Source organism: Cetorhinus maximus, unplaced genomic scaffold (assembly GCF_964194155.1).
Source record: "Cetorhinus maximus unplaced genomic scaffold, sCetMax3.hap1.1 HAP1_SCAFFOLD_657, whole genome shotgun sequence".
Classification (NCBI taxonomy): Eukaryota; Metazoa; Chordata; class Chondrichthyes; order Lamniformes; family Cetorhinidae; genus Cetorhinus; species Cetorhinus maximus.
In genome coordinates this window covers 132961-205049 of record NW_027596599.1, presented here as the reverse complement: position 1 = coordinate 205049, position 72089 = coordinate 132961, and the positions used below count along the sequence as shown (strand labels likewise).

Genomic DNA, 72089 nt, shown 5'->3' with positions numbered 1-72089 from the left:
GACAAGCAGGGGTGGAGGGTCCCAGATGGGTGTTGGAGTCGATGAGTTGTTGGAGCTTGCGTTCCTTAGCACTTGAGAGAAAGAGAAAAAGTTTCTTGTTGAGGCGACGGATGAGGCGAAGAATAAAATGAAACTGGGGGCACGCGCAGCTTTGAAAAAGGGTGCGGCGGTGCTGCTGGAGGGAGAGGTCGAGTGTGTTCATATGGCAGCGCATGGCACTGAGTGTGGATCTCAGAATGCGACGGGAACAGCAGTCCGAGAAATGTAGTGTTAGTTGTTCCTGACAGGAATTAGGAATGTTGCCATCCTGCCCTTCACAGCCTTTCAGCCTCAGCATTGAATTCAGGAACTTCAGATTCTAACCACCGTTCACATTCTGCTGTAACCATTAACACCTGCTCTGGAACCAGCTTATGAGCCTAAGAACACAGGAACAGGAGGAGGCCATTTGGCTTGTCGAGCCTGCTCTGCAATTCAATTAGATCATGGCTGATCATCTATTTCAATGCCACTCCCCCGCAATAACTCCATATTCTTTGATGACATCGGTCTCAAGAAATCTGTCGATCTCTGTCTTGCACATGCTTGTTGATTGAGTTTCCACAGCCCTCTGGGGTAGAGAATTCCAAAGATTTACCACCCTCTGAATGAAGAAATTCCTCCTCATCTCAACCTTAAATGGTCTAGCTCTTATCTTGAGATTATCTCCCCTGGATCTAGACTCACCAGTCAGGGGGATCATTTTATCTACATCCACCCTATCACACCTTGTAAGAATTTTGTAAGTTTCAATGAGGTCACCCCTTATTCTTTGAATCTCTAGAGAATAAAGACCGTCTCCTCAATCTCTCCTCATAAAACAATCCCTCCAGGATTAATCTCATGAAGCTCCGCTGCACTACTTCTGTAACGAGTATATTCCTCTTTAGATGAGAGGACCAAAACTGTGCACATTACTACAGGTGAAGTCTCAGCAAGGCTCTGCACGACTGCAGCAAGACATCCTTACTCCTGTATTCCTCGCGATGAAGGCCAGCATGCATTTACCTTCCCAGTTTCTTGCTGCATCTGCATGCTAGCTTTTTGTCAAGAGTGTGAAGGAATACTCTCCCCGTGCCTGGTAAAGCGCAGCTCAAACAACACTCACGAAACTCGGCATCATCCAGAACAACGCAGCCCGCCTTATCGGCTGCCCATCCACTATCTTAAACATTCACCCCCCTTCACCACCAGTGTTCGGTGGCAGCAGTATTTGCCATATGCACTTTGCACCTTGCTACGAGCCATTTAAGGGCTCGTTGTGAATTTATGGTGTCAGATTTTTTTATTTGCAGGATTACTGAAGATTATCATTGAGTATCGTTATCAGAGGGCATTTTGTGGGATTTTACTGTGACGGGTGAATGTGCGTTTGTGAGTAATTCACTGTGGACCGCATTAGTTTCTGGGATGGGTTGAGACTCTGAATGGACGCAAGTTTTTCATTGATACAAAGTGCACCGCTGCCACCTGCTGACTGAAGCTCGGTGCTGCAGGAAAGAAAAAGGACCCGAGAAGTGGGGGCTGTCTTTGAAGGTTCACAGGCACCACGGATCATAGAAACATAGAAAATGGGAGCAGGAGTAGGCCATTCGGCCCTTCGAGCCTTCTTCGCCATTCATTATGATCATGGCTGATCATCCAAATATAAAGAACAGGAGTGCATTGTAATTTTGCTTTCTTCTTTTGTAGGAAGTCTGATAATGTGACTTTGCAAAGAAAGGCTACAAGTGGAGTAAAGTAAGCAAAAGCTTCAATAAAATAAAATATCCAAATTACAAGGTTAAAATACAGAAGTTATGTCTCAGAAGGTGTAGCAGCTTTATTACTTCTAGCTTCTAGACTGTTGCTGGTATGTAATTGCAGTACAGCAGGGTTAATCCAGCCACAGTATTTTAAATTATAACAGCTCCAATTAATACAAATTGAAACTCTCTCCCAGCCAAATCGCACATATTTTTTCAGTATTATACATCAAAGTATCAGTAGAAAACTGTACAAAAATTCCCTGGACAAGAAAGATGCTTTATAGGCATTTAGAATTATTTAAGGATGGGGACCTTGGTCAGAAGGCCTCAAGCTTACAAGTTTAAAAAGTTGGCAAATGGAAGTGCTCGAAATTTTAATGGCAACATAGCAATAACATAAAATTATATTAGTACCAATTTATTGGTTTGTGTGTGCGTGGAAATTATGTGCCATATCGATCGATTGGGCTCCTTCTGTGCTGGATCATACAATGATTATCATGTATTCTGCTACTCAAATCTAATCGATACCACCTTCTCAAATTGAATTCATCCAATCCCCTTGTTTGGTTGTATGTTCCATGGCCATCATTGTTTCCAAGTTTAACTGGGCAGACCCACACTAAAATCCACAATTATGTGGGATAGATATAATCAGCATGATTTTCCATTAATGTCTAACCTTTGATATATACTGTCGTATTTAACTGGCTTCAACTTCAGCCTCAAGAACATGGTTGACGTCAAGACGGTGTAGTTCTAACAGAACGATTTAAGTTCAGTAATGGTGGGGCCAAGTGATTGGAGAACTCACGAAATAGACACAATCACTGTCAGTATGGTGTCAAACCTCTGGTTTAGACGTCAGTTTCTTTAATTCAATCATGCGATGTGCGGTTCCCTGGCTAGGCCAGCATTTATTGCCCACCCCTAATTACCCTTGAGAAGATGGTGGTGGTGAACTCCCAATCTTCTACACTTCTGGTTTCTCTGGTACTCAAGTGAATATCGCAATGGGGTTCACTCTACGGAGCAAATTATGTGACGGTCAGCTCTCTGTACAGACATCCTTAGACTCTACAGACAAGCACAGAGACACGTGTGCCAATAAAAGTCATTACGAGCCTCGTGTTTTCCACCTAAAGCTTTTCCTTATATTTTTTAATTCCCGAATCAGGTCACTGTTAACTCATGCCTTTCGCTCTATTCCAAAGGGATCAGAGTATAAGAATAAAGCAATCTTACAGTAATTATACAGGGGCTTGGCGAGTCATCAACTGGTACAGTGTACAGTCTTGGTCTCCTTAACTATCGTAGGATATGCTTATTATAGAGGGAGTGGAAAGAAGTTTCATGAAACTAATTGATGGGGGATTTCTATGCGGAGAGTTTGTGTAAATCTAGCATGTAATCCGTAGAGATGAGGAGAATGAAAGGTTGTCTCATTGCAGCATTTAAAATTGTTAAGAGCTTTGTCATGGTAGATGCTGGAAGGATGTTTCATCTGATTTAAGAGTTTAGAACTGGGCACCATGGTGATTCAGCTGAAAAAATCTGGAAAATTCAATCTGGACGCGACAAGGAAATTAAACATGAGGATCATCAGGAAGAAGTGAAGCTGTTTTGTGAAACTGACAAGACATGTCCTGCTGGGAGAGACCAACAGAATCACGAGTCGCACCATCTCCTGCTGATCAATGAAGCTGTTGAGATCTACAAGGTACAATCAACAAGAGATTCACTCACATGTTTTCAGAAACACTTTCATTCTGTGATTGTCTTTCTCAATCTGAGGATCGGTTGAAGTCTTCATTAGAATCTCACACAAAAAAATACATTGTAAACTGCAAAAAAACAGAAAGAGAAGATTTCCGAAGTTAAGTTGAGTTCTCCTTGTAATAAAAACAGAAAGTGCTGGAAAAACCCAGCAGCTCTCGCAGCAGTGAAAGTGAGTAGGAGGTATTTAAAGTGTGAGTGTAGGGTGGGAGTGGGGTTGGTTGGGAAGGTGGTGAATGCAGTGTGTCGGGGTTGTGGAAAGGTGAGGAGCAGCCAGCAGCAGGCAGGATAATTCATGCAGCCTCCCGGGCACAAATTGTCAATAAAGAGAACAAAAAGAAATAACTTTACATTTCTATAGCGCCTTTCGCGACCACATGACATACCAGAGCACTTTACAGCCAGTGAGTTGTTTACAAAGCCTGTTAACTGTTGCAATATAGGAAAAACAACAGGCAATCTATAATCTACAGATGTGATAATGACCAGATAATCTGTTTCTGTGATGTTGTTTGAGAGATAAATATTGATTGAACAGGACACTCAGCGTCATTCACTTCAACCTAGACTGTCACCCACTTTCACTGATCTGGTATCAGTTATTTACAGTTCTTAGTTCACCAATTAAATACATATCTATCTCTGTTCTGACATTTTAAACCAATATCCCTATTGGAAAAAAGCGGCATAATTCGGATCAATCTTTTGATATTTTTATTTTATTCTCACTCCACTATTCTCTTTGCAAAGCATATTGTCACAAGTTGATATCCAATCAGAATCCGGGCTGCACAATGGAGCCCCAGTCTCCTCTCCTGCACTAGTTAAGATTCATGCCCCTAATGGTTGTTAGCGTTTACCTCCGGCTACAAAGCCTAAGCTACAAGGTAAATCTAGGTACAGAACACATTGTCCATCCTCTCCTCTGTCTGTTCTGTGTTTGAACCTCTGCTCTTTTCAATGGCTGGAAAGCTGCTCCCATTAGATTTCCTGAACTCTGGAATCCCTGAGCCATTTGGACTGTGCCGCCCTGCTGAGAAATGCTTCAGCCAGATAAATGGACTTTGGTTGGTGGTCAATACCCAATTGGTTAGCTGTTCTGCTCGCCGCCCCATATTCACTTTCATTGACTTGAACAAAACATAATATCCACCCTGTCAGTGGAAGGAGGAGGGGAGGGGGGTGGAGACGGCAGTTAGGAAGGGAGTGAAAGGAGGCATTGTGGTGCTGTAACTGGACTAGTATTCCAGAGACCCAGGGTTATGCTCTGGGGAGTCAGTTTCGATTCCCACCACGTCAGCTGGTGAAATTTAAATTCAATAAAAATCTGGAATTAAAAGTCTGATGATGACTATTACATTGCCCCATTGCCGATTGTTTTAAAAACTCATCTGATTCACTAATGCCCCTTTAGGGAAGGAAATCTGCCGTCCTTACCTGGTCTGGCCTACATGTGACTCCAGACCCACATCCCATGAACAATTGAAAAAATGTGATTCCACTGTTTTGCGTCCTCACCAATTTCCAATATCACCCCCAGTGTTCACTGTCTACCGTGACTCTGCTCTTCCACTCAATCGCTTCAAGTTTAACGTCATTTGTTATAAATTCCTGGTCAGAACAATACTTCAATGCACAGCTGGTCTCTGAGCTTCACTCTGCTACTTTGCTGGGTTCTGGTCAGGAATTGGCTTTCGTCTGAGCTGAATTCCAGTTGTACTGTGATCTCTGTATTTGCTGCAGCTTTTTACTGAGATTGTATCCTCTTCTGGACCCTCCTCCGAGCTCCATTAAGCACATTCCCACTGAACTGCTGCTATCCAACTTCCCGTCCTGTTCCCATGTTAGCTCACATTGTAAATGGGGGCATCTCCTCACTTCCTGTCCAGCTAATTTTCAAATTCCCCCACTTTCATAAGGCCCATTTCAAAAATACCGACCATCAATCGCTGTTCATGCACTTGATCTCCAACCTTACCTTAACAAAATCCTTGAATGTGTGCTCAATTCTGAAATCCATGTCCATTTTCCAGCAGTTACATGTTTAAACCAACAACAGGATTTTCATCCATCAGAGCGTCAGTGGGTCTAATAATTGTCACAAATAACATGTACTATGACAGCGAGTATAGCGCATTACCCCTCATCATCCTTTTGGACCATCCTGTAACCACTGACATGGTCATCATCACCATTCTCCTCCAATGTCTCTCCTCAATTGTCAGTGTGTCTGTATTGATTTGGTTCCGCATTTGCCAATTTGATCAACAGAAGAGTTTCTGCAGCAATAGTTTCTCTTCCCCCCTCAGCACTGTATCTGGAATCTCCCCAGGATTTATTCTTTTCTTCTCTCTATTACTCATCCACATGTTGCCCAGGTCAACCTAATCCACAGAAACAGGGTCAGTTTTCAATGACAACCAACTCTACCTCTCCACGACCTGTCTTGGACCTTCCACCACCAGTTTGTTTTCAAGCAGCTTATTTGGAATCCAGTTATGTAGGAACCGGAATTTCTTTCAAATGAGCATTGAGAAGATTTAAGTTATTACCTTACAAAGTTATTACCGATTCTCCATCCCCTCCATGTCCACGGTGTCTGACTCTGACTGTCACTGACTGAACCAAACCCTTGCTGTCCTATTCAATCTGGAATCGCACTGCTGGTTGTGATCAAACTAAGAGTGTCTGGGACATTCTCTGGAGTACATGGTGTATCCCGTCTTTCCAATCTCCTCCGCTGAGTGTTTTTTTTTTAAAATTTAGTTTCTTAGGGTGATTTTGGATTTCTTCATTTCTGCATTCGTTCACCACCTCCCTTTTTCCTTTTTTCCTTCCTTTCGCTCTGATGTTGTGAATTTCTCCCTCTCCTCACCTCAAAAGCATTAATGAGTGACACGCTAGTCAAGCCTCCAGAGATTGCAGGTTAAATTCGCCGAAGTGGTAAAGCAACATTTGCGGTCGCAAATCAGTAGCTCATTTTCACACTGCACACTCCTGGGCTCATACTTTCTTTTGCCCTTCTCTATCTCAGCCGTTCCCTCTCCTCTCCACCGTTGCACTCTCCCACTCCCTGTGCAGTGCCAAACATCGACCCCCGCACTCAACCATTCTCAACTCTGCTCCCCCTGCAAACTCTCCACCACCACTTTGCACCAACTCCAAATGTGCAATCTCTCCCACCTCCCGCGCCCTGGGCACTCTACACCCCCACCTTACATATTCTACCCTGCCCCCCATGGACTTTTCCCTGCACCATCCTCCTTACTCCTGCTCACTCTCCCCTTGCCGCAATGTACTTACCCCTTACCCAATCATCATGCAGTTTGCCTTCCCCACTGAGCACTCTCGCCCTCCAACCACACTCTCCCACACTCCGCAGCCCGCCCGTCCACCCAATGTTTCCAGTGAATTTCAGGTCTTTATCTCCAGACACCTAGGGTGTAAAATCTCAGGTTACAGCAAATTCCAAGAATTTAAACTACAACCTGAGTGAGATCTTTAAAAGGAAAGCATTCAAATAAAACACAGCAGGAAATTAAATCACTGACTGTGTTATTTTAACTTTCCCCCAGCTCCAGCCTCTCCGACTCTGGATGTGAACACAGCGAATCCCCAGCTCATCCTGTCTGAGAACCGGACCAGTGTGAGGCTCGGAGACAAACGGCAGCACGGACAGGTTTGACATCTGGGGCTGCGTCCTGCGATTGGGGCAATTTACATAAAGGAGACATTGCTGGGAGGTGAAGGTGGGAAATAAGACTTGGTGGGGTCTGACAATGGTCCAAGAGTCTGCCAGCAGTAAAAAAGGTGATCAACCAGAGACTTCAAACTGGATGCTGGATTGTGTGGCTCCAATCAGGAGCTGGTTATTTTGGCGCAACCATCCACTCATCGACCCCCTTCACCCCGAGTGTGAATCCCCGGAAAATCGGGGTTTTCCTGGACTATGAGGATGGACAATGTAGTTTTACAATGTGGACAACGTGTCCCATCTGCACACTTTCACCCACACTTTCACTGTGAGAACCTTTCCCTTCTTCAGTCCGGGATGGAATAACAATAGGAAAATTCAGCACCGCTGGCATTCCGTGGTATTTATGGTCACTAACAAGACGACCCCATAATGTCACACCGTCTCCCAGCCTCCTGCCTGCTGTATACTGATGGGTGTCGGTCTCAGTCACAGGTGGAGAGAGAAGCCAGGTTAACATTCCGGGTGTAAACCCGGAACAAGGAACTGGAAGAACAGCGAGGACCTCTGTTGGGCTCGGGGCGAGAAGGAGGGGTAGAGGAGAACTAAATAAAAGCTCAATTGTAGAGAGGAACTTACTGGGTAGAATGAGCTGTGAACTGTAGGAACCCGGTGACCTTTCTGCCTGTAATGTTGCGCCACAGGCGGAAGGTGGTGGGACATCAGCGTGTTTGAGATGAATCAGTGCAATACCTTTGCTGCCAAGCACTGTTATTAAAATATACAGTAAAAGCAGCACTTGCTCGAGAAAGATGGCTTGATGTTTAATTACATTCCAGAAGCCTCTCCAAGGCCTCACAGTAATAAAGGACAGGCGTTGGGAAACTCCACCGTTGAGCACTTGACCGTAATCCTTCCTTTCGGTGAAAATGTATCAGTCAACCTCTTACATCACATTGATGGGAAAATTATAATTTAACATCTCTAATCTCTCACTCCTATAGGTTTTAAAAACACATTCCACACATGAACCATTACTTTCTGATTTTCCTCATTTCGTTGTCAAATGCTTTCAACTTTCCTCAAATTCCACACCCTTCATATCCGTTTCTTACTCTTTAATAATACAAGTGCAAATATTTCATGTTATAAGTTTTTTTTCTCTACTATCACTCAAACGTCATTTGACAAATCAGTTGTGAACATCGGTCTGTGTTAAATTTCCTGTCTTAAGCCATTTAAGAAACCACTGTGACAAGCTTAATGATTGAGATCAGTGTTTCTTATTAATGAATTGATTTGATTAGACCAGAAGAACACAAGAACCATGAGCAGGGGTAGACGATAGGGCCCAAACACTGCTCCATCATTCAATATGATCATCGCTGATATTCTGCATCATCTCCACTTTCCTGCCCACTCCCCATATGCCGTGATTCCTGGAGAGATCAAAAATCTGTCCTTAGTATTAAATACATTCACTGATTCCACAACCTTCTGGTGTAGAGAATTGCAAATCATCACAATCCTATGAGTGAAGAAATTTCTCATGGTGTCGGGCGTAACATATTAGCAAGGGTAGAAGATTAGATAGCTAACAGGAAGCGGAGAGCAGGCATAGTGGGTCATTTTCGAGTTGGCAAGATGTGGCGAGTGGAGTGCCATAGGGATCAGTGCTGGGGCATCCACTGTTTACAATTTATATCAATGACTTGGTTGAAAGGACTGAATGTGTGATTGCTAAATTTGCTGATAACACAAAGATGGGAAAGTGAGTTGTGAAGATGACATAAGAAGCCAGCAAAGACACTTAGATGGGTTAAGTGTGTTGACAAAAAATTGGAGTGACAAAATGTGAACTTATTCACTTTTTCAGAAGAATAGGAAAGCAGTATATTATTTAAATGCTGAGAGATTGCAGAACTCTGAGACGCAAAGGGTGTCCTGTGAGTATGTGGGCGCAGCAGTGATTAGGGAGGCAAATGGAATGCTAGCATTTATTACAAGGGAGATGGAATATAATAGTGAAGATGGTTTACTCCAGTTGTGCAGGGTACTGGTCAGACTACATCCGATGTATTGTGTACAGTTTCGGTCCCCTTTCATAAGAAAGAATATAAATGCAGGTGCAGGACAGAGAAGGTTCACTCAACTGCTACCTTGGGCTGGGGAGGTGGAATGGGAGTAATCTTGGCAGGAAAGGTTGAGCAGGTTGGGCCTGTATCAATTTGAGTTTAGAAGAATGAGAGGTGATGCTATTGAAGAACATAAGATCCTGAGGGGACTTGACAAGGTGGATGTTGAAAAGATGTTTCCCCTTATGTGCGCGATTTGAACCAAGGGCTACAATTTTAAAATAAAGGGTCTGCCATTTAAGACTGAGACAAGGAGAAACTTTTTCTCAGAGGGTTGCTCTTCTTTGGAATTAACTTCTGCAGAGAGCAGTGGAGGCAGGGTCATTGAATATTTTTTAAGGCAGAGATAAATAGAGTCTGGACCAACAAGGGAGTAAAAGGATATCGGGGTGTGGAGTTGAGCCACAATCAGATCAGCCATAATCTCATTGAGTGACAGAGCAGGCTTGAGTGTCTGACTGGCCTACTCCTGCTCCTGAATTATATGTTGGACGTTTCTCATCTCAGTCCTAAATGATTTACCCTTTACGCTGAGACTGTGTCCCATGATCTAGATTCCCAGCCCAGAATCTTGTTTGTTTCAGTGAGATCATCTCTCATTCTTCTAAACTCCAGACAATATAGGTCTAATTTAATGAGCCTTTTATCATCGGACAACCCTTTCTCATAACATGAACTAATCGAATGATCCTTCACTGTAACTGGCTGATCAATTGCTGAGACCAAAATATTTATTTCCTGTCTTTCTTCTAAAATATTTTTCATTATTATTTGCATTCAAAGCCATGAAGCAGACAAATAAAAGCCACCATTTTTTTTTTTCATTTAAGGTCAGTATGAATAATATTTACTTTTTTCATTCATTCAGGTGATGTGGGCTTTGCTGTCTGGGGCAGCATTTATTACCCATCCCTAGCTGCCCTTGCGAAGTTGGTGTCTGAGCTGTTTTATTGAACCGCTGTTGTCCATGTGGTGCAGGTACAGCCACAGTGCTTCTAGGATTTTGACCCACCGACAGTTAAGGAATGGCGATATATTTCCAAGTCATGATGGTGAGTGAACTGGAGGGGAACATCCAGGTGGTTGTGTTCCAAACTATCTGCTGCCCTTGCCCTTCTAGATGGTAGTGTTCATGGGATTAGATGGTGCAGTCTAAGGAGCCTTGGCAGTACATCTTGAAGTTGGTACACACTGCTGCTAATGTGCATCGGTGTTGGAAGGACTGAATATTTATGGATGCGGGGTCAATCAATCAGGCCACTTTGTCCTGGATGATGTCAAGCTTCTTGAGTGTTGTGAGAGCTGCACTCATCCAGGCTAGTGGGTCGCACTCCATCAAACTCCTGACTTGTGCCTTGAAGATGGTGGACAGGCTTTGGGGAGTCAGGAGATGAGTTACTCATCGCAGGATTCCTAGTCTCTTAACTGCCCTTCTAGCCACATTATTTATATGGCTGGTCCAATTAAGTTTCGGGTTAATGTTAACCCCCAGGGTGTTAATAGTGGGTAATTCAGTGATGGTAATGCCATTGAACGTCAAGGGATGTTGCTTCGATTCTCTCTTGTTGGAGATGGTCATTGCCTGCCATTTGTGTGGTGCAAATGTTACTTGCCAGTTGTCAGCACAAGCCTGGATATTGTCCAGGCCATGCTGCATTTGGACATGGACTTCTCCAGTGTCTGAGAAGTCATGAATGGTGCTGAACATTCTGCAATCATCAGCGGACATCCCCACTTCTGACCTTATGATGGAAGGAAGTAGATTGATGGAGCAGCTGAAGATGGTTTGGCCTAGGACACTATCCTAAGGAACTCCTGCAATCATGCCCTGGAGCTGAGATGACTGGCCTCCCAACAACCACAAATATCTTCCTTTGTGCTGGGTATGACTCCAACCAGTGGAGCGTTTTCCCCCTGACTCCCATTGACTCCAGTTTTTCTAGGGATCCTTGATGCCACACTCGGTCAAATGCCGCCTCGATGTCAAGGGCAGTCACTCCCACATCACCTATATATGGCATTTGGTAGATGTGCACACTTGAGGTGTTTGTGGGTTAATTAAGCAAACAGCAAAATATCTCCGCACCAGTTTTGAGAAGGTCTAATACATCACTCCATTCTCCATCCTGGGTGCATCCATTAAATGCTCCCAGAGACAGATGGCCTTTTGCTTTGATTGGCTGACAGACTTTTTCACTTATTATGTAAATGAGATATATTTCATCACAGAACCTGAAACAAACACTTCATAATGTTGCTCAGTAATTTTTCGAGAGCATGTCATCAGATGTACTGTCCTGGAACATACAAAATTCAAATGTTAACACATTGTAGACTGATGAAAGTCCAAAACTAGACTAAAAAAGCTTTGATTTTCCAGCAGGAAAGAGCACAAGAGTTAATAGTAAAATGATGAGCAAATTGCTGATCTCAGCTGCAAAGAGCCTGAAGGGAGAGCTTTGTGTCTTAGACAGGAGTGGACGTGAACTAATAGAAGGAAGTGATTGAAAAGCTAATTAGAAAAGGAGAGTGAATAATACAGGACTAATTGTGTAAAAGTTCAGTGGACAGGCTGGTATTCAATATTGATTTTTACTAACAGACAGAGTCAGCGGAAACACAAATAAGTGCAGCGGGAAACCAAACACATAAAATAATAGAGGATGCACTGACGACAGGGAGAACACTTGTAAAGACCCTGATAAAGCCAAAACAATGGGAAGCTACAGAAACAGGAGTTGGCCTTTAAGCCTCTTGAATCTCCTCACCATTTCATTAAATCACACACTAATGCCTAATACAGAAGATCCAGTCACGGAAGAGGTAGCATTTCAGAAGCTAGAGAACGTGGTGAGGACAAACATGCTGTTGGGAAGGTGCAGGTAGATTCTGGCTGTGAGTAGTGATGAGTGTGGGAATGATGATGAGTATCTAGAGATAGATATGTGTTCATTGAGGATGAATGAGAAAGGTTATTAGAGGAGCGGGAAGGACTAAATAATAAAGTAAGAAATTCTGGAAGTTATTCAGGAAAATAGAGCCAGGCTTTACAGGATTGAAATTAGGAAATATTTCAAGATAAAAAGACGGTAGAAGTCTGCAACTCTCTTCCCCAAACGGCAATCGATGCTAGATCAATTTTGAATTTCAAGTCAGAGATAGATATTTGTCAGCAAAGGGATAAGGGAAAAGGCAGGTACATGGAGTTAGATCGAAGCTCAGCTATGATCTCACTGAATGACAGAACAGCTTCAAGGGGCTAAATAACCCCTCTGCTGTTCCTATGTTCCTTTAGGAAAATGATGGCCTGGACAAATATGTATTTTGATGCCCTTTGAGTTGTATGTAGTAGTGTTTGGTGATAGTTTCAGAAAGAAAACTGCAATCTCGGAAGTTTCTCTACGATTGTTTATTATTTGAATTATAAGAATAACATTGCACTTAAGTGGCAAATAATCTACACATTACACACTGAACTAATAAATAATAACACCGATTTCAAAAAAACCTTGTTCACCAAGATATTTTGAATCACATCATTTTCGATAGACAGGGTCACAAGTGAAGATAGTCTGTCCTCACCCATATTCAATCACTAATGTGATTTTCTAAGCTACAACTGTTGACTGCTCACCACTGATGTGAGTTAACAGGGTCTTGAGTGTTATCCATGTGTTCAGAAACCTGAAGTTTGTTTTGTTTAACTGGCACTAGTGTGAGTTGGAAGCAGATTTTGGAGTTAGCCAAATTCTTTGCAGAGGTTGTTTTCAGTGTTATCAGGCTCTCCCCAGGCAGTCAACCAACATTAAGACCGGCCATGTCCAAATAAGTCCATTGAGGTTATGATGTCTCTACATCTTTCCACTATGGAAATGCATCACTTCACACTTATCCACATTAAATCTCATTTGCCTTGAGCCTGTCCATTTCACCAGTCCATATGCTTCTGAAGTCAACTACTCTTCTCCTCACTATTTAGCCTGCAGCCAAGTTTAATATCATCTGCAAATTTTAAAAGTGTAATTTTTATAACCAAGTCCAATTTATTATATACCAAATAGTTTCTTGTCAATTGCTTTGTATTTCTCGCTAATTTTCCTGGATTTGTCTCCGCAACACCCCAACTCACCTCCTCCTCAACCCCTTACCCCTCCTCCTAAGCGACCATTCACCCCTCCTCCTTTCCCCTTCCCCCTCCTCCCTCCACCTCACCCCATCTCCCTTTATACCATCCCCCTCCTCCCTCTTCCTCACCCCATCCCCCTTTTCTCAATCTCCCCCTCGTCAGCCCCCAGAATCCCCCTCCTCCTCAGCTCCCCATCGCACCCTCCTCCTTACCCTCACCATGCCCCTTCCTCTTGATCTCCCATTCCCTTCCTTCTTACCCCATCCCCCTCCTCCTCACCCACCCATTCCCCCTCCTCCTCACCCACCCATTCCCCCTCCTTATAACCCACCCATTCCCCCTCCTTATCACCCACCCATTCCCCCTCCTCCTCACCCACCCATTCCCCTTCCTCACCCACCCATTCCCCTATCCCTCATTCAACCTCCTCCACATCCCCATCCCCCACCTCCTCAACCTCATCCCACTCCTTCTCACCACCAATCCCCCATCTCCCCACCCTCATACCTCCTCCTCCTCACGCCATTCCCCTCCTAACCCAGATCTCCCCTGCTCCTTACCCCGCATGCCCTCTTCTTCCTTACCCTGTCCCCCCTCCTCCTTACCGTCATTCTCCCTCCTGCTCAACCCATCTCCCCTCCTCACTCCCATCCCCCCTCCTCCTCACCCCCATCCCCTGACCTCTTTACCCCCCATTCCCCGACCTCCTTATCCACCCCCCCCCATTCCCCGACATTAAAAATAGAAAAAAAATCCTGATGTGTCCCCGCATGTGACAATGTCACATGAATTGGGGCATGTCCATAATTTTTTTTAAAAACTTTAATAGCATTTTTTAAAACCTACATGCAACCGTATCCCGCCCGTGGATGAGGTTTCATGTTTTTTCTATTTCCCGCCGGGCCTTCTGGCCTGCTCGCCAGCCTTAATGTTGGATGGGCAGGTCCATTAATTAGTTTAATTACTCTGTCAATGGCCTCAATTTGCCATTGACAGGTCAGCGGGTGTGCAGCTGATTGTGCTGAGCCCCCGGCTACCTGAAAATTTAAATGGGGCGCGGTGACATCGGGAGCTCCGCCCGCTCGCCAACGGGAAAATCCTGCCCAAGGTCGACTGTGCTTCTTGCATCACAACAGTGACTACATTTCAAAAGTATTTCAATGGCTGTCAAGCACTTTGGAAACACTGAAGCTGCGAAATACATTTTATAAATGAGCCATTTTTATTTCTTCCATCGCTAAATTAATGGAAGATGGAGGCTGATAGGTCAGTAAATGCCTCTTCCCTGAATTAAGATTTCAGAACTAAACAATTAGCACAACATTGCACTCAATGAACTGATATATGATAAATGAAAATAAACTTACATATTCACAGATTTAACAAACAAATACAAAACTTAAACTTAAACTAAGATGTCAAACTCACTTTCTTTGGTGGGCCTGATCCAATATCTTGGCAAAAGTTATTAAAATAGAAATTTAAACTAGATTGGTATTTATTTACATTTAGATTTGAATTACTACTGTTGCTCTGCAATAATTGACATCTTGAATATTACTGAAACCCTTCATCTTACACTCCTCAGGAGAAACTCAAGGATGCCAAATTTCAAACAATCACAACAATTATACCACAGGGGAAGAGGCTGCAGGGTGAGACCTGTACTGGGGAAGTGGGGGGTATGCCAGGGTTTGTGTGGGACCACCAGTTGAACTGTGCAAGTGACTCAAGATGGTGAGGGCTGAGGAAGCAGTCTCCAGAGATGATGAGGCCAGATGGAGATGTGAGGGCGTGTGTGAAAGGGCGAGTGGTGGTGTCCCTTCAGCTGGCAGTGAGTGAGATGCCAGTGCATGAATGATGGGTTTGAGTGTGTGAGTTTAGAGCAATGAGATGGTTGCCATACCCTGGCGGTACGGGTGAGAGCATTAATCCTTTATCTGCACTGGATGGCCAACCTCTTCTGTGCAGCACTGACTCTGATCACCAGGGCCATCGTCCACCAAGCCAATGGGCAGGATTGTCCCAGATTTTCACTAAGTACGGTGGCAGGAGGGAAAAACAACGTGTCACCTGCCGCCGCAATGGTGGCTTTTTATCCCATATCATCCCAAACTTTCCGCGTTTAACTATGCATTCCCGGGAAACACGCTGTTTCGATGATTTAAACAAACAATTACAAAACTTAAATCTTAAACTAGGATGTCAAACTCACTTTCTTTGGTGGGCCTGATCCAATATCTTGGCAAAAGTTATTAAAATAGAAATGAAATTTAAACTATATTGGTATTTATTTAGATTTGAATTACTACTGTTACTGCTCTGCAATAATTGGCATCTTGAATATTACTGAAGCCTTTTGTCTTACACTCCTCAGGACATACTCAAGAATGCCAAATTTCAAACAGCCAAAACAATTATACCACAGGGAAAGAGGTGGTAATGTTGCTGCCCTTCCTGTGGCCAGAGTGGAGGTAGAGTACATCACAGCGGGCCCCCACGGCGTCCAAAAGACGCTCAAGAGACGCATCACTAAACCTGGGGGCTGCAGTCTTCTTGCCTTTCAGGGCCAGGTCTTACTTGCAGCTGTCCTGGGCTGGAAGCACTGAGAGATATGCGTGTGGCTGTACTTTGAATGTGGCAACTGGCGTGATGAAGCGGCGAGGTGATGGCGTGGTGGGCGAATCAAAACCCACCCACAATCGAAATGGCATGTTTCCCGGGAATGCATAGTTAAAAGTGGCAAGTTTGGGATGATATGTGATAAGAAGCCACCATTGCCGCTGGCAGGTAAAACATTGTTTTTTCCTCCTGCTACCGCACTTGGTGCAAATCTGGGACAATTCTGCCCATTGCCTTTGAGAAAGCAACAGGGAACTATCAGCTCCCCAAGCTGCCGGGTAATTCAGAAAAGCGCAAAGCTTGAACTTATTCCTTTTGTTTGCAGAGAACAGATCTCTATATATGAAAATGTGTTGCTTTTAACAAACATAAATGAGCCACAATATGAGCTCGATTGTTCTCGTAAACTGGTAGTTAGTGTAGCTATTAGCACACTCAGGATTGTTCGGTAAGTGCTGCCCAATCACGGAATCACATCGGACAGTTTTGCAAGTGTGGGCTGGTTGCGTATGGTCCATACTCTGCCTATTATGAACAACCAAAGGAACAGGCTGTTTGATTCCAACAGCTAATCGCTGAGCCATATGGCATTTATAACTAGCTCACACCAGCACTGAAATTCATCTCTGACATCTCTTAGCTTGAATCAATGCATCAAATCTTGGTGAAAAATGATTGGGCTGAGGCCTGACCTGGGTAAACCCCTTGTCACGATGGAACGTTTTGTTCCAACCACTAACCCCGGAAGTGAATTCCACAGCCTCACCGTTCTGCATAGAGAAGTTTCTCTTGATTGCTGTCCAAATCTCATACATTTTATTTTGTACCTATGGCCCTTTGTGTTTACCGTTCACTGGAAATAACCTGCTGCTGTCTATCCCATTACATTTTGGCATAATTTAATCATTCGTATGCTATCGACCTGGAACATCTGTTGATTTGAGATGGTTCAATCCTAACAGAAAGGGTACAAAGTCAGAATAGACCTAGGACTGAGCCACCTATCTTTCGGGTGAACTATACACCCGTCTTGTTGAATTCCTCCATTCCTGCTCTGTTTTACAACCACAACTGGCCGCCTTCACGACTATTACCTGTGACTCATAAAGACCTAATGCTCTCTGCTTCAGGGGTGTAGTGCCAAATTCTGAGGTGCAGAGCTCCAATAAAATATGTTGACCATATCATTTCTAAATCTATTATTACGTCATTTTCCTGCATATTAATTTTTGAGTGCCCAAAAATCACTAAAGCTATGATTTTTAAGTGAAAAATATTTCTGCCGGTGGGCAGTGGGCATTTTATTTTCAACTGTGTGGTATTTCAAATCATTCGTCTCTAGCGTAGCTAGAATTTCATTATGCAATATTCTACAGGTTGAGTATCTGTTATCCGAAATCCTCGGGGCCAATCGCATTTCGGATTTCAGATAATTTTGATTTTCGGCATACCACATATGGGACTGGGCTGACTTACATTACAATAGTCCAAGCCTAAATTGAATAAAATGGCCAGAAAAGTAAGATGTATCACTGAATAATAAATGCAGGGTACCTGAAATAATACCCACCCATGGCAATTCTGCTTGTAGGAGAGGGTTCAGAGTGTCAATGTTCTCTCCTGGGAGGCATTCTTGAATAGTTCCCCCAACTTCATTTGCGTCATCAACATTGGCTTTCCTTTCATAAGTTTGTCATTTGATTGACGTTATTTCTTGCTCACTTATAATTGCACGTTCTTCGAGTGCATCTATCAACATGTCACACATCTTAATAATATCATCCATGGGCACTTTCTCTACTGGGTTCACTCATCAACACTGTATTTATCCTGACCTGCGGTCTGTCCTCAAGAAAGACCCAAACCTCCCTGTCGCTTGCCTTTTTAACACTCCACGCTGTTCTCTTGCCCACGTGTATGTCCTTGGCTTGCTGCATTGTTTCAGTGAAGTCCAACGCAAACTGGAGGAACAGCACCTCATCTTCCAACTAGGCACTTTACAGCCTTCCGGGCTGAATATTGAATTCAACAACTTTAGATCTTAAACTCCCCCTCCCTCCATCCCCACCCCGTTTCTTCCCCCTCCCTTTTTTTTTTCTCAATAATTTATATAGATTCTTCTTTTCCCACCTATTTCCATTATTTTTAAATCTACAACTAATACTTTGTTAGTCTTTCCACCCCACCCCCACTAGAGCTGTACCTTGAGTATCCTGCCATCCATTCTTAATTAGCACTTTTCTCAGATAATATCACCACCTTCAACACCTCTTTGATCCTTTTGTCTGTGATATCTTTTGATTATCTGCTCCTATCACTGCTTGCTTATCCCCACAACCACCCCACCCTCAACGTCTCTCTCCCCCCGCCCCCCACCTTAGACCAGCTTATATTTCACCTCTCTCCTAACTATACTTCAGTTCTGCCGAAGGGTCAGGAGGACTCGAAACATCAACTGTTTTCTTCTCCACCGATGCTGCCAGACCTGCTGAGTTTTTCCAGGTAATTCTGTTTTTGTACTGTATTTATCAAGTTGATCTTGATGTAACACCATTCCTGCAATCTCCCTGTCAGTCAAAGAATGCACATTGGGAGCATTGTTAACGGTGTTAAACACTTCCTCAATATCCTCAGCCTCCAGTGTATTCACACATTCCATTCATATGCATCTTGAATACTCAAGGAGATAGTTTACCAGAATTTTTTCCCTTGTTCACATGAAAATCTTCAAAGTTCTTTGTCAATATTATCATTTTGATGAACACCGTTGCAGGCCAAAGGTTGTCCCACCGTTGATCGGTGTCTTTATCAACAAGGCACCACACATTAGCAGATACATAGATGGTGTCAGGGGTAGCTGGTGGTTTACTGGTATTGTCACTGGACTAATACTCTAGTGACCGAAGGCAATGCTCTGGGGACCCAGGTTGAAATCCCACCAAGACAGATGGTGAAATTTAAATTCAATCAAAATGTGGAATTTAAAGTCTGATAATAGTCATGGAACCATTGCTGATTGTTGTAACAACCCATCTCGTTCACTAATATCCTTTAGGGTAGCAAATCTGCTGTCCTTACCAGGCCTCCATGTGACTCTGAACAAGGACAATAAATGCTGGTCTAATCAGTGATACCTACATCACATGAATGAATTTTTAAAAAACTGTAAACTCCTTTTGGATGCCTTCCACCCCCCAGGCCTCTGTCATAGCGCCAAATATACTATTCAAGAAGGAGTCTTTATATTTACATTTCATGATCCGAAAATTACCTTGGTCCATTCACTGAGTTAATGATGTCACTTTGGGGGAAAAGTAAACAGCGAAAACATTGTTCTTCACCAAGAGTTCAGCAGGAGAATGTGCTTAACCATTGTCCAGGAGAAACATCATTTCACAGCTACCCAACGTGCCTCTGGTACAAAGTGGTTGTGAAATCAATCAGAAAACATGTCCCTGGTTACCCTCATTGGCAGAATAGTGAACAGGTAATGTCCGAATCCTTTGAAGCATCTGGGACGTTTGCTCTTCCCAATTACAGACAATTTACATTTGCGTGTGCCGGCTGCATTGGCACAACCAAGGACAGTCAGCCTGTCCTTAGCACCATTAACACCTGTTGGTGCACTCTCCTCAGCCGCTTTTAGCATTTTCCTCGGGATGTATCACCAGACCAGAGTTGCGTGTTGATCACTGAAACAATTGGTGAGGGTGCGGTTAAATGGGGCCAGAGATAGCAGTCACAGATGAGGCTGTGATGGAAGGAGCAGTGGATGGGTGCAGAGCCCGGGAGGGGGCAACATTCAGACACAGGCATTCAGCGTTTCGAGAGGTACTGGCGGAAATTTCCCCACAGTCAGTCCGCCTCTGAGGGACAGTCAGTAACCCTGAACAAAACTACTACGCGGGAACACGGGCCTAGCTTTTGACATCCTTTCCCTTTGCCCAGGAAGCTTCATTTTTGTCACATCATTGTCCCACTGTACATTCTGAAACTGAGACGCATGTCTTCCAATTAGGAGACTCCGATTTTAAAGAAAGCTTGACTGTATAGATAATTCCACCTCCTCCGCCACCATCACCTGACCCCCACCCAAGTAATTCAAACCCAAAACATTGAACACTGATCTGGTTGAATTGCTGGGTACAAATGGTCAAGTAATGACATGTAATATTTGATATTTGTTGAGCAATGTGATTTGTGATCCTCAGCAAGTAAACATTGCAGAATCATTGGCGGCATTTTAAATTGCAGAAAAAATGTAAGGAGCATTTGGTGAGCACCCTGGCCAGGAGCCTCTTAGACCTGAGTACCGTTTCTACCCAGTCTCCTCTCTCTGAGGACCCATGTGAAGCTGGTTTGTCAGTCAAAACCCAGCTCCCAGCTTCACACCGCAATGCTGGTTATAATCCAGCATCATTTTGGTAATTGTCCCGGGTTACTAGCTCAAAATGACCTGATGTGGTTCCTCTTAATGTGGACCTGTGCAGACATTTAGGTGAGAAAGGGATTCAGTGTCAGTGTGAAAGGCTGATGAGTCAGATGGGGTTCAGCGTCTGTGTGAACTGGGTCCAGAGGAGATAGGATACTTGGAGTAACTGGTGCGCTAATTTTGGATAAGCGTTATTTGTTGAGAGTAGAAATGTCACATTGTCTCTCCCATTTCTAACAAAATCTTAAATCCGGTAATTCTGAAGTATAAAAGGAATTAAAATTGTGAATACTTTTCTGCAGGACAGGCCCCAAGGAAATGCATAACCGATCTTCCACATTTGAGTTTCCTGTTCATGCCTTTGTTTATTTATATTTTCTTAGAACCTACATACGAATTAGGAGCAGGAGTAGGCCACTCAGACCCTCGAGCCTGTTCTGCCATTCAATAAGATCATGGCTGATCTGAATGTAACCTCAACCCCATATTCCTGCCTACCCCCGATAACCTTTCACCTCCTTGTTAATCAAGAATCTATCCATCTCTGCCTTAAAACTATTCAAAGACACTTCTTCCACCACCTTTTGAGGCAGTGAGTTCCAAAGACTCACCACCCTCTGAGAGAAAAAAATTCTCCTCACCTCTGTCTTAAATGAGAGACACCTTATTTTAAAACATTGACTCCTAGCTCTAGATTCTCCCACAAGACAAAACATTCTCTCCACATGCACTCTGTCAAGACTCCTCAGGATCTTAAAGGTTTCAATTAATTCACCTCTTACTCTTCTAAATTCCAGTGGATACAAGCCTAACCTGTCCAGCCTTTCCTCATAAGACAGCATTCCCATTCCTGACATTAGTCTAGTAAATCTTCTCTGAAATGCTTCTAATGCTTTTACGACATTCTTTAAATATAGAGACCAGTACTGAGCACAATACACCAGATATGGTCTCACCAGTGTTCTGTATAACTGAAGCATAACCTCCCTACTTTTGTAATCAATTCCCCTCACAATAAATGATAGCATTCTATTAGCTTTCCTAATTACCTGCTGTAACTGCATACTAACCTTTTGAGATTCATGCACAAGGACACACAGATCCCTCTGAATCTGAGCTCTGCAATCTCTCACCATTGAGATAATAAGCTTCTTTTTTATTCTTCCTGCCAGAATGAATATTTTCACATTCTCCCACATCATACTCCATTTGCCAGATCTTTGCCCACTTAACCTATCTGTGTCACTTTGTAGCCTCATTACATCCTCTTCACAATTTACTTTCCTACCTATCTTTGTGTCATCAGCAAATTTACCAACCATTCCTTTGGTCCCTTCATCCAAGTCATTTATCTAAATTGTAAACAGATGAGGCCCCAGCACTGATCCCTGTGGCACACTACCCGTCACATCCTGCCAACCATAAAAAGACCCATTTATGCCTACTCTCTGCTTCCTGTTAGCCAGCCAATCTTCTACCCTTGCCAATATGTCAACACCCTCACCATGAGCTTTTATTTTCTGCAACGACCTTTGATGTGGCACTTTAGCAAATGCTTTCTGGAAATCTAAGTACAGTATATCCACCGGTTCCCCTTTATCCTCAGCACATGTGATTCCTTCAAAAACTCTAATAGATTGGTTAAACATGATTTCCCTTCTGCAAAACCATGTTGACTCTGTCTGATTGCCTTGAATTTTTCTAAGTGCCCTGCTATAACATCTTTAGTAATAGCTTCTAACATTTAACCCATGACAGATACTAGGCTAACTGGCCTATAGTTTCCTGCTTTCTCTTGCCCTCCTTTTTTGAATAAAGGAGTTACATTTACTATTTTCCAATCTACTGGAACCTTCCCCAAATTTAGGGAATTTTGGAAAATTAAAACCAATGCATCAACTATCTCACTAGCCACTTCTTCCAAGGCCTTAGGTTGAAGTCCATCTGGACGTGGGGATTTGCCAGCCCGCAGCCCCAACAATCTGCTCAATACCACTTGCCCGGTGATTGTAATTTTCCCAAGTTACTCCCTTCCTTCCATTTCCTGATTTACAGCTATTTCCAGGATGTTACTTATGTCCTCCACAGTGAAGACCAAAGCAAAATATCTGTTTAATTCATCCAGCATCTCCCTACTTTCCATTATCAAATCCCCAGACTCACTCTCTAATGGACCAACACTCACTTTCTAAACTCTTTTAATTAAATGTCTATAGAAATTCTAACTATATGTCTTTATATTACTAGCGAGCTTTCCCTCAAACTCTAATTTTTCCCTCCTCATTATTTTTTTTGTCATTTTTGCTGTTCTTTATATTCTTTCCAATATTCTGACCTGCCACATGTCTTTGCGTAAGTATATGCTTCCAAGTGAAGATTTTTGTTTACGCCATAAGTTCCAAAACCTGTTTTCACGCAAGGGAAATGTTCTTGAGGATACAGCACTTTTGGATTCTGTACAAGTTTTGACACTGGTTAAATGGGAGATAATGAACAAAGAGATAAGACAACATTATTAATTTGCACTATGTTAGGCTAGTTAATCAGTGCGCTGTCTTTCACACATATCGATAATGCTCCAACCCGGAAATGAACTGCTGACCCTGTGATCACAAAAACTCCATTCCTGTAACATTGTCCAGCTTTGCCCAGACTTCAGCCTGACTGACACACTCAGCCATCACTCTGACTCCAGTCCTGACTATTCCAATGTTCTCATCGCCAGTAACCCGCCCACTGCCAAACATAAACTTCAATTCATCTGTAACTCTACAGCATATATCCCATCTCTTGCCAAGTCCCTGTTACACATCATCCCCGTCCTCACTAGTCTACAGGGGAACGAAGTGAGTGGCCTGTCAGATCCCCAGTCAAACGGAATCTCTGTCTCTGCTTCCCGCCACACTTACAGACACTAGTCCTTGTATATGGGAGCTAATGGCAGCGGCCTTCCTTTGCCGGCCTTATCTAAACCTGTCATAATCTTGTCCACCTCTACTAGACCCACCACCTTCGCTCCAGGGAGAACAAGCCTAGCTTCTCCAACCTAACCTCAAAACCAGTGGGGGTTAACCCCAGGGCCACCCAGCAATTCAAAGAGAAATTTGGGTGGCACAGAGGAGTGGGACAGAAAGGAAGGGAGAAAAAGACTTCTCTTTTTGAAAAAAAAATATTGAAGGAGACAAACTGAGTGAAGCGTTGAGAATGCCTTGGGAACAGCCCAGGACTGTTTTGCAGTGAGGATGGCTGAGTTTTGGAGAAAGCAGAATGAGGAGTCAGCCTGAGAGGTGATGGAGTGACGCCACCAAATGGGGAATATCCATAGTGCAGGCAGCATTCCCTCAGTGAGTTCGAGCGAGTCTGCCTCACACCCCATCACGCCCACGACCACACCGTGATGTCAAATAAACCCCCTGCCGTGTCCCCACTAACATTATCCTGAACCCCAATAATACCCCGGTGTCCCCAGGAATATTATCCTAAATCTCAGTAATACCCCGGTGCCCCCAATACCATTATCCTGAACCCTAATAACCCCCCATCCCAACAACATTACCCTGAACCCCAATAATTCCCCGCCCCCACTAACATTATCTTAAACATCAATAACCCCCTCTACCCACTAACATTACCCTGAACACCAATAATCCACCAGTGCCCCCAAAAATATTTTCCTGAACCCCAATAACCCCTGCCCCCAATAACATTACCCTGAACCTCAATAATCGCCCAGTCCCCACTAACATTACCCGGAACCCCAATAACCACCCCTGTTTCCCCACTAACATTATCCTGAAAACCAATAACCCCCACATAAACCCCAATAATGGACCTTTTAATTCTCTCCTTGGATGCTCCCCAGGGCTCTAATCACCTCTCCTGGAGACAACAAACTACATCAGAAACAACAGAAAATGCTGGAAAATCTCAGCAAGCCTGGCAGCATCTGTGGAGAGAAAGACAGAGTTAATGTTTCGAGTCTCTATGACCCTTCTTCAGAGCTGTATTTAGCATTTACAATAAACAACATCTTTGTGACTCCAAAAACTTCCTCAGCAACCTTACCCCAACCACCAAGTTCTAACTGTTGCTCCAAGCGGGAGAGCCTGGACAAACTGCTATCGCCTGACAAACTGACTAAGGCCCTTGAGTCCTTCGAGAAGTCTAAGAGTCCCGGAAGCAATGGCTTACCGGCTGAGTTGTATTTGGCTCTGTGGGACTGGATCAGCCCAGACCTGCTAGAAGTGTACGAGAGTATGCTCCTGGCTGGTAGTGTGTCAGAATCCATGAGGAAAGGCATCATCACCCTCATCTACAAGCACAAGGGGGAAAGGGAGGAAATTACAAATTGGCGACCCCTCTCACTGTTGAAAGTGGACTATAAGATTCTATCCAAGGTCATCGCCAATCGGGCCAAGTCTGCTCTGGAGTTGGTGATCCACCCTGACCAGACCTGCACTGTGCCCGGCAGGAAGATCTCAGTCAGCCTTGCACTGCTCAGGGATACGATTACCTATGTGCAGGACAGGGGTGTGGATACCTGCCTCATCAGCCTGGATCAGGAGAAGGCCTTTGACAGAATATCACACACCTACATGGTGGATGTGCTTTCCAAAATGAGGTTTGGGGAGGGATTCCGCAACTGGATCCAACTGCTCTACACTAACATCAGTAGCGCAGTCTCAAATCAATGGGTGGTAATCAGAAAGCTTTCCAATTAAATCTGGAGTCAGGCAGGGCTTCCCTCTCTCCCCTGTTCTGTTTGTGTGTTGCATAGAACCATTTGCTGAGTCCATCAAGGCATAAGAGGAGTGACGATCCCAGGCAGTGGAGGCACTCAGGTCAAAGACTCCCTGTACATGGACGATGTCACCGTCTTCTGCTCGGATCTGCTGTCGGTGAGCAGACTGATAAACATCTGCGACCAGTTTGAACTGGCCTTGGGAGCCAGGGTAAATCATGGGAATAGTGAGGCCATGTTCTTTGGGAATTGGGCTGACTGATCCTTTGTCCCCTTCACCGTCAGGTCAGACGGCCTGAAGGTGCTGGGGATATGGTTCGGAGGGAATGGGGCATGTGTTAGAAACTGGAAGGAGCGAGTGTCTATGGTGGAAAGAAAACTGGGCATGTGGCAGCAACTCTCCCTCTCCATTTCAGGTAAGTACCTGGTCATCAGGTGTGAGACACTCTCGCTGTTGCTGTACGTGTCGCAGGCCTCGCCCATTCCAGACTCCTGAGCGATGGCGATCACCCGAGCCATCTTTAGCTTTATCTGGAGTTCGATAATGGATCGTGTCCACAGGGATGCGATGTACAAGCCTCTAGATAATGGGGAAAAAACGTGCCCAACATCACCCTCATCATGATGGCCACCTTTGTGTGTGGATGCATCAAGCGGTGCGTAGACCCTCAGTACGCAAACACCAAGTGTCACTCCTTGCTGAGGTTCTACCTGTCCCCCGTGTTGCGAAGGATGGGTCTGGCTACGCTGCCGCAGAATGCTCCAAGTAGTTGGACCGTGCCGTACCACCTGTCCCTTGTGGAAAAATTGATGCAGAGAAACTCCTTTGACCACAATTCCATCAGGCAGTGGTCGGCACGTAATGTTTTAGAGGCCCTGCAGGAAAAGGAGATGTTGGATCCTGTCCGATGGTTCCCCGAGCAGACTGTCAACGTCATTTGGCAGAATGCCTCATCGCCAGAACTTTCCAACAGGCACCAAGGTGCCTCCCCATCAGATCCTTCCTACAGGCCAAGAATCTCACCCTCTCTGCACCTTGCCCTCGAGGTGGCTGTGTGGTGGTGGGGTGGGGGGGGGGTGGGTGTGGCGGGCAGGAGGCTTTTGTTCACCTCCTTGTGGATTGTGCCTTTGCAAAGAAGGTCTGGAGAGAGATGCCGTAGTTTTTGCCGAGGTCATCCCGAGCAGTGCTGTGACACAGGACTCTGTGCTCTCAGGGCTGTTCCCAGGGATACACACCGAGACAAACACCAACTGCAGCTGGAGGATCATCAACTCGGTGAAAGACACTCTTTGGTCTGCACGAAGCTTGTTGGTCTTCCAGTGCATAATTGTCCCCGACCGTGTGTTGCAGACTGGCACATTCCAAGGTCCCAGGGCTATGTGCAGAGAGACGCACTAAAGCTTGGGGCAGCCGCTGCAAAGGCCCAATGGGGAAAGGTCGCTGACTAAGACCTTTCTGCCATAGTGCACCGAGAGACTGGGAATTGTATAGATCCCTTGGGCTGTACAGCTCACATTGAACGTATGCAGTGAATACTAAATGTATCATAATTGTATTGAAGCACCTCAGAGTGCAACAGGATGTGTGTTGATAACTCCAATATCATTGCACTGTCTGACTGTCTGTAATGACCATATTGAAATGACTGTAATATTCATTGATTGTATTGAAGCACCTCGTGATCCATGTCTAAAAGTTGAATTTGATACACTTTTTGTGATGGCGATTTAGAAATGTTTTGTAATGTTCTTCCAGATATTTAATGAATAAAGTATATTTGTCCAAAAAAGAGATGGTTCTCCCAGGACAAGGTCAGCCCATTGCACTTCGAGTGTGCTGACACCTGCGATGTCTCCAAATGCGGGATTCTCGACTGTAAAATTTGTGTGAGCTGGAGGACTGCATTTGCGCTCTCCTCTGATTAACTAATTAATGTCAGAATTTACTGTAACATATTTGTTCACCAACAGAGACCGCTGTTGCATGTTCTACAAAGTACTCGAAAAATTAACACATAAAGGACACATGTATGTGGAGAAGCAAACAGTGTTAACGTTTCGAAGTCCAAGATCGTCAACATCCGCAGTGTTTTGCTTTTATTTTAACGTTGGCATTTGAGGTCGCTCTGCACTCACTGCATTTATCATGATTTCCTCTATGCTTGTGTACTAACGTCCAACAGCCAGCAGAGGGTGGCATAAGCAAGAGAAACGGTTTTGAGGAAGAGACGCTTTTTAAATTCATTCACCCAGAAATAAATGAGTCCTCCATTGCAGCAGCGAGCTGCTTCTAAAATGTCTTTAGGCTTTTAAATCCCAATGCCAAATCGGCTCCTGAAATGATATTTTTCATTTTTCTTTTATTATTTATTCAATTCCCTATTGATCAGCATCTGGTTCACAGAATGTGAGGGGGCAAGATAATGTTATTGTCGGTCTACACAGGCTGAACACGTCAGGATCAACAGCAGAAGAGCTAAAGGATCCCCGAAAGATATTGGGTGACTGGTGCAGAATCAGGTTCAACTTCTGGCTTCATCAATTAGAGTTCATGTCATTTCGACAACACCCTCCATGCCCAAATATCCGTCCCTGGCCTGCTGCAATGTTCCAGTGAAGCTCAACGCAAACTGGAGGAGCAGCACCTCATCTTCCGATTAGGCACTTTTCAACCTTTCGGGCCTAACATTGAGTTCAACAACTTCAGCGCATGACCTCTGTCCTGCATCCTCAGCCCCTTTCCGATCCCCCTTTTTTCTAATAATTTGTCATTTTTAAAATATATTTTTTTAAGTATATTTTCCTTTTCCCACCAATTTCTATTAATGGTAAATTTATTCCCATCCATTGTTTTATCTCCAGCTTTTAGCCTATTTCGATCCCTTCCCCTCACCCCACCCCCACTCGGGCCATTTGTCACTTCCTCGTCTTGCTTTCTACCCTTAATGTCACCATTAGCACATTCCTTAGATAATATCATTACCATAAAAATCCTTTGTCCCTTTGTCTATGACATGTTTGGCAATCTCTTCTTTGCCTCCACCTGTCACTGGCCCTCTATCCAGCTTCACCTGTCCCAGCCCCATCAACCAGCTTATATTTCACCTCATTTCTATTTTTCTTTAGTTCTGATGAAGAGTCATATGGACTCGACACTACAACTGTATTCAACTTCGTCGATGCTGTCTGACCTGTTAAGTTTTTCCGGCTATTTTTGTTTTTTTTACAGAATCCATAGACCACTTCATCAGCAGGTGCAGAGAAAAGGGTACGTTCTGTGATTTTTCAAATGCAGAGCTAGCAGGCAGAATTGTTGAGTTGTTGATCACATCCACTCCCATGGAAGGATTCCAGGAAGTTCTGTTAGACAAGCCAAAAAGGTGTAGCATTCAAGAGCGGCTGAAGAGGATGGATGTAAGTACGAAGCGATCCTCACAGTTTGATGAAACTTACAGGTCCAAAGTACAACCCAGTTGTTGAAGCACTCACTAGGAAACCCAAACCTAGCAGGACATGTGGAGGGTGTAGCCTTCTGCATGCACCAAGGTAATGCTCAACTTTTCATTGATTCTGTAAGGCATGTGGTGTAGAAAGGGCCATTGGCAGAGGCTGTACACTTGAGCAAAGGCTGATGCAGCTACAAAGAGCCATGCGCTGATCCAAACAACCTGCATGCAACAGGTACTTTTCAGCAATGAGGATGGCCAGCTGGTATCCCGCCAGAAACATATACACGAAGCAATTGCCAAACAAGAAAATGACGATGTGCACAATGAGATGGAGAGTGAAGAGCACCTATTTCACACCGTCAATCTTGTGGAAAGCATTGATGCCATCTCTCCATCTGAAGTGCTTGCCAAGATTTGAATTAGCTGCACTAAGAAAGTTGGTAAGGATTCATTCTTGGTCAAGATTGACACAGGGGCAAGTGCCAACATGCTACCCCTACTAATTCTAAAAGACACATATCTGTAGACATGGCAAAACCCACTGCTGTGAAACACTCAGCATACAACAACTCACGAATTCCATGTGCAGGATCCTGGACTGTAAGTACAGTCAATCCTCCTGGTGACACAGATGTTCTACATCATGGAGACTAAAGGCCCTGAGTCCATAGGTGTACCAGCATGCCATGACCACACACTAGCAACAATCCATGGAATCAATCAGACCTCACAAGGCAGATCAAACTCAGAAACTACGCCTGTCACCTCAGTTCATGAACTAAAATTGAAATATCCAGGATGTTTAGACATAATTGTCAATTAAAAGTGAGCTGCAACATTATGCTTGCAGGAGAATGCAAGTCTGTCAATTGATCCAGAACAAGTCTGCAAGTCTGTCAATTGATCCAGAACATTTTGTGCAAAACAAATGCTAGCAGCTACAAGAAGAAATGGTGAAAGGTGACACTACAGAAACTGTGGAAAATGGATGGCCTGATTCAATTCAGTACCTCCACGAGCACATAAGATCATTTTGGCCATATTGGGATAAGTCAGGCACCTCCCGGTAAGTCATTTCTAAAGGCAGGCAGCTCATCAAACTGGAATCTTTATGACCTGATATTAGCTTTATCTAATGGCCCAGATGAATGAATGATTTGCACAGTGAAATCCCTAATTCTCAAATGTAGACAGACCAAGCAAGATCTGCCCATTGCAATGTTACATCCAAGAGTGACACCTTTAAGTGGAATTATTCTGTAACTGGCACAGATCTTGTTTGGCCGTCCAGTGCATACCAATTTATGGACTCTTACCCATTCTACTGTCTAAAAGACTAGAGAGCAACTTTTAAAACTGCAAGAGAAGACGGCCAATGTCTTGATAAAAATGTGGGTACAGAGCTGCCAAGTTTACAGTTGGGACAAGTTCACGTCCAGGGGCCCACAGAAGGGTACGTGGCAACCAGCCGACGCGTCAAAGATTGGTTCAGAACCAGGGTCCTATGAAGTCATGACACAAAAAGGCACAATGGTGAGACGTAACTGAGGAGAAATCAGATCTATTCCAGTTCCTCAACCACCGTACATTCCTATTGCATTTAGGAAAAGATCCCTAATGAAACCAAAATACAAAATGCAAGTCTGACAATCCCGCAGGTCACTGTGAGCAATTAAATACACCTCCAGATAAAGTTACCATCATAGGATCTGGGCGTACCAGCAGATTGCCTTTACCCTTCAGGGACTCATAGATTCATCCGTTCGATACGCTCATGTTATACCATTAGGTAACTAAACATGAACAAGTATTGTAAGTAGTTACACTTCTTTGGAAGGGGTTAAAGTACCTTTAAAAAGGGGGAATGCTGTAATATGTCTTTAAGAGATAGCTGCCTATCATCGCTAGAAGGGAAGTGTGTCATGCAATCTAGCTTTAGTTTCACTTTTGATAGTGAGCAGAGCACACAACAGACAGTTCTGCTGCTGATGCCTTCAATGTTTCTAGCCATGTATATCTGTCCCCATGTTCCTCGCCTCAATAAATGAACCCACAGCATATTTACACAATCACTTATGTGCAATTGATGCCTTTATATCATTGTAAAATCACCGACATGGAGTACAAGATAATGTATGTGTACAGGCGAGCAAGGCTCCCCATCAGCACAGGCTGTGTCTGCCGGGTGTCCCTATGTGGTTCACAAAGTGAATGAGGGGGAGAGAGCGCTGTGTCACATGATGTACAGGTGAGTGATACTCAGTGTCTGGTTTTCCTCAATGTTTGTGCATTTTCCCCTCAATTATTTTCTGTCCTGTCATTTAATTTTCTTTTCCCCAGACAACGTACCAGGGAATGTTTGATATGAAACGAGAATTGTAAATCTATTTGTAATCTGTTTGTGAGCGTGCTGAAGTATCTCAGAATGTCATAGGCTGCATTAAACAAAATAGATCTGTGTTGCACTTTATGTGATGTCAAATTGGAACTGTCGTGTAATTTACCTTAACTTTATGAATAAAGTTCATATTTTGAAAACAATAGTATTACAGTTTCTAGTACCTGTCGAACAGGAATTGATGTTTATCTCGGTGTGCGTCCCTGGGAACAACCTGTAGAGCACAGGGTCCTGTGTCACTGAACTGCTCAGGAAGAAACTCGACAGAAACCACTGCATCTCATTCCAGACTTACTTCGTATAGACACTTTGCAGCATTTAATCTGTCCTGTTTTCTATTTTATCAGAGACCTTCCCTTCTGTTCATCTCCCCCACCCACCCCACCAACCAATGCATCAACTATCTCACTAGTCACTTCTCTTAAGACCCTAGGATGAAATCCACAGGGTCCGGGGATTTGTCAGACCGCAGCTCCAACTGTTTGCTCAATACCACTTCCCTGGTGATTGTAATTTTCCTGAGTTCCTCACTCCCCTCCATTTCCTGAGATACAGTGATTTCTGGGAGGTTACTTATATCCTCAATAGTGAAGGTTAATGCAATATATCGGTTCCATTCATCTGCCATCTCATTATTTTCTATTATTAATTCCCCAGACTCACTTTCTGTAGGATTAACGTTCATTTTGGTTAATAAAAACAAAAATTGCTGGAAAAACTCAGCAAGTCTGACAGCTTCTGTGGAGAGAAGGATAGAGTTAATGTTTCGAGTCCATGCTGACATTTCTTCAGAACTGAAGAGAAGTAGAAATGTGGTGAAATATATACTGTTTAAGGGGGTGAGACAGATGAAGCTGGATAGTAGGTCAGTGATAGGTGGAGGCAAAGGAGGTATTGCAATAGATGTCATAAACAAAAGTTCAAATGGGGTGTTTATGGTCTTAATACTGGCTAAAGGAAGTGCTAATGGTCGCATTAATGAAAGAAAGCAGGATAAGCAAGTTACATTTGGCCCTAATGGGGGTGGGGTGGGGGGGTGGGGTGATGGTGTGGGCGAAAAGATCAAAATAGGCTAAAAGGTGGGGATAAAACAATGAATGGAAATAAATTTTTAAAATAATAATAGTAATGGGTAGGAAAAAATGAATGTATATAAATTAAAATTTAAAATTAGATATTTGGGAAAAAGGGGATTAAAATGGGTAAGGATGGAGGAGCGAGTTCATGATCTGAAGTGGTTGAACTCCTTGTTAAGTCCGGAAGGCTGTAAAGTGCCTAGTCGGAAGATGAGGCGCTGTTCCTCAATTTTGCGTTGAGCTTCACTGGAACATTGCAGCAGGCCCATGATGGACATGTGGGCATGAGAGTGGGATGGTGTGTTGCAATGGCTAGCGACAGAAAGTTCTGGGTCTTGTCTGCAGACAGACTGAAGGTGTTCCACAAAGCTGTCACCCAGTCGGCGTTTGGTATCTCCATTGTAGATGTGACATCATTGGGAGCAGCGAATGCAGTAGACCAAATTGAGGAAAATGCAAGTGAAGCACTGCTTCACTTGAAAGGAGTATTTGGGCCCTTGGACGGTGAGGAGTGGGGGGGACAAAAGGGACAGGCTTTGCACCTTCTGTGATTGTATGGGAAGGTGCCATGGGAGGAGGGTTAAGGTGTTGGGAGTCATGGAGGACTGGACCAAGGTGTCCCGGAGGGAACAGTCCCTACGGAATGTCATCAGGGTGGGTGGAGGGAGGATGTCTTTGGTGGTGGCATCATGCTGGAGTTGGCGGAAATGGCAGAAATTTTAAATCCTCTCTGCACTCTCCCCAGTTCCTCTCTCATTTTTAATAATAAATTGACCAGAGCCACGTGCAGTACTGTAAGTATGATCTAACCAAAGTTTGAAATAAATTTAGCTTAACTTCCCTAATTATCAATTTGATCCCTTCAAAAAGAAGCCCTCCTGGTTGGTTTGTTTCTCTTCAGCCTTTCCCTCCCCAGTATTGACTGACTGACTAATTGTTTCTCTCACAGACACACGGGCACAGACGTATGCACACATGCACATATAAAGACACGTCATCCATTTATAAATTGTGTTTCTGATTCTGAAGTTCAAAATATTAATGCAAATTATCAACTGCAGTGGGGCCAATACTGATCCTTGTCAAATACTATTTCCCACTTTCTGCCACTCTGAATAACTGCCCTCTGCTTACTACCTGCTAGCAATCCATTCTTCCCTTCTCCCCTGACCTCCATATTTTCTGACTTTATTCAGTAGCCTATTGTAAGAGGCATTGTCAAAGGCCTTTTATAAATCCAGGTAAATTGCATCTACTACATTACCATTGTCTACTGTCTCTGTTACCTCCTCCTAAAATTTCATTACTTTGGTCAAGAAAGATTTTCCCTTTTGAAATCCATGCTCATGATTCTTTTTTTTTGTTCGAAGCTCTTCCTGTCTCTAGTAGGGATTGCATTATTTCTTCTAGCACCAACATTAAGCTGACTGATCGACTATTCCCTTCTGTCCTGCCTTTTTAAGAACAGGAATTACATTCGCTATCCGCCAGTCCTCTAGCAATACACCTTTTCCTCAAAAAAATATTTTGAATCTGCAGTAATACCTCTGCTATCTATTCCCTAGATTTACTTTAAATGTCTGGGCGTGAAACTTCTGGGCCAGGGTTTTATCCTCTTTGAGTTTGATTCGATCCCTTTTCGCTTATTTTAATTGCACTTACTTGAAGACTTAGATTATTAATCAATATCATGTCTACCTGTTCTAGCTCCCTGTTAAATACTGAAATTAAATAATCATTTAATTTACTTAGAAAAATATACTTTATTCATAAAATATCTGAAAGCACATTACAAACAATTCTAAATCGCCATCACAAAATGTGCAATCAGATTCAACTTTAACACATGGATCATGAGGTGTTTCAATACAATCCATGAATATTACAATCATTTCAACCTGGTCATGACAGTCAGACAGTGCAATGGTATTGGAGTTATCAACCTATATCATGTTGCAATCTGAGGTGCTTCAATACAATCATGATACATTTAGTATTCACTACATACATTCATTGTGAGCCATACAGCCTGAGGGGTCGAGTAATCATTTAATATTTATGCCCTGCCTCTATCCTTATCTGTGGCATTATCCTATCTATCCCTTAATGGTCCTATTTCCATCCCAGCCTTCCTATTTTTATTTATGTGCCTGAAAAATATTTTGTTTTTTACCTTCCTTTTCAGAGTTTAACGTTTCAGAGTAATATCAAACAGTTGAATTTACATATCAAAGGGAAAATTAAAGGAGAATGAAAGGCTATGTGAGGAGAGGGCCATGTAAGATCTAACAGGAGTGGAAAAACATAGAAAAATAGAAGCAGGAGTAGCTCATTCGCCCTTCGAGCCTCCTCCACCATTCAATATGATCATGGCTGATCCTCAATCTCAACGTCATAGTCCAGATCTCTCCCCAGCCCCTTTGACGACTTTAGTGTCCAGATGTCTATCTAATTCCTTCTTCAACATATTCAGTGAATTGGCCTTCACAGCCCTGGGTGGTAGAGAATTCACCACCCTCTGTGCAAAGAGGTTTCTCCTCATTTCAGTCCTAGATGGCATACCCTGTATCCTAAGATTGAGAACCATTGTTCTAGACCTCGCAGCCAGAGGAAACATCATCCCTGTATCCAGCCTGTACAGCCCAGTCAGAATTTTACATGTTTCGATGAGATCCCCTCTCATTCTTCTAAACTCGTGTGAATACAGGCCTAATCGACCCAATGTCTTTTCACACGACAATCCCAGGAATCAGCCTGGTGAACCTTCCTTGCACTGCCTGTATGGCAAGTTTTCTTTCTCCGCTCAGGAGATCAAAACTGCACACAATACTCCAGTTGTGGTCTCACCAAGGCCCTGTATAGCTGCAGGAATACATACTTACCCCTGTACTGAAGTCCTCTTGCAACTGCTTGTTGCACGTGCATGCTTGCTTTCAGTGATTGGTATGCAAGGACACCCAGGTCCTTTTGTACATCAACATTTCCCAATCTGACACCATTTAAAAAATATTCTGTCATTCTGTTTTTCCTAGGGAAGTGGTTAACTTCACACTTATCCACACTATACGACATCTGACATATATTTTCCCAATCACTCAATTCGTCTAAATTGCCTTGAAGCCTCTAAACATCCTACTCACCGCTCACATTCCTGCCTTCAAGAAGCCCCCAGCCATTTGTGCATAAATCTGCTACGTAAAGTAACTGAAGTTGGGGAGGCCATTTGGAATTCCACTGTCTAGTGGGTACTGTGTTAACTTGCTGGTTTTTTTAAATTCTAAAATCTGTTTTGTTCTGTTGCCTTAAAGGGGGATGTGTAGCTGGGAATCAGGTTAATATTAGGAATGTTAGGAGTTGGTATAGGAGTAAGTAATTTGTAGCCTGATTTATGTGTTTAAAATCTTTTATTTTGTTAATAAATACTCTAATTTCATTTTTAAGATCTCTAAAGTCTTAGTGGACACATTATTTCTGAATTTAGTGCACACATCTTCTCGTAATAAATACAAATTGTAAAACCATTGTGATAGAGTGACCAAGTTTCCCGTGTGGATGTGGTCCGCCCGGCACACATCATCTGCCTTGTCATAACACCGACCTCTTGGGAACAACACTGTAAAACTACTCCAGTCTGAAAAATAACCATTCACCATACCTGTTTCTGCTGCTGAGGCAAATTCATATTCATACTGTCACTGCCCATTTTATCCCACGGGCTTCAAATTTTCGTGTTAGCATATTATGTGACTTTTTTCAAATGCCTTTTTGGAAGTCTTGAAATAGCACATTAGCCATGTTACCCTATCAATCCTGCCTGTTACCACATTAGAAAACTCAGTCAAGTTGGTCGGACACATTTCTTTTGAAAAATCCGGGCTGGCTTTCCTTAAGTACTCCACACAATTGTCTACGTGTTTTTTAACTGTGTCCAAGGTTATCACTTCTAAAAGCTTTCCCAGCACAGGGGTTAAACTGTCTTACCTGGAGAGGCTGGATTTATTCTTAGACCGTTTCTGAACAAGGATGAAACATTTACATATCTCCAGTCCTCTGGCTCCTCTCCTCTACCTAAGGGGATTGGAAGATTATGACCAGTGCTTCTGCAGGGAACTTTAATGGTAAATTTAATAGAGAAGTTCAAAATCATGAAAGGTTTTGAGAAAATAGGGAGAAACTGTTTCCAGTAGCAGAGGGTTCAGCAACCAAAGGATACAGGTGTAAGGTATTGTTTAAAAAAAATCCAGAGTGAGATGAATACGGATTTTCCCGCAGCCCGTTATTATCTGGAATTTGCTGCCTGCCAGTGTGGTGGAAACAATATTCAAAACTAACTTTCAAAAAGGGATTGGCTGTGGGGGAAAAGGAACTGGACTGGGACCAGTTGAATAGCTCTATCAAGGTGCCCCTCCAGACAGAGGCGGCTGATTGACCACAGTGTGTGCATTGTGATTTTATGATTTTGCATTGCTTCCCACCTGAAGCAGGCTGGCATTCCCACTGCCCATCTCAGGTCCCTATCCACAGTAGTGATGGCTGAAGTACCAGAGTAAACTTCCGAACAATTTACAGGCAACAGTCACTCCATTTAATCCAGCCAGAAGCTCTTCAAATCATCCAGGTAAATTTGGAATGGGGGCTGTAAGAATCTTGACTCTGGAGCAATTTGTAAATAAAACAAACAACATGTTTAGTTTCTGCTTCTCAGATTTAATGATGAACTGTGTCCTTTTTTTTTAGAAAACTGCTTCTATTCCACTCGTTTTCAGGTTCTTTTGGTTGAAGAACAAATTTACAAATGTAATCATGGACTTCCAATGTAAATTATAATTCTATATAAAAATGATAATATGAACAGGTTACATGTACAGAGAGACTTAATAATGTTTTTAATAAAATATGTAACTACATACTAGTTATTTAAGGACTATTTCACTGACGGGGAAAGTGATGAGACAGAGCAGACAAACCACAGATAAATGATAACTGTGACTCCACTTCTTTTTGCAAAGTATACTTTATTCCTAAAATATCTGAAAGAACATTTCAAAATGACCATCACAGAAATTGCAATGATATTCAAATGATCATGTTGCACTCAAAGGTGCGTCAGTACAAGAGAAAGCCCATGACAAACATTATAATGCAGCAACTGAACTACTTTTCACGTGGTTAACACTGCCTGTTAATGGCATACATACCCGATCAGTTCACACATCACGTTCAATACAGACAGACTATCACATCAGTATTCACAACAGTGTCACATCATTTACATGCTCAAACAGTCTCAAAGCACGTTCACATTTTAGTGTAAAACAAACCGGAAACACCCCTCCAATTTTATTACAGAGTACCCACTTGAATTTGACAGTCTGGGCAATATTTACAGGCGTGTACCAACCCAGTCCAGTTTCTCAGTGTTATTGAAACATGGTGAGAGTTTGAAGAAAGTCAAGATGACAGTTTTATCGCGGTTACAAGAAACAAACCAATAAGAGATTAATATAAACAGAAAATGATGGAAATACTCAGCAGGCCAGACAGCATTATAACGGCACTTGCTCACTGTCTGAGCCCAAATTGAAGACGGACGAGTATCACAGCAGCAGCTGGACTTCCATCTCCCCTCCTACCGAAAGGAAATATCAGACTCACCGCTGAAAACCATGACAGCCGAAATGTCCATCACCGTGAAGAAGGGAGAGAATTCGGGAGGTTTGCGGTTGGAAATCTTGACAGCTGCTCATGCAGGAATAACACTCACTCCTGGGAATTTATACAAAGCGGGGAGCTTGTTATTTCCCCCACTTCACTTCCTCACCCTCTTGTGCTTTTCTCTCTCTCTCCCACCCTCTGGAGAAATTATTTCCTGGACCACCCCTGGAAAGACTCCCCGGACCCCAGTTTGAGAATCACTGAACTGATTCATCTCAAACAAGCTGATGTCCCACCACCTTCCGCCTGTGGAGCAACATTACAGGCAGGAAGGTCACCGGGTTCCTGCAGTTCACAGCTCATTCTACCCTGTAAGTTCCTCTCTACAATTGAGATTCTATTTGTTTCTTCTCTCCCCCTCCTTCTTTCCCCCAGCCCTACAGAGGTCCTCGCTGATCTTTCAGTTCCCAGTTCCCACACAGGGTTTATAACCGGAATGTTAACCTGGCTTCTCTCTCCACCTGTGACTGAGACCCACACCCATCAGTTTACAGCTGGCAGGAGGCAGGGAGACGGTGTGAAATTATGGGATGGATCTGTTAGTGACCTTGAATCCCGCAGATTGTCAGCGGGGCCGAGTTTTTCCCGTCGTCATTCGGTCCCGGGCGGAAGATGGGAAAGATTCTCCCAGTGAAAGTGTGGGTGAAAGTGTGGAGATGGGACATGTTGTCCGCATTGTAAAATGACACCTGTCCACCCTCATAGTCCAGGAAAACCCCGATCTTCCGGGGATTCCCACTCGGGGTGAGGGGGGTCAGTGAGGGGGAGGTGGCGGCTAAATAACCTCTTCCGGGAACCAGCCCCACAACCCACAATCCGGACTCGGGGATCAGGGAGATTCCCCCTTTCCTGTTCACAGATTCTCGGGCCACTCCGAGCCCCCACCGAGTCTTCTCCCCCACCCCCACCTCCCAGTAATGTCTCCCTGATGTGAATCCCTCTGATCCCAGGACACAGACCCCGGGATCAAACCTCTCCGGGGTGTCAGGGAGCGGCTGCCGTTTGTCTCCGTGTCTCACACTGGTCCGGTCCTCAGACAGGATGAGCCGGGGATTCGCTGTGTTCAGATCCAGAGTCAGAGAGGCTGGAGCTGGGGGAAAGTTAAAATAACACAGTCAGTGATTTAGAGAGAGGGGCTGGGGAGGGGGAGAGAGTGTGAGGAAGGGGGAGAGAGAGAGAGAGAGAGGGAGAGAGAGAGAGGGAGAGGGAGAGAGGGAGAGGGAGGGAGAGAGAGAGAGAGGGAGGCGGGGAGAGGAAGCGGGATAGAGAGAGAGAAGGAGGTGGGGAGAGAGAAAGAGAGAGGGGGAGAGGGAGCTGGAAAGAGATGGAGGCGGGGGGGAGGTGAAGTTGAGGAGAGAAAATGGCAGCAGAGGAGGGAGCAGGAACGTGGAGAGGGAGAGTGTGGGTGGACTGATGGAGAGGAAGAGGTGGCAGAGAGTGAGAGCAGGAGGGTTTGAGAACATGGGAGCAGGAGAGAGAGAGACCAGCATGACAGAGATTGGGAGAGTGGGTAAGAAAGAGAGGGTGGAGTAAAGAGAGCAGGGGATGGTAGGAAGTGTGTGGGGATGTGAGAGTGAGATGAAGGGGTAGAGAGTGCAGGGGGGCAGGGAGAGTGCGAGGGTGAAAGTGAGATGGAGGGGTCTAGAGTGCAGGGTGGCTGGGAGAGAGGGTAGATGTGAGAGAGAGATGGAGGGGTAGAGAGTGCAGGGGGCAGGGAGAGTGAGATGGTGTGAGAGAGAGAACGAGATGGAGGGGTAGAGAGTGCAGGGGGGCAGGGAGAGTGTGATGGTGTGAGAGGCAGAACAAGATGGAGAGGTAGAGAGTGCAGGGGGCAGGGAGAGTTTAAAGGTGTGAGAGAGAGTGAGCAAGAACTGGAGGGTGAACGCAAATCGGGCAGAGTGAAAAAGAGAGAAGGGGAGGGCTTACAAGGGTGGGAGAGAGAATGTGAAGGTCTCAGAGAGAGTGGGAGACTGCTGAGAATGTGAACGAAAGCAGAACGGGGAGGGGCGAAAGTGCAGAAGAGGAAAGGGAGAGCGTGGGAGGAGGGGAGGGCTTGGGAGAGGTATAGCGGAATGATGAGGAAAGGGGGAAGGAGAGAGAGTATCTGGATCGGTGGAAGAGAGGGCGAAATGGGCCTGACAGGGACAATGGGTGGGGAATGGAGGTAGAGGGCGGGAGGGACTGATATTAGATCGAGCAGGAGCATTGTTGAGAGGGTGAGTGCATGGCAGGAAGAGGGAGAGTGTGTGTGGAAGGGGAGAGAGAAAGATTGTGGGAAGGGCAGAGGTAATAATGAGAGCAGAAGTTACAGAGGCAAAGAGAAAGGGAGAGTGGGAGGTGAGTGAGAGAGTGTGGGGACAAGGGGAGTGAGAAAGTGTGGGTGGAGAGAAGGATGGGTGAGAAGAGGGAGAGCATAAGGACGGGAGAGCATGAGTGACAGGGTGTGGAAAGAGATAGTGACGCAGGGAGAGAGAGAGTATGAGAGAGGGAAGAGAGATTGTGAGAAGGAGAGCGGGAAGGGGAAAGATAAAGTTTGGGAGAAAGCGGGGAGGAAACAGCAGGCTGGAGAGAAAGAGAGCTGGAGAGAGTAGGTGGGGAGTGATACTTCTGCGAAACAGGTATGAAAGTGTCACCACACAGATTGTATACAATCTGATCCTGTAAGGTACCAAAGAAAATAAAATTACAAGAACGCTATGATTAGGAGCAGGGGTAGGCCATTCGGTCCCTCAAGCCTGCTCGACCATTCGACGAGATAATGGCTGATCTGATTGGATATATTCAATGACCCAGCCTCCACTGCTCACCGGGGAAGAGAATTCCAAACACTAACCACCCTCTGACAGAAAATAAATTCTCCTCATCTCAGTCTTAAATGGGAGACTCCTAATTTTAAAACTGCCCCCTAGTTCCAGATGTCTCTCCAAGGTAAATGTCCTCTTGGCACCCACCTTGTCAAATCCCCTCAGCGTCTTACACGTTTCAGTAAGATCACCTCTTATCCTTCTAAACTCCAATGAGTAAAGGCCAAACCTGTTCAACCTTTTATCATAAGATAATCCATTCATCCCAAGAATCAGTCGAGCAAATCTTCTCTGAACTGCGTCTTATGTAAGTATCTCATTTCTTAAGTAAGGAGAGCAAAATGGTACACAGACTTCAGATGCAGTCTCACTAAGATCCTGTACAGCTGTAGCAACAATTGCATAGTTTAATACTCGATTCCACTTGCAATAAACATGAACATTCCAGTTACCTTCCTAATCACTTGCTGTACCTGCAATTAATTTTTGTGATTCATGTACCAGATTGTCCAGATCCCTCTCTACTGTAGAGTTCTGCTGTCTCCCTTGGTACATTGCGAGGCCAGACCCCAAAATGTGTTACAGTCCCAGGCAAGACCCTCAAATTTGGTTATCATCTGCTTAGTGACCATTAACTTTTTTATGTTAGTCGACCAAATTTGAAATCCCAGTTGCTTACTAACAGGATAAATCCATAAGATTCCATGTTTTGAAACAAACAGAAGAATTTTACTAAACAAGAGTCACAATGCAAACAGATAATATTATCTCTTATATTCTATCATAAAGAATTAACATGAGGTAAACATTAATTAACAGGAAAACTGCGGTCGAACACACCACAAACCACATGTTTAATGACAGACACGAGCAAGGCAAATCACATGAACCTGCTCATAATCTGCCCAAATGTCAATTATCACCATTAAAAACCCCCCAGAATAATGGAGGATCAAAGGACAAATATCAACAAGGAACTGCAACACAATATTTTTAGTTAAAAAAAAAGTACAAGAGAAATTAATGGGACTTAAAGGAGATAAATCCCCTGGACCTGATGATCTACATCCCAGAATGTTGAATGAGGTGGCTGTAGAGAAAGTCGGTGCATTGGTGGTCAACTTTCAAAATATGAGACACTCTGGAATTGTTCCTGCAGATTGGAAGGTGGCAAATGTAACCCCACTATTTAAGAAATGAGGAAGAGAGAAAACAGGGAATTACAGACCTGTTAGCCTAACATCAGTCGTAGGGGCAATGCTAGAGCCTAAAATAAAGGATGTGATAACAGGACACTTAGAAATAATGGGAAGCTTGGGCAGAATCAGCATGGACTTGATGAAAGGGAAATCACGTTTAACAAACCCCTGTTGGAGTTTTTGGAGGATGTAACTACGAGAATAGGGAAGGGGTAACTGGAGGATGTCATTTATTCAGGTTTTCAGAAAGCTTTAGATACGATCCCACACCAGAGGTTTGCAAACAAAATCAGAGCAAATGCAATTTGGTGGAATTTACTGGCATGGATTGAGAACTGGTTTATGAACAGAAAACACAGAGTAGAAATAAATTGGTCATTTCCAGGTGGACAGGCTGTGACTAGTGGGGTATCGCAAGGGTCAGTGCTTGGGCCCCAGATATTCACAATCCATATCAATGATTTGGATGTTGGGGTTAAATGTAATATTTCCAAGTTTGCAGATGGAAGTGTCAGTTGTGAGCAGGATGCAGAGATGATTGAAGGAGATTTGGAGAGGCTCAGTGAGTGGGTGAAACTGTGGCAGATGGAATTCAAGGTGGAGAAATGTGAGGATATCCACTTTTGTGGGAAAAACCGAAATGTAGGGTATTTCTTAAATGGAGAGAGGCTGGGAAATGTTAAGCATAAAAGGGACTTATGTGTCCATGTTCATGAGTGGACAAAAATGTGGCAGATGGAATTCAAGGTGGAGAAATGTGAGGATATCCACTTTTGTGGGAAAAACCAAAATGTAGGGTATTTCTTAAATGGAGAGAGGCTGGGAAATGTCAAGCATAAAAGGGACTTTTGTGTCCATGTTCATGAGTCACTGAAAGCCGGTACAGCAAGGAATTTAGAAGGCAAATGCTATGTTGGCCTTTATTGCAAGATGATTTGGTTACAGGAGTAAAGGTGTCTTACTACAATTATATATAGCCTTGGTGAGACTGCATCTGGACTAATATGTGCAGCTTTGGTCTCCGAACATGAGGAAAGGTATATTTGCCATAGACTGAGTGTAATGAAGGTTCACAAATAAATTCCTGGAATGGAGGGATTGTCCTGAAGATGCAGAAAATTTGGATTTATTTTAAAGTGCCAGCTAGGACCAGCATCTAGGTTGCCAAAGCATACACAGACAATCACAGCCTTACATGAAAGCTAAAAACTTGTACAAAGGGTTCAGCTGTAAATTTGCAATTAGGAAATGGGAGACACACATGGGCAGGGACTCAGGATGACTCGATCAAGACATGGGGAAGGCCATTTAACACCGTCTGATAGCCTTGAACCACACCCAGTCAGCCCCCGTAAACCTTTTGTCTAGAACAAACGCACATTCTTTGTTCTCTCCCAAAAGGACAATGCCCAGTATCTGCACTGCAATTACTGTACAAGAACACAATGATCAGATTATTGTGCTGTGGCATTTGTCTAACTAGCACCATTAAGTTGTAACTGGTAGTAAAAAATATATTAACTGTGCTCAGTTGAATCTCGGTGGAGAAGCGCCTGGATTGCCCAGCGTTAGCTGCCCACATGTGTAATAAAGGAACCACTTGAATATTGCATCTGGACTCCGAGTGTTGAAATTTTGTACCAGTGTATTCCTGGGACCTTTCAGTCCTGTGAGCAAAGATTAAATAGACGGTTCCTTTGCTCTCTGGAGTTTAGAAAAATGAAAGGTGATCTCAGTCAAACATACAAAATTCTAACAGGACTTGACAGGATAAATGCAGAAAGGATGTTTCGCTGGTTGCGGTGGTGGGGCGGTCGAGAACCAGGGGACACAGTTTCAGATTAAGGGGCAGGTCATTTAAGGCCAAGATGAGGAGGAATTTCTTCACTCAGAGGGTGATGAATCTTTGTAAGTTTCTGTCCCAGACGGTTGTGGAGGCTCAGTCATTGGGTAAGCGCAAGACTGAGATGGATAGTTTTCTACATATTAAAAACATCAATGGATAAGGGGATAGAGCAGGAAAATGGTGTTGAAGTAGAGAATCAGCCATGATTTCATTGAATGCCAGAGGAAGGGCTGGACGATCTACTCCTGCCAAGAGCAGTTCTACTCCAGTATCTTGAAAGGGTTAAACAATTTTAGTTAGAATTGCCTGTTAGTAACAATAAAATATAAGCAGAACAGCAGAACGGGAGAATAGCAGATGTGTTTCAGACAGAAGAAGAAAGGAGATGGGCAAGGCAGGAGAACAAAGAACAAGTTCAGGGAGTGAGTGGGCATTGAAGTCAGGAGGCACAGACTCCTGGACAATCAGCAAGAGATAGTGGTCTTGCGAGGATGAGAACAATGTCGAGTGTCTGTACACACGGGAAATAAGTGACAAAAGCCGAAGGCCTCTTTAAGCATGTGATTGTGAATTGACAAGATTAGATTACGAGTCTGTGACAAATTGTGTATAAAAACAAGATTTCGCTGTAATCTGCACAGCTCGGTCTTGGACTGCCCAACGCTGTCTCTCCCTGCATACACTTGAATCACTAATGAAAGATCTTGGCCTGTACCTGCGTCTCCTGGTAGTTTGTAAGGCAAATTATAACATGCCGACAGCAGTTCCACTCCAGCATCTCAACACAGGCACGGTCCCAGCTCCTCAGCTGAGCTGCTGCACCAACTGCTGCTCCCAACTCTTTAAACTCAATACAAATGAACACAAATGGTTGTTAACTGACCTTTGAATTCTCCTGTTAACCTGTGATCTCCCAGCAGGGTTCAGCCCCCTTGCCCTGAGACAGGAACTGAATGTATCAACCCTTGGGACATTCTGAACCTTAAATGTTACAATCTCCAGACAACACAAAGGTTATTCCCACAGGTGTGAACTTACAATCGCTCCACACCAAAAATACACAGTCAGAACTCCAACAATATAGTTTTAATCATCCTCTCTATTAAAATAATACATTGCCTTGATATTCTTCCTGCCAAGTGGACAAGTTGATGAATTTGGACATTATAATCCACCCGCTAAATTAACTATCAATTAATCTATCTAAATCCTTTTGTAGACTCTTCATGTGCTCTTAACAAGTTAAATTCTTAATATCTTTGTGTCATGAACAAATTTAACTACCATACATTCGGTCCCTTCATCCAAGTCATTGATATAGATTGTAAATAGTTGAGTTCCCAGCGCTCATCCCTGTGTCACTCCACTAGTTACAGCTCAGCAACCCAAACACAAGAGCGGGATTGGGAGAGAGAGAGAGAAAAAACGTGTGAATATAGAGAGGGGAGAGGGAGGGGGAGGGGAGGGAGAAAGGGTGATGAAGGAGTGAAAGATTGGGAGGGGTAGGGGTGTGGTCAGTGAGTGGACAGAGTGGAGCCAGAGTTAGCTGGAGGGGACAGTGACAATGGTGGAAGGGGAGGGCTGAGATGGTGGAAGGGGGAGGGGAGAGAGGTTGGGAGGTGGAGCGGAGAGAGAGCATGGGATGGGGAGGGGAGAAAGAAAGCTGACGGGAAAGGAGGAGGGATTGCGAGGGACAGTGTGCGGGACAGGGAGGACAGGGAGAGTATCGGACCGAGATGAGGGAAGAAGTGCGGAATGGGGAGGGAAGACTGACTGGAGGTAAGTGAGTGAGAGAGGGGAAGGATGGGGAGTGGAGTATGTGTAGGAATGGGCGGAGGGAGAGAACAAAGGCAACGGGAAGGGAGGTGGCGGGGAGCAGGGGACCAGGAAAGTGAGATGAGAGAGAAAGCAGGAAGGAGGTTGTGAGGAAAATGTACAGGGTGGGGGTGGGGGGAGGCAGAGGGAGCATGGGAGCAAGAAATCGAGGAAGGGAGGACTGGGGGGGTGGGTAGAGGGAGTGGGTGGCGAGTATAGAGAGTGGAGGAGGGGAGAGAGCAGAGATGCGGGAGGAGCAAGTGCAGATTTGGGTGGGTGATATTGGGGAGACAGTGGGTGGTGAGCATAGAGTGTGAAGGAGCCAGGCAGCAGTGGGAGGGGGGTGGGCATTGTGTCATCCAGCGTGGACAGGAACATTGAGGAGCTGAGAAAAAGACTGCTGCCTCCCCCATCTCCATATTGTTATCAGGAAAATAAATGTGCTCAGCTTTTCACTGTCGCCCACATCCATGTCCAGGAAACCCAAGGCTCAGGGCTTGAGTCTCAGGACATCCCAATTTTTGGAAAGACTCCAAAACAGCACCAACATTAGCAGATGGATGGCGCCTAACGCCTGTTTTCGTAACTGTCCTAGTCCCTTAAAAACATCCGAGCCCAATTATGAGTTGGACTAGATAACGGAATCTTCTCGCGCAGAAGGAGGCCATTCAGTCCATCGTACTTGTTCAGGCTGTCCAATTTAATCGTCTAGTCCAGCTATTTGCCCGGAACCCTGCATATTAGTCCATTTGAGAATATGTTCAATTCATTTTTGAAAGTTCCTATGAAATCCACATTTTCAGACAATGAATTGCAGATCATGAACATAGTCTGTGAGATTTCATTTTTGCTCATTACCCCTCTAATTCTTTTGGTGATTATTTTAAATCTTAACCTTTAGTTACAGACACACTTACCAGAGTAAACAGATTCTCCTGATCTGCTCAATTAAGCCCTCATAATTGAAATTCCTGCATTAAATCTCCCTTTAAACTTCTCTGTTCTAGAGAAGCTTATCCAACTTATCCAACGTTACCAGCTTATCCAACTACCCTGTAAACTGAAGTCCCTCATCAGTGCTATTGTGCTGGTAAGTACCCCCTGCACCCTCTCCAAGGACTTGACATCCTTCCCAAAGTGTGGTGCCCAGAAATGCAGAAATTACTCCTCCAGAGGCCTATTTGAAGTGCTCATCGGTGCAAACACTGCACCTGAAACTGCTCCTTTCTATACCCGTGCACTTGCACATGAGGGACAAGTTCACTATCCTGATTTTCTAATCCAGAAGGTGATCAAGAGTCACCAACAGATGCTCCAAGGTGACATAGAGACACATGGGGTGAAATTTGTCATGGACGGTTGTGTGACTTGGACAACACTGAAGTAGCAGCTCGGAACACATTCCTCTCAATATCTGTATCCATTAACTCCGATGGAGATTGATATTGAGCACGATGTAAGCTGGGTTACTGATTTACTGTCTGATTTTCACATATTGCGTTACCATCCAAACAAGGTTTACTCTTTCTGAAACTCTTTTTCAACTGTTTAAAAATAAAGACAGTTTTAACTAAACACACAGACATTTCAGGACATGTCATTGAGGTGATGGCTCACCAACAGGCACTCCGTCTACAGCAACTTTCATAGACAATGGCCTCTCTGGATATGTGTGAATAGCTTTCTTACTGCCTTTTCAAGATACAGATATTACATCCATAGCTGGCATACACCTGGAGATATCCACTGTTGAGAGCAGAAAATGACCACATGCAGGTGGAGGGATTGATAAGGCATGAAACACAATTGGATGACCCGAATCAAGTTATTAACTTATATATCAAGGGACCAGGGTCAGAAAGGGATATAAAGCCACAGCCACAAGGACAGCCAGGAAAGCGTGATGTGGTCAGTCACAGGAAGTCGTGCAGGAGAAGTCATTCTGCAGAGTGACCACGTGGGAATGGGCTCCGACATGCAGATCTCACTGAACAACTGGTGTTGGAAGTGTATATTATTGCATGTTTGGTTAATAAATGTTTTGAGGGGTTGTTTAGGTTGGGCCTGTACTCATTAGATCTCAGGGTCGGGAGAGCATGTGGCGGTGGATCAGAATAATGCCCAGTGGAATGAAGGGAGGTTCAAGGGTGACAGAGGGGAGTGGAAAGCTGATATTGGGTGGGTTAATGTGATGGGGGGAAGTTGGTGGGTGGCAGGGGGAAGGGTAGAAGTTGGTGGATGAAGTTTGGAAGGTGACACTCACCATTCTTCAAATCTGACGTTGACCACGCAGTTAGTCAGTAAGTAAGATGCCTCGAAGTGGGAGCAAGGTCTTTTTGGTGGGTGGTGATCAAGGTCGGCAGAAATGGCCGACTAAAGGGACACCCTAATAATTATGAGGTAACTGGATGTCATCCATGTTCAGTCGTGTTCTCCCCTCTATGGTGAAGCCTACACGTCAGCAGGTTTATGCCCATCTCATCACATCGAGATCCCAGCAAGGTATGGAGCTTCCTTTCATTCTGTCCATTCGCCATCAGCTGCAGTCAGAGGCAGGGATGAATGGAGAGCGAGGGGTGGAAGCCTCCAAGGAGCACGGGTGGTGGCCAACTCATGACTCCAAAAATCCATCCCCCCAGCTGAATGGTCATGCCTGACAAGGGCTCATGTGTTTAGTCTTTCTATGTTACCAAGGCAATGGTCTCTCTGTAGGGACTCGAGGGTAGTGGAGGGTATTAAAGGAACTATCTCGGTGATTGCCGGGCAGGATCCTCAGGGACAAGGGATACCCCCAGCAAAAATGACTGATGATGCCAGTTCACCACCCGCAGAGTACTGCTGAGGAGATACAATGATGGCTATACCCCCACCAGGTCCCTGACTGAGCAGGTGATTGAGCTCCTAAAGATGAGGTTCAGATGTTTGGATGGCTCAGGCAGTGCTTTCCCATACTGAGAATGTCTCAGATCATCATTGTCTGCTGCACCCTGCACAGCCTCGTGATACAAAAGGGGGATGTGTTGCCTGAGCGAGACATGGGGAAACAAAATGTCTGCTCCCATGAGAAGGACAATGAAGGGGATGGGAGGGCCAGGATGTGGCCAAACCACATGCAGAGGCTATAGCTGGAATATGATGTGGTAGACAGGCCCATACCAATCTGATAGTTACCAGATTCCAGGCAGAGTAAGCTTCCGGGACATTTGTTGAACTTTTTGGTTTTCTATCCTTTGGAGGCTGGAAGGCCCCAGCACCTTCTTGTTTACTGACCATAGGTTTCACAAATGTACCTTTATTTATGAGAGCAGAATTAAATTGCAGTAGTGACATCTTCCCTGCTGTTGGTTTGAGCCTTGCATGTGCTCAACTATAATAAAATGCTGAACCCTGGCGCCAAATGCGCTTATTAGGATCTGCACCATCTCCTGCAACCTCAGGCACCTGTAAGTAGAATTGTGATTTCAGCAATGCACTGACAACGTCCTGAACACGACAGATTGGAAGGAATGTCAAATCTAAACTTTCCAGAGATGCACTATCCTGATTGGGCATTCTGAATACACTTGTGTGTCACTGACTGAAAGCTGACGCATTGGTCCCAAGTGAAGCCCTAGATGGGTCCATTATTAAAGAAGTTCAAGGCGGGGGTGACCTTCAACGCCACCAGCATTGGATTCCCTCCAAGCCCTTGTGGCCGCAGCTCATTGTGGAGAAGCTGGCAGATAGATCCCGGGATCTACGAAGCCACCTCCAGCATTGCCTTTCACCCATTTGTGGATAAGAGCACCGCCTGTGATACACCTGTGGTCAGGCCAATGGCCGCCATCTTGACTTCCCTGAGGCCGGTTCTTGCTAACCCTGACACCTGCTCTCAAAGGGGAGCCGACCTAGCAGAGAGCTCTTTCAACCATAACCAGACAGGGAGGAGCAACATGAGAACGTTTGACCCCTATAAATCGCTGCTCCATGCATATTGATGAGAGATTATCATGTTCCTGCCCCCCCCCCCGGTCACCACTCACACATCATAATCGCATATCCCTTGACATGTTTATCATGCCAACAAGTTTAGGGGTTACTTTGTAGTCCACTCACTGAGTGCCTCACCTGCACTATGCTTTGCTGAGGTGGAAGGCCCCTGACCCTCCAGTCACAGAGACCCCTACAAGTCTGAGTCTCAGATGGACTTTCGCTTAAGTGGAAGACCGTGATCTGTCATTGTTGCACCCACAGTCAAGGAAAACTTCTTTCCTGCATGGACCCTGCACAGGACAGTTAAAGCTGCTGATCATTCACATGGATCTCCTCACAGTCCTCAGCACAGGTCCAATCGACACTCCCTCTCCTCGTGTTCTAAACAAACAACGATCCTTCAATGATATCCAATGCACTTTGGTTAGACACATGGCAGCATGATATCATCGCAATAACAGAAACCTGGCATACGGAGGGGCGAAAATTGCAGATTACCATCCCTGGATATAGAGTTTTCAGGCAGGGTAGAGAGGGGGATAAAAAAGGTGGGGGTATAGCATTATCGGTTAAAGAATCAATGACAGCTGAAAGGAGGGATGACATCCAAAATGAAGCATCAAATAAGGCCCTATGGGTGGAGCTCAGAAAGAAAAAAGGGGCAGGCTCACTACTAGGAGTGTACTCAGGCCCCCAAATGGTGGAATGGGACAAATATGTAGGCAAATTTCTAAGTGCAAAAACAATAGGATGGCAATATGTGGAGGCTTTAGCTACCCTAATATGAATTGGGATGCAAACAGTGTGAAGGGCACGGAGGGCACAAAATTCTTGAACTGCATTCAAGAGAACTTTCTTAGCCAGCACATAACAAGCCCAACGTGAGGGGGCGCAATTCTAGATTTAGTCTTAGCAAATGAACCTGGGCAAGTGGATGAAGTAGCAGTGGGTGACCATTTTGAAGATACTGACCATAAGACAGTTAGATTTAACACCATTATGGAAAAGGGCAAATAGAAAGCAGGGATAAAAGTTCTAAATTGGGGGGAGACAAATTTTACAAAGCTGAGAGGTTAATTGGCGAAAGTGGATTGGGTAGAGTTATTAGATGGGAAAATGTTGTCAAATCAGTGGGGGTTATTCAAAAGCAAGATTCTATGGGCACAGTGGAGACATGTCCCCATAAAACGAATGGTAATACTGACAAATCTAGAGCCCCCAGGTTACACAGAAGCAGACAGGTCAAGATGAAGCAAAAAAAGAAGTCTCATGGCAGTCACAAAAAGCAAGTCTAGAGGAGTATAGAAAGTACATGGGTGAAGTAAATATGTAAATTAGGAAAGCAAAGCGAGGATTTGCAAAAATGTTGGCAGGTAAAATCATATAAAACCCTAAGGAGATTTGCCAGTACATTAAGAGCAAAAGAATAACTAGAGGAAGGGTAGGGCCTATCAGAGATGTACATGGTAACCTGTGCGTTGATGCTGAGGACGTGGGCAGGGTTCTCAATGCGTACTTTGTCTCAGTCTTCACTAAAGAGAGGGATGATGCAAACATTCTAGTTCAAGAGGAGTAGTGTGAAATATTAGATAAAATAAGTATAGTGAGAGAGGAAGTAATGGAGGAACTGACATCCTTGAACGTGGATGTATAACCAGGACCACATGGATTGTATCCCGGGTTGTTAAAAGAAGCCAGGGAGGAAATAATGGATGCCCTGAGGATTATGTTCCAATCCTCACTAGAGACAGGTGAGGTACCAGATGGTTGGAGGTCTGCGAACATTGTACCATTATTTAAAAAGGTTGTGAGGGATTGGCAAGAAAATGATAGGCTGGTCAGCCTGACTTCAGTTGTGGGCAAATTATTGGAATCAATTCTGAGAGGCAGGATAAAGTGTCACTTAGAAAGGCATTGATTGATCTGGGATAGCCAGCATGGTTTTGTAGGGAAAGATCATGTCTTACTAACTTAATCGAAATTTTTGAGGAACCAACAAGGAGGATTGATGAGGGTAGTGGAGCAGACATTGTCCACGTGGATTTTAGTGATGCATTTGACAAGGTCCCACATGGCAGACTGGTCAGGAAAGTGAGATCATATGGGTCACAGGGAAGGAGGCGAGTTGGATCCAAAATTGGCTCAGCAACAGGAAACAAAAGGTCATGGTCGATAGATATTTTTGCAAATGGAAAATGGTTTCCAGTGGTGATTGACAGGGCTCAGTGTTGGAGTCCTTGCTGCTTGTTGCATATATTCATGGTTTGGGCGTAAATGTGGGAGGTATGATTGGGAAATTTGCTGATGACACAAACATTTTCCCTGTAGTTGGAAGTGAAGAGGGTAGCTGTTATCTCCAGAATTATATCAATGGTTTTGTTGAGTGGAAAAATTGAATTCAATCCGGATAAGTGTGAGTGATGCATTTGAGGTGGGGCTGAGGAAGTGAGAGACGTTGGCGTGCATGCCGCATATCCTGGAAGGTGGCAGTACAAGTGGGTACAGTGGTCTAGAAAGCATATGGAATGCTTTTCTTTATTGGATGAGGTATTTAAGTCCAAGGCAAGAACGTTGTGATGGAACTGTATCAGATGCTGGTTACCACAGGGCACAGATTTACAGTGAATGGTAAAAGGATTAGAGGGGAAATGAGGAAAATATTTTGCGCCCAGAGGGTGATGGGCATCTGGAAGTCTTGGCCTGGTTGGTGATTTAGGCTGAAATACTCAACTCATTTGAAAGGTACCTGGATCTGCACCTGAAGTGTTGTAAACTGCACAGCTATGTACCAGGAGCTAGAAATTGGGATTAAAATGAGCGGCTAGTTTCTTTTTTCTTTGGCTGGTGCAGGCACAATGGCCTGAATGGCCTCTTACTGTGCCGTAACTTTTCTATCATTCTATGGTTGCAAACCTTTTATGTGAGGCCTACTGCCACCTTTGATAATGGAGATAAAGTAGACGGGCACACCACCAAAATCTCCATGTGCGGTCGACAAAGGATTTAGGCAAATGCACAAACATCTCTTTAATATTACACCCAAATCCCTCTTGCAGTCAAGAATAATGTGCAGCCTCTGATTTTCTACTGTTAAGAAGACAGCGTAGAGCTTCAGTCTCTTAGCCTTAAAACTGCATCCGTGCCACTCACATAGCAGATTTAACACTGATTGAGTACTCGTGGCAACCACCACATCTCACATCAGGGCAACAGCTGCAGGAGAAACAAAAACCTTGATGATCCATCTTGGTCTCCTTCCAACGTTACCAATGTCATAGATGCCAGTCTTCAGCTGAGGCAACTGACTGCACATGATCACAAGTAAGGGATGAACTCACTGGATACAGCAAAGGCAATGGACACTAACAACATCCCAGCTGTAGTACTGAAGATTTTAACTCTGAAATTAGTGACACAAATTGTTCCAGTCGACTTACAACACAGCCATCTGCTCGACAATGTGGGAAATTGCCCAAGTATATCCTGCCGACAAAAAGCAGGACAAATACAATGCAGACAATCAATGGTCCAACAGCCTACTCTCAATCTTCAGGCAAGTTGTAGAATGTGATGTTGACAATGCCATCAAGTGGCACTTACACAGCAATAAAATGCTTATAATCCTCTGTTTGCGTTCCACCAGAGCCACTTGAAATCGAATCAGTTAGATAAAAATGAAATAAAGATGGACAGGTGATGTGTTGCAGTTGCAGCAGGTGGGGACCAGAGGCTACCCGTCTGATTCACGGCAAACACATCTGCAGTAAGTGTCTGCAGCTTGAGGAACCTCAGCTCCGAGCTGATCCACTGGAATCCGTGATTTGGACAGTGCAATGCACTGGAGAGGGGTAAAGTTACCAGCACATTTTGTTCCAGGAGGCAGTGACACCCTTAGGCATTCCGATTTGTTCAGTGGTCAGGGAAAGGGAAGAAAGTCAGGTTAGAAAGTCCAGCCTTTGCAATTGCCCAACAGATTCAAAGCCCTTGCACCTCATGTGGACGAGAGCATGAATGCAGGGAGGATGAGCAAACTGACTATGGCACAGTGGTGCAGGAAGCTATCCAAATGCAAAAAGGAATGTCATTGTAGTAGGGGACAGGTTAGTTAGGGGGATAGAAACTCTTCACTTCAGGCAAGTGCATGCATTCCAAAGGCTGTGTTGCATGTCCTGTGCCAGAGTCAAAGTAATCCTCTCAGGACTGGCGAGGAACTTGGAGTGGGAGGAAAAGCATCCAGTTCTTATAGTCCCCGTGGATACTTATATTGATAGGACTAAGAAAGAGGTTCTACTGAGAGAGTATGTGCAGTTAGGCACTAAATTCAAAGGTAATAATCTCTGCCTGAGGCATCAGCTGATTGGCATGGAGTGAATACGATCAGAGAATTGGATGTGTGGCTCAAAGATTGGTGTTGGAAAAATGTGTTTCAATTCATGGGGCACTGGCACCAACGCTGGGGAAAAAGTGAGTGAAACTATTAGAATGGCCTTCACTTGAACCACGCTGGAACCAGTGTCCTGGCAAATTGTACAACTAGGTCTGTGGAGAGGACTTTAACCTAAAGAGTGGGGGAGGGGGAGGAATTGTTCATGTGTGGAGAGGTTTTGAACATCCATGAAGGCCCTGCCTTTTCAACTTCACCCCACACCTGAGGTGTGGTGACCCTCAGGTTAAACTCAGCACCAGTCATCTATCTCTAATGAGAGCGCAGCCAATGGTCCTCTGGGACAATGTTGACTTTCACTTCACAGTTTTCATTTCCTTACTTAAGGGAGTTATATTTATGTCTTCGAAGCAGTTCAGGGAAGGTTCGCTAGGCTGATTCCTGGATGAAGGAGTTGTCTGATGAAGAAAGGTTGAGACATTTAACCCTATACTCTTGAAGTTTAGAAAAATTAGAGGTGATCTTAGTGAAACATATGTGATTCTGAGGGAGCTTAATAGTGTTGATAGTGGGAGGATGATTCCTCTTGTGGGGGTATCTAGAAGCAGTGGACATGGTTTATAAATCAGGGGTCTGTCTCCCTTTTGAGATAGAGATGAGAAGGAATTTCTTCTCTTTGAGGGATGTTAGCCTTTGGAATTCTGTTCCACATACAGCAATGGAGAAGAGACTGTTGTATAGACTCAGGGCTGAATTAGACATAATTTTGAACGACATTGGAGTTAAGGGCTATAGGGAAAAGGGAAAAAGGGCAGTTAAAGCCACAGTTAGATGAGCCATGATCTTATCAAATGGCGGGACAGGTTTAATGGGCCAAAAGGCCTCCTGCTGCTCCTATTTCTTATAATCTTATGATGATCATACGACCACAACCCCTCACTGGAGGAACGTTGGATTTCCTGTTTCCCTCACACCCCTGGAACTTTGGAGCTCATTTATTTCCTTCACAACTGGAATTATAGTTAGGAAAATTAATATAAAAGTTTTACCAGGGTCAATGGAATTGATCATTTCCCTCCAAGCTCTGTACTGTAAAGGTCCTATGAACTTTCCGATAGACAGGTCTGCAACATCTGCTACTGAGAGTTTTGGAGTGTCATCACTAATCCTGTAAATATCAAAGAATTAATGCTATAAATTGATCCCATTTGAGCATTTTAGACATGATTTAAATGGTGAAGCTACCCCAAAATGCATATCTTTCAGCATTTTTAATATTAGAACAAATGTGATAGGAAGTGAAATTTCTCTCTATAACTGAGCAAAAGATAACTTGGAAACGCAAGGGCAGAGGATAGAAACACTCATGTCCTGCAAAAGGCCCACAGCCTGATAACAAATTAGTTGCTTGTATATCACAGATCACAGGAGAAGATAAACATTTAGCCTGTCCACTTGCTCTATTACAAACAAAGCTTGTAGAATAAAAGCAAAGGTTGAAAACATCAACCCAACTCTCCGAGACACCTGCGCTCCTCTACTTCTGGCCAATTGAATATCCCTGATTTTAATCACTTCACCATTGGCAGCTGGACCTTCATCTGCCGAGGCCCTGAGCTCTGAAATTCCTTCTCTAAACCTTTCTGCCTCTCTATTTCTCTTTCTTCCTTTAAGACATTTTAAAATGTACCTCATCTTTGGTATTAATATCTCCTTTTGTTTTGGTGCAAATATTGCTGTATATCTTAAAGCACGTTTCTGCTATTGCGTTGATCTTTTTCATCATTCACAGGGTGTGGGCTTCGCTGGATAGCCCAGCATTTATTGCCAATCACTAACTGTCCCTTTAGAAGGTGGTTGTGAGCTGCCTTCTTGAACCCCTGCAGTCCAAGTGGTCTAGGTACACCCACAGTGCTGTAAGAGAGGGCGTTCCAGGAATTTGATCCAGTGGCAGTGAAGGAATAATGATATAGTTCTAAGTCAGGATGGTGAGTGGCTTGGAGGGGAGCTTCCAATTAGTGGTGCTCCCACACATCTTCTGCACGTGTCTTTCTAGATGGTAGCAGTCATGGATTTGGAAGGTGTTGTCTAAGGAGGCATGGTGAGTTCCTGCAGTGCATCTATTAGATGGTACACACTGCTGCCACTGTTTGTTGGTGGTGGAGAGAGTTAATGATTGTGGATGGGGTTTCAGTCAAGTGGGCTGCATTGTCCTGGATGATGTCAAACTTTTTGAATGTTAGCGGAGCCGCACTCATCCAGGCAAATGGAAAATTCTTCATGCTCCTGAAATGTGGCTCGTAGGTGATGGGCAGGCTGAGTTACTCATCGCAGGATTCCTAGCCTCTGACCTGTGCTTATAGCCATTGTCTTTATATGGTTAGTCCAGTTCAGTTTGTGCTCAATGGTATCTCTCAGGATGTTGATAGTGGGGGATTCTGTAATGGTAATAGCAAGCGACGGAATATCAAGTGGCGATGGTTAGATTCTCTCATGTTGGCGATAGCCATTGCCTGGCACTTGTGTGGGGAAAATGTTACTTGCCAGTTGTCAGCCCAAGCCTGGATATTGTTTAGGTCTTGCTGCATTTGGACATGGAGTGCTTCAGTATCTGAGGAGTAACAAATGGTGCTGAACATAATGCAATCATCAGCGAAAGTCCCCACTTCTGACCACTTATGATGGACGGAAGGTCAATGATGAAGCAGTTGAAGATGGTTGGGCATAAGACAGTGCCCTGAAGAACTCCTACAGTGATTTCCTGGAAATGAGATAATTGACCTCCAACAACCACTAGCATCTTCTTTTGAGATAGTTATGACTCGAACCAGTGGAGAGTTTTCCTCCGATTACTATTGACTCCAGTTTTGCTAGGGTTCCTTGATGCCACACTCGGTCAAATTATGTAATGTTCAGTCACTCTCACCTCAGCTCTGGAGTTCAGCTCTGCTGTCCATGCTTGAACCAAGATTAAAATGAGGTCAGGAGCTGAGCAACCCTGGCAGAACCCAAACTGAGCGTCAGTGAGAAGGTTATTGCTTAGTAAGTGCCACTTGATAGCAATGTTGAAGACCCCTTCCGTCACTTCACTGATGATCGAGAGTAGACCTACGAGGCAGTACTTGGCCAGGTTAGATTTGTCCTGCTTTTTGTGTACATGATATACCTGAGCAATTTTCCACATTGCCGGGTACATGCCAGTTGTACTGGAACAGCTTCGCTAGGGGTGCGATAAATCCTGGAGCACAAGCCTTTAGTACTATGGCCAGAATATTGTCAAGCCCCATGGCCTTTGCAGTATCCAGTGCCTTCAGCCATTTCTTAATATTACGTGGAGTGAATCAAATTGGCTGAAGACAGGCATCGGTGATGCTGCGGACTTCTGGAGAAGGGCGAGATGGGTCATCCACTGGGCACATCTTGCTGAAGATGGTTGCAAATACTTCAGCCTTAATCATTTGCACTGATGCGCTGGGCTCCCCATCATTGAGGGTGGGGTATTTGTGGACTCTTCTCCTTACGTTAATCGATTAATTGTCCACCGCCATGCAACGCTGGATGTAGCAGGACTGCAAAGCTTTGATCTGATCCATTGGTTGTGAGATCACTTATCTCTGTCTATCCATTGCTGCTTCCGCTGTTTGACATGCAAGGAGCCCTGGGTTGTAGCTTCACCATGTTGACACCTCATTTTTAGGCATGCATAGTCCTGCTTCCGGCATGCCCTCTTGCACTCTTATTCAACCAGGGTTAATTCCCTGCCTTGGAGATAATAGTCGAGTGCAGGATATGCTGAGCCATAAGGTCGCAGAGTGTGGTTTAGTACAAATCTGCTGCTGCTGATGGCCAACAGCGCCTCATGGATGCCCAGTTTTGAATGAGGGTATCATCAGTCTGAAGGCAGGAGTTCATCTCCACAAGGACTGTGCAGTGGTCCCTCCTACTGCTGCAGTCATAAACAGATGCATGTGCGGTAGGCAGATTGGTGAGGATGAGATCAAGTACGTTTTTATCCTCTTGTTGGTTACCTCATCACCTGCCACATACCCAGTCTAGCAGCTATGTCCTTTGGGACATAGCCAGCTCGGCCAGTAGTGGCGCTTTATGAAAAAATCATTCATGAGATGTGGGCATCGCTGGCTAGGCCAGCATTTACTGCCCATCACTAATTGCCCTTGAAAAGTTGGTGGTGAGCTGACTTCTTGAACTGCTGCATGCCATGTGGTGTAGGTACAGCCACAGTGCTGTTAGGGAGGGAGTTGCATTAACGAGTCACTCTTGGTGATGGTCATTGAAGTGGCCGATCCAGTGTGTATCCTGCACCCTTGCCACTCTTGGTGCTTCTTCCAAGTGGCGTTCAACATGGAAGAGTACTGATTCATCAGCCAAAGAGTATGTGAGGGAGGGGTGGGGGGAGGGTGTTGGCAAACGGGTTGCTACGTGGTCATCATCAGTATGTTTCCTTGCCCATATTTCACCCGATGCCATGAAACTTCATCGGGTTCTGAGTCGATGTTAAGTACTCCCAGGGCAACTCCCTCCAAATTTTATACCACAGTGCCGCCACCTCTGCTGGGTCTGTCTTGTCGGTGTTAAGGATACAGGTCAAAGTTCTACACTGGAATCAAAACAAAACCTGTTCCCACTTAACATGTGACTGTCTCGGTTTGGTCAGGAGCCTTGCAGGGACATGGATGGTCGACACCATGGAAACATGGACGGTGTGGCTCTCTCGGGGTCAGTCGGAAGGCCACAACCGCACTAACAGCAGTCTGCAGCCTGCAAGTGAGCACTTCAGGACTGCATGGCATCTTACAATTTAATACAATCATGCGGACCAGTTATAAGAAATCTAATTTAACATCTGCAATAAAACATGTCAACACAATAAAAGACTAGTGCTTAAACCATAAGCAGAGTTATTGTCGCCCGATGAACGGCACTTTAATGTTGCGATTGTAAGTAGAAAAGAAATTCATAACAAAACCTTTCTGAGTTATTTTACCAAATTGTGCAGAGTTTCAGCAGAAAACATGTCCTACCTTCTCTTCCGACAAGCTTCCTCCTGAAATAAATGAATCACGAACAGTGAGGAGAACAGTGACAGATTTAGAATCATAGAAAGTTTACGGCACAGAAAGAGGCCAGTCGGCCCATCCTGTCTGCGCCAGATGAAAAACAAGCCACCCAGCCTCATCGCACTTTGCATCATTTGATCCCCAGTCCTGCAGTTTACAGCACTTGATGTCAATATCCAGACAGCTTTTAAATGAGCTGAGGGTTTATGCCTCTACTACTCTTACAGGCAGTGAGTTCCAGATCCCATAACCGTCTGGGTGTAAAGGTTTTTCATCATCTTCCCTCTCATCTTTCTATGCACTTTAAATCTGTGCCCCCTGGTCACTGACCTCTCTGCTAAGTAAATAGGCCCTTCCCCACCCACTCTATCAGGCCCCTCACAATTCGGTATATCTCAAATCTCCTCTCAGTCTCCTCTGTCCCAGGGAGAACAACCCCAGCCTTTCCAATCTTTCCTCATAGCTGCAATTTTCTAGTCCTAGTAACATCCTTGTAAATCTCCTCTGTACCCTCTCTAATTCAATTACTTTTCTGTTAAGAGGTACCCAGAACCGCACACATTTCAGGAGGACATAAACAGGGCGGCTGGTGAAATGAGCAGACTCAGAGCATGTTAGATTCAACACGGAAGTGTAAAGTGGTGCATTTTGGCAGGAAGGTTGTGGAGAGTCAAATATACTGGAACTCAACATCAGTCCCGCTCACAGACACAGTGACTCTCACACACCGTACCAGACACACCCACACACTCACAACATGAACTGGAACTGGATTACAATGGGCGGTCCAGGTGAAAATTAAACTTGGCAACGCGGAAATAATCACAAAGCAAGTGTGAAGATCAAGAAAACTGATTCTCTGGAGGTTACAGGTATTCTCGGGAATCTGCAGACAATGTGGAAGCCGATTATTTCGGGGAGACCGCAGAAATGTGCTTAACTCAGTTTTTATTTATTCAGTAAATTCGATATTTATTCCACAGTTATCAGTTATTTTGTGACTGTGTGAAGTTTCATTGAACTGACCCGCAATATATTCCCTCACCTTTAAAAATATCAACTCGACCTTTTGCTCCGTCTGTTTCTGCAACTTTGAGAGCTTCTCTTCAATAGAATTTAAATTCTCCTCAATCTCTCGAAGGTTTTTCTCCATTCTTTCTAGAATCCTCTCCTCTTCTTCCCTGAGATCTCTGAGTAGTCGCTGCTCTTTCTCAGTGAGAATCTGGTGCATTTTAGTGAACTCGGATGTGATGTGGGTCTGCAGACTGCTCGACCGTTCCTACCAAATGAAATGTGAAACATAATTAATGTCCCGCGATAAAGGGAGCAAAACTGACCGAGATCCCAGAAAACCAGCACAGGGAGACCTTACCCTGACTTCGGAAATCTTCCGCTTCTGTTTCTGTTCCGTTTCTAGAACCGCCGATTTCTTCTGTGTGAGAGAATCTAAGGAAGATTTCAGCTGACCCTGGGATTGGGAGAGAAAATCACAGAATTGAAGTGTTAGACCATGAAAATATGATAAAACTATCAACTTAGAAAATATATCCCCTTTTACCTTGTAGATTTCAACAGCTTCTTTAATTGGTAGGAAGCGGTGCTCTCTGTGTTCCCGCGAATCTCTACAAATCACACAGATCAATTTCTTGTCAGTTTCACAAAACAGCTTCAGTTCTTCCTGGTGTTTCTCACAGTGAAGTTTGCTTTCCTTCTCTTTCAGATCCAGCATTAATTTTCGAACTTTCTCGGCCAGATTCGCTAAGGCCCGATTCGCCCTGAGGTTTCTTTCCGGAAACTCCTCTCTACATTCCGGGCAGGAGTTTTTCTCCTTCTTTTCCCAACACTGGGTGATACAGGAGCGGCAGAAGTTGTGTCCACACTGCAGTGTAACCGGATCAGTGAAGAAATCAAGGCCAATGGAACAAATTGCCTCCTCGGTCAAACTCTGGACCTGTTCTCTGAAAGCCATGTTCACACTCAGCACTTCCTGATTCAAACCGCTTTCAGTTTCGATGTTGCTGCCGCACACCCTCAGTACAGCTTATTTCTTATAACGTTCACTTCGATCCTCAGGCAATTATTATTCCTTCGTAGTCTAAGTCCTCGCGACTTTCACACAGGACAGTAAACATAACACGCCCAGTCTAAAGGGGGAAAAGCAGAGTTGAAGAACTGAGGGGAATAATTGAAACCTGTCGAGGGCGGGTTGGGCTCCAGGGAATGTTGACAGTGGAGAGAAAGAGAGAGAGAGGGAGGGAGAGAGGAGGGGGGAAATCGGTGGAATCGAGATTCCATTGCACTTCTCTCCAGTCTGAACTCGCTGCCGATTACAAACCCTCTGGTGAAACAAGGTGTGAGATCCAGATCCTTAAAATGCGTTCCTGATTGCAGTCGCTCACACTAAGGCAAAAAGTACCATAACTTCAAGAAAGCATATCGAGAGATAGATACAGAGAATTTAGAGGGTTCGACCTGTCAAGTTACTTTATATTTAATAAAAGAAAATCTTATGTTTTAATAGCGCCTTTCTCAGCCGCTGGACGCCCGAACGCGCTTTGAAGCAGAGGAAGTACTTTAGAAGGGGAGTCACTGGTGTCACGTTGGAAAATACATCAGTCAACATGAGAACAAGTCTGAGTTCTGTACCGAAGCATCTGGAATGAGACGCGATCCCACCACTTTCTGATTCAGAGGTAAATAAGCTACCAACGAGCCACAGCTGACAGATGGCACTAAAATTAGATATTTTTCACTTGTTTCCGGAATGTTTCTTTGCAGCAGTGTGGAGAGATGAAGCAGCGGATTTACTGGCGAGGGGGTCTCCTCCCAGGTAACTCTGTAGCACAGGCCTCTGTACTTCATGGATCCTTCCCAGGGACACCTCAACTGATGCAGGAAAGCTTTGGGGTGACTTATTTCCCCCATACATTTGACAGTATTGAACATTGGATTTTAACGTCACTGTCTGGGTGTTAAACAGCTCCTGTGTGGGGCACAGAAATGACAATCTGGCCTGGGGGACATGAACACCCCTTACACAGCCCACCGGAATTTACTGACATTCATTTCAACGGAGGGAAAACCTGGGAAGTTCCTGTCATTGGAGACATTCCTCTCCACCGGTCGGAATTCTACTCGATTTTGGAAAATACTGTCACCCATCATCAACATGAGGAGAGTTCTGTCATCATCAATAAAATTTCACCGAGGCCATTGAGGAGTGAAATCTCGAAGCAACTTTTCACCTCCAAGTGTCGGAGAAATGTGGAATTGTCTCTCCTCTAAGGGGGAATACTAGGAATAATGTAATTTTCCAGGGTATCAAAACATACGGAGCTGAGGCGGATAAATGGAGTTGAGGGACATGTCAGTCATATCTAATCGAAAGGTGGAAGGCATTCAGGCGGCTGAACGTTCCAATCCTTTTCCTGTCCCCGTCCGACAGCCTGAGACCTTCCAATGAGATATTCAACCAAGGCCTCAAGTGGGAGTTTCAGATCCCACGGTAAAGTGGAGCAGGGGAATTCTCCCGGTGTCCTGGACAACATTCCTCCCTCAACCAACGCCACCAAGGACAGATTAACCTGTAATTCATCTAATTTCCTTTCTGTAGGGTCGTACTAGGTGTAATATGACTCATTCATTTCCCTGAAAAACGGCGGTTACTGCACTTGCGCGTAATGAATTTCGGGTGCAGTTTCTGGGATGGGTTCAGACTCTATGTGAACGTCTCTTTTATTCATACAAAGTGCAGCACTGCCACCTGCTGACAGAATATCAGTTCCGAAGAAGGGCCTTGGAAACATCGAAACATAGAAAATAGGAGCAGGAGTTGGCCATTCGACCCTTCGAGCCTGCTCCGCCATTCATTATGATCATGGCTGATCATCCAACTCAATAGCCTGCTCCCGCTTTCTCCCAATATCCTTGGATCCCTTTCGGGTATTGAGATATATCTTACTCCTTCTTGAAAACATACAATGTTTTGGCCTCAACTGCTTTCTGTGATAGCGAATTCCACAGGCTGACCACTCCCTGAGTGAAGCAATTCATCCTCATCTCAGTCCTAAATGGTCTACCCGGTATCCTCAGACTGTGACCCCTGGTCCTGGACTCCCCCACCATCGGGAACATCCTTCCTGCATCTAGTCTGTCTCGTCCTCCATTATTTTTAAATGTATTTCCATCCATTATTTTACCTCTAACTTTTAGCCTATTTCGATCCCTTACTTCCGCCCCACCCCCACTCGGTTTTTCTGTCACTTGATCGCCCTGCTTTCTACCCTTACTTTAACCATTTTCACATTCCTTAGCTAATATCACCACCGTCAACACCCCTTTGTTCTTTTGTCTATGACATCTTTTGGTTATCTCCACCTGTCACTGGCCCTCTATCCAGCTCTACCTGTCCCACCCCTCTTCCCCCACCCCCAAACCAGCTTATATTTCACCTCTTTTCTATTTTTCCTTAGTTCTGATGAAGAGCCATGTGGACTTGAAGCGGTAACTGTGTTCCTCTCCACAGATGCTGTCAGACCTGCTGAGTTTTTGCAGGTATTTTTGTTTTTGTTTAGGAATAAAAAAATTCTTGCAGTTCACCCATGCGCTCTTTGAATGTTTGCCATTACCTATCCACCATCATCCCTTTAAGTAAGTTTTCTCAATCCATCAGAGCCAAATTGCATCTCATATCAACGTAGTTTCCTTTATTGAGGTCAGGACCCTAGTCTCAGACTCAACTACATCACTCTCCACCTTGATGAGGAATTCTATCATATTATGGTCACGCATCCCCAAGGGGCATCGCACAACTAGATCGCCAATAATTCCTTTCTCATTACAGAATACCCTGCCTAGGATGGCCTGTTCTCTAGTTCGTTCCTCAACGTATTGATCTAGAAACCATCCAATATAAACGCCAGGAATTCCTCCTCTACGGAATTGTTACTAATTTGGTTTGCCCAATCTAAATGCAGATTAAAGTCATCCATAATTACAGACGTTCCTTTATTGCATGCCTCTCTAATTTCCTGTTTAATGCTATTCCCAACATCACCGCTACAATTTGGGGATCTATATAAAAACCCTACCAATGTTATTTGCCGCTTAGTGTTTCTCAGCTCTATCCATACAGGTTCCACATCGTTGAAGCAAATATCTTCCCTCACTATTGCGTTAATTTCCTCTTTAACCAGCAATGCAACTCCGCCATCTTTTTCTTCTTGTCTGTCTTTCCTAAACACTGAATACCCCTGGATGTTCAGCTCCCGTCCCTGTCCACCCTGCAGCCATGTCTCCGAAATCACGACTATATCATACCTGTTTACATCTATTAATTAATTCATCCACTTTATTGCGAATGCTTCTTGTGTTAAGGCACAAAACCTTAAGGCTTATCTTTTTAACATTACTTGTCCCGTTCCCATTATTTTTCACTGAGGCCCTGCTTGATTCTTGCCATTGATTTCTCTGCCTATCTCTTTTCTTATTCCCCTTTCTGTCTTTTGTTCTTGTCCATAATCCCCCCTCCTCTGACTCCTTGCATAGGTTCCCATCCCCTTGATATTTTAGTTTAAACACTACCCAACCACTCTTGCTAATATTCCCCCCAGGACATCAGTCCCGATCCTGCCCAGGTGCTACCTGTCCAGTTTGTACAGGTCCCACCTGCCCCAGAACCGGACCCAATGTCCCAAGAATGTGAAACACTCCTCCTCACACCATCACCTCAGCCACGTATTCATTCGAAATATCCTGCTATTTCTACTCTGACTAGCACGTGGCACTGGTAGTAATCCTAAGATCACAACCTTTGAGATCCAACTTTTCAACTTGCTTCCGAACTCCCTATATACTACTTTTAGGACCTCAACCTTTTTTTTTTACCTATGTCGTTTGTACCAATGTGTATCATGACCACTGGCTGGTCACCCTCCCCCTTCAGAATGTCCCTTAGCCATTCTGAGACATCCTTCACCCTAGGACCAGAGAGGCAACAAACCCTCCTGGAGTCTCATTTGTGGCCACAGAAACGCCTGTCCATTCCCCTTACTATTGAATCGTCTAAAATTATTGCACTCCCACACTTTTTCCTCCTCCCCTGTGCAGCAGAGCCAAGTGTGGTGCAATGAATTTGGCTGTTGCTGCTTTCCCTTGAGAGGCCATTCCCCCAACATTATCCAAATATATGTTTTGCAGAGGAATAGCCACAGGACATTCTTGCACTGCCTGCCTAATCCTCTTGCTCCGCCTGGTGGTCAACCAGTCCCTTCCTGCCTGTGGACTCTTAGCCTGCGGTGTGACCACCTCTCTATATATGCTATCCACAATACTCTCCACCTTGCGGATGCTCCAAAGTGTCCCCAGCCGCCGCTTGAGCTCCGAAACCTGGGCTTCCAGTAGCTGCAGCTGGAGACACTTCCCGCACACATGCTGGCCCCGGGCACAGGAAATGTTCCCAGCTTCCCACATGGAGAAGGAGGAGCAACCACGGCTTTGAACTCTCCTGCCATGACTTACCACTTTAAATTAAATTGTACCTTATACTTAATACCAGATATGTCAATTACTCTCGGTTACTTATTCGCTGCTCCTCGTTGTTACAGAATATAGCCCTTACAAACACTGAACCACAAAATAAGACCTTGAAAACTAAGTGTTAAATGTAGTAAATACTTACCTGAATGTACACACGGTCCTCAAAGGATCACCTCGTTCCCTTGCTCACCGCTCTCCCTCAGTCACCAAACTCCAACTTAAGCACTCTACTGCAGCCCAAAGCAGCACCCAAGTGCAATTTCGAAATGTTAACTCTCCTTCTCTCTCCACAAAGGCTGCCAAACCTGCTGAGTTTTTCCTGAAACTTTCTGTTTTTATTTTCTGACAGAATTTCAGTGCTGAATGAAAGAATTGAGCATTCAAAGTGGCCCAAGAATTGCTGAGTAAGGTTTTTGAAGGTTCATGGGTTCGAAAGGCTGAGTGGTCTCCTTCTGTGTTGTATGAGGCTGCAATTTTCAAGTATTCTTAGACTTGGATCCGATCAAATTCAGATTCACAAAGTCGATTCAATCAATCCCGTTGTTTCGTGATTTGTTCCCAGGGGTGTTAGTGGGAAAGATTAGCTGGAGAATGTCACATTAATATCCACAATTATCCGGGAAATATTTACGATTAAGATTCTGCATTAATGTGATATATGCTGCAGTATTTAGCTGGTTTTGAAATCCGCTATATAAACCAACATGATTGTCATCCTGGCATTGCTATGCTAACAGAGGGATTTAAAAACAGTAATGGTGGGAAACAAGTGATTGGAGATCTCCGGAACTGAACAACATCGGAGTCAGTCTTGATATCAAGACTCTGGTTTGTGCAGATCAACCCCAATCTACTGAACTCCTGGTTTGTCGGTTCATCTGGTGAATATCGCAATGGGATCCATTCTGCGGGATGAAATGTTGGACATTAAACTCTCTCTACGGGACTTGTTAGACTCCACAGAGGACCATTGGGTCGCTTAACCCAGTAAAATCGTCTATGAACCTCGTATTTTCCATCTAAAGTGAGTTCTTATGTAATTATTACTCCTCTTTTACTGACTCCACTGTTAACTGTTGTCTTTGTTTCTGAAATGACACCTACACGTCTCCCTTTCAAACAGCCGCAGGGAATGTAGTGTTAGTTGTTCCTGACAGGAATTAGGAATGTTGCCATCCTGCCCTTTACAGCCTTTCAGCCTCAGCATTGAATTCAGGAACTTCAGATTATAACCACCGTTCACATTCTGCTGTAACCATTAACACCTGCTCTGGAACCAGTTTATGAGCCTAAGAACACAGGAACAGGAGGAGGGCATTTGGCTCGTCGAGCCTGCTCTGCCATTCAATTAGATCACGGCTGCTCATCTATTTCAATGCCACTCCCCCGCAATAACTCCATATTCTTTGGTGACATTGGTCTCAAGAAATCTGTCGATCTCTGTCTTGCACATGCTTGATGATTGAGTTTCCACAGCCCTCTGGGGTAGAGAATTCCAAAGATTTACCACCCTCTGAATGAAGAAATTCCTCCTCATCTCAGCCTTAAATGGTCTACGCCTTATTTCAGATTATGTCCCCTGGGTCTAGACTCACCAGTCAGGGGGAGCATTTTATCTACATCCACCCTATCACACCTTGTAAGAATTTTGTAAGTTTCAATGAGGTCACCCCTTATTCTTTGAATCTCTAGAGAATACAGACCGTCTCCTCAATCTCTCCTCATAAAACAATCCCTCCAGGATTAATCTAGTGAAGCTCCGCTGCACTACTACTGTAGCGAGTATATTCCTCTTTAGATGAGAGGACCAAAACTGTGCACATTACTACAGGTGAAGTCTCAGCAAGGCTCTGCATGACTGCAGCAAGACATCCTTACTCCTGTATTCCTCGCGATGAAGGCCAGCATGCATTTACCTTCCCAATTTCTTGCTGCATCTGCATGCTAGATTTTTGTCAAGAGTGTGAAGGAATACTCTCCACTTGCCTGGTAAAGCGCAGCTCAAACAACACTCCCGAAACTCGGCATCATCCAGAACAACGCAGCCCGCCTTATCGGCTGCCCATCCACTATCTTAAACATTCACCCCCCTTCACCACCAGTGTTCGGTGGCAGCAGTATTTGCCATATGCACTTTGCATCTTGCTACGAGCCATTTAAGTGCTTGTTGTGAATTTATGGTGTCAGATTTTTTTATTTGCAGGATTACTGAAGATTATCATTGAGTATCGTTATCAGAGGGCATTTTGTGGGATTTTACTGTGACGGGTGAATGTGCGCTTGTGAGTAATTCACTGTGGACCGCATTAGTTTCTGGGATGGGTTGAGACCCTGAATGTTCGCAAGTTTTTCATTGATACAAAGTGCACCGCTGGCACCTGCTGACTGAAGCTCGGTGCTGCAGGAAAGAAAAAGGACCCGAGAAGTGGGGGCTATCTTTGAAGGTTCACAGGCACCACGGATCATAGAAACATAGAAAATGGGAGCAGGAGTAGGCCATTCGGCCCTTCGAGCCTTCTTCGCCATTCATTATGATCATGGCTGATCATCCAAATATAAAGAACAGGAGTGCATTGTAATTTTGCTTTCTTCTTTTGTAGAAAGTCTGATAATGTGACTTTGCAAAGGAAGGCTACAAGTGGAGTAAAGTAAGCAAAAGCTTCAATAAAATAAAATATCCAAATTACAAGGTTAAAATACAGAAGTTAGGTCTCAGAAGGTGCAGCAGCTTTATTACTTCTAGCTTCTAGACTGTTGCTGGTATGTAATTGCAGTACAGCAGGGTTAATCCGGCCACAGTATTTTAAATTATAACAGCTCCAATTAATACAAATTGAAACTCTCTCCCAGCCAAATCGCACATATTTTTTCAGTATTATACATCAAAGTATCAGTAGAAAACTGTACAAAAATTCCCTGGACAAGAAAGATGCTTTATAGGCATTTAGAATTATTTAAGGATGGGGACCTTGGTCAGAAGGCCTCAAGCTTACAAGTTTACAAAGTTGGCAAATGGAAGTGCTCGAAATTTTAATGGCAACATAGCAATAGCATAAAATTATATTAGTACCAATTTATTGGTTTGTGTGTGCGTGGAAATTATGTGCCATATCGATCGATTGGGCTCCTTCTGTGCTGGATCATACAATGATTAACATGTATTCTGCTACTCAAATCTAATCGATACCACCTTCTCAAATTGAATTCATCCAGTCCCCTTGTTTGGTTGTGTGTTCCATGAACATCATTGGGAAAGTTTAACTGGGCAGCCCCACACTAAAATCCACAATTATGTGGGATAGATATAATCAGCATGATTTTCCATTAATGTCAAACCTTTGATATATACTGTAGTATTTAACTGGCTTTAAATTCAGCCTCAAGAACATGGTGGACGTCAAGACGGTGTTGTTCTAACAGAACGATTTAAGTTCAGTAATGGTGGGGCCAAGTGATTGGAGAACTCAGGAAAGAGACACAATCACTGTCAGTATGGTGTCAAACCTCTGGTTTAGACGTCAGGTTCTTTAATTCAATCATGCGATGTGCGGTTCGCTGGCAAGGCCAGTATTTATTGCCCACCCCTAATTACCCTTGAGAAGATGGTGGTGGTGAACTCCCAATCTTCTACACTTCTGGTTTCTCTGGTACTCAAGTGAATATCGCAATGGGGTTCACTCTACGGAGCAAATTATGTGACGGTCAGCTCTCTGTACAGACATCCTTAGACTCGACAGACAAGCACAGGAACACGTGTGCCAATAAAAGTCATTATGAGCCTCGTGTTTTCCACCTAAAGCTTTTCCTTATATTTTTTTAATCCCCCAATCAGGTCACTGTTAACTCCTGCCTTTCACTCTATTCCAAAGGGATTAGAGTATAAGGGTAAAGCAGTTTTACAGTAATTATACAGGGGCTTGGCGAGTCGTCAACTGGTACTGTGTACAGTCTTGGTCTCCTTAACTATCGTAGGATATGCTTATTATAGAGGGAGTGGAAAAAAGTTTCATGAAACTAATTGATGGGGGATTTCTATGCGGAGAGTTTGTGTAAATCTAGCATGTAATCCGTAGAGATGAGGAGAATGAAAGGTTGTCTCATTGCAGCATTTAAAATTGTTAAGAGCTTTGTCATGGTAGATGCTGGAAGGATGTTTCATCTGATTTAAGAGTTTAGAACTGGGCACCATGGTGATTCAGCTGAAAACATCTGGAAAATTCAATCTGGACGCGACAAGGAAATTAAACATGAGGATCATCGGGAAGAAGTGAAGCTGTTTTGTGAAACTGACAAGACATGTCCTGCTGGGAGAGACCAACAGAATCACGAGTCGCACCATCTCCTGCTGATCAATGAAGCTGTTGAAATCTACAAGGTACAATCAACAAGAGATTCACTCACATGTTTTCAGAAACACTTTCATTCTGTGATTGTCTTTCTCAATCCGAGGATCGGTTGAAGTCTCCATTAGAATCTCACACAAAAAAATACATCGGCCGTTCTGTAAACTGCAACAAAACAGAAAGTGAAGATTTCCGAAGTTAAATTGAGATCTCCTTGTAATAAAAACAGAAAGTGCTGAAAAAACCCAGCAGCTCTCGCAGCAGTGAAAGTGAGTAGGAGGTAACTAAAAGTGTGAGTGTAGGGTGGGAGTGGGGTTGGTTGGGAAGGTGGTGAATGCAGTGTGTCGGGGTTGTGGAAAGGTGAGGAGCAGCCAGCAGCAGGCAGGACAATTCATGCAGCCTCCCGGGCACAAATTGTCAATAAAGAGAACAAAAAGAAATAACTTTACATTTCTATAGCGCCTTTCGCGACCACATGACATCCCAGAGCACTTTACAGCCAGTGAGTTGTTTACAAAGTCTATTAACTGTTGCAATATAGGAAAAACAACAGGCAATCTATAATCTACAGATGTGATAATGACCAGATAATCTGTTTCTGTGATGTTGTTTGAGAGATAAATATTGATTGAACAGGACACTCAGCGTCATTCACTTCAACCTAGACTGTCACCCACTTTCACTGATCTGGTTTCAGTTATTTACAGTTCTTAGTTCACCAATTAAATACACATCTATCCCTGTTCTGACATTTTAAACCAATATTGGAAAAAAGCGGCATAATTCGGATCAATCTTTTGATATTTATATTTTATTCTCACTCCACTCTTCTCTTTGCAAAGCATATTGTCACAAGTTGATATCCAATCAGAATCCGGGCTGCACAATGGAGCCCCAGTCTCCTCTCCTGCACTGTTTAAGGTTCATGCCCCTAATGGTTGTTAAAGTTTAGCTCCGGCTACAAAGCCTAAGCTATAAGGTAAATCTAGGTACAGAACACATTGTCCATCCTCTCCTCTGTCTGTTCTGCGTTTGAACCTCTGCTCTTTTCAATGGCTGGAACGCTGCTCCCATTAGATTTACTGAACTCCGGAATCCCTGAGACATTTGGACTGTGCCGCCCTGCTGAGAAATGCTCCAGCCAGATAAATGGACTTAGGTTGGTAGTCAATACAGACCGTACCCAATTGGTTAGCTGTTCTGCTCTCCGCCCCATATTCACTTTCATTGACTTGAACAAAACATAATATCCACCCTGTCAGTGGAAGGAGGAGGGGAGGAGAGTGGAGAAGGCAGATAGGAAGGGGGTGAAAGGTGGCATCGTGGTACTGTAACTGGACTAGTATTCCAGAGACCCAGGGTTATGCTCTGGGGAGTCAGTTTCGAATCCCACCATGTCAGCTGGTGAAATTTAAATTCAATAAAAATCTGGAATTAAAAGTCTGAAGATGACTATTACATTGCCCCATTGCCGATTGTTTTAAAAACTCATCTGATTCACTAATGCCCCTTTAGGGAAGGAAATCTGCCGTCCTTACCTGGTCTGGCCTACATGTGACTCCAGACCCACATCCCATGAACAATTGAAAAAATGTGATTCTACTGTTTTGCGTCCTCACCAATTTCCAATATCACCCCCAGTGTTGACTGGCTACCGTGACTCTGCTCTTCCACTCAATCGCTTCAAGTTTAACGTCATTTGTTATAAATTCCTGGTCAGAACAATACTTCAATGCACAGCTGGTCTCTGAGCTTCACTCTGCTACTTTGCTGGGTTCTGGTCAGGAATTGGCTTTCGTCTGAGCTGAATTCCAGTTGTACTGTGATCTCTGTATTTGCTGCAGCTTTTTACTGAGATTGTATCCTCTTCTGGACCCTCCTCCGAGCTCCATTAAGCACATTCCCATTGAACTGCTGCTATCCAACTTCCCGTCCTATTCCCATGTTAGCTCACATTGTAAATGAGGGCATCTCCTCACTTCCTGTCCAGCTAATTTTCAAATTCCCCCACTTTCATAAGGCCCATTTCAAAAATACCGACCATCAATCGCTGTTCATGCACTTGATCTCCAACCTTACCTTAACAAAGTCCTTGAATGTGTGCTCACTTCTGAAATCCATGTCCATTTTCCAGCAGTTACATGTTTAAACCAACAACAG

At 44.2% G+C, this 72089-nt stretch overlaps 1 protein-coding gene across 1 annotated transcript; it reads right to left on the bottom strand.

The window, feature by feature from the left end:
- Positions 1 to 38131: 38131 nt before the first annotated feature.
- On the bottom strand, positions 38132 to 61027 carry LOC144674456 (zinc-binding protein A33-like). Its single transcript, XM_078535795.1, has 5 exons — positions 60608 to 61027; positions 60422 to 60517; positions 60072 to 60328; positions 55021 to 55139; positions 38132 to 39041 (listed from the first exon to the last, which is right to left on the bottom strand). Exons 1-5 carry the CDS (start codon positions 61016 to 61018, stop codon positions 38491 to 38493), a joined length of 1434 nt encoding a protein of 477 aa, XP_078391921.1. The 5' UTR covers positions 61019 to 61027; the 3' UTR covers positions 38132 to 38490.
- Positions 61028 to 72089: the final 11062 nt, after the last annotated feature.

Bases quoted from the DNA above. Each gene is read 5' to 3' on its own strand.
- LOC144674456 (XM_078535795.1), bottom strand. From the start codon at position 61,018: ATGGCTTTCAGAGAACAGGTCCAGAGTTTGACCGAGGAGGCAATTTGT. The intron at 60,518-60,607 runs GTAAAAGGGGAT...TCCCAATCCCAG, and splicing joins AAGCTGTTGAAATCTACAAG to GGTCAGCTGAAATCTTCCTT. The intron at 55,140-60,071 runs GTTCAATGAAAC...TGATATTTACAG, and splicing joins AGGGAATATATTGCGGGTCA to GATTAGTGATGACACTCCAA.